The sequence below is a fragment of the Canis lupus genome, chromosome X (genome assembly GCF_003254725.2).
Source record: "Canis lupus dingo isolate Sandy chromosome X, ASM325472v2, whole genome shotgun sequence".
NCBI classification, from domain to species: domain Eukaryota; kingdom Metazoa; phylum Chordata; class Mammalia; order Carnivora; family Canidae; genus Canis; species Canis lupus.
The window spans coordinates 62,384,757-62,456,845 of record NC_064281.1 but is presented as its reverse complement, the minus strand read 5'-3'; the positions used below and the strand labels follow the sequence as shown (position 1 = coordinate 62,456,845).

The window sequence follows — 72,089 nt, the reverse complement described above, 5'->3', positions numbered from 1 at the left end:
GTATGTTAAGCATCTGCCTTCAGCTCAGGTCATGATCTCAGAGTTCTGGGGTCAAGCCGTGCATTGGACTCCCTACTTAGGAATGAGTCTGCTTTTACCTCTTCCTCTGCCCCCTCCCCCCAACTCATACTCTCTCTCTTCCTCTCACATAAATGAATGAATGAATAAATAAGTAAAATTTTTTAAAAAGTATTTAACATAGGCAGAAATTAAAATTATTTTGAAATTAGTTGAGTTCTATATACTTCTACTTTTTGGGATTCTTTTAGCTAAATGAACCTGGCATCTTGTTAAATAGGAACAGATGATATGTATATAAGTGAAATTTATTCATTATTCTTCAATGTGGGATAGATTCCAATCCATCATTGTCCTGGCACATGTCAATTACTATATAAAAAATCAAATGGAATGTCCTATCCAAAGCTTCAGAAGAAAAAGTTCAGTTTACAAGAAATAGTGATAACATGTAAAACTTTACAGTCCATAGGCCTCAAATTAGTACTGCTGAAGCAATGCATTAAGGATTTACAGTAAAATCTGGAAGTTTCTTCTAATATACATATAGATGGAATCATGGAAGATTTTTTATTACCTAACTGCTTCATGGCCTTAAAAATTTAATGAACCAAAGGAAAACTGAACCTGTTCACATCCCATCCTTTATATCTAGATAATGTAAAACTTATTTCCAATTTCAAGGTAGAGTTTTACATGGCAATATTCTTAAGGACCATTTAAAGAAATTGTCTCTTAACTAAACTTGGATGTCACTTCCATCTTGTACAGGAAATTCCAGTAGATGTAATAGACATTCACTGTCTAGTCAAACCCTTCACACGTTCTTCAAACCAATCAAATATGGGTTCCTCAACATTTTCTGTGTCAATAAAATATAGAATTAGCAGATTCAGTGAAGACCTGTATTTTTTCCTTGTCATACTGGATGGCTAGGCTCTTGGATTGGGTTTAGAAGATGGAAAGTATAGATATGTCTTGGCCTGAGTCTCTAAACAGTAGAGATGCAAAAGGAAAATGAGATCACGAAGATACTGGCTGTTGAATGCAGAGCACCACCAGTTGCTGTGGTGGTGGTAGATTAGTATTAACTAGATTTGGGGCAATCGAGATATTCTGGGAGTAGTTGCTTGAATTTGTTACAACAGTTCTTGCTTTGAATAAGTCTGCATGGGTAGGAGCAGTACCAGAAGTAGCAGCCCCAGTCTGAGCCTGGCCACCATTCATCTGCCCAAGTTTGCTCCCTTTGTGTTTGTGTTCAGCAGGTCTTACTGGATGCAGGGTGTTTGGAGAACTGCTGGCTGGTTGGCAGGAACAGGCAAAGTGGGCAAAAAAAACTTTTTTTTTCTATTAAATCTTTGCACTCTTGTCAGAAATCAGTTAATCACATATGGTAATGGTTAGTTTCTAGACTCTCAATTTGATTCCATTGATCTATATGTTTACCTTTATACCACTGTCTTAATGCTGCTTTGTCATAAGTTTTGAAATTGGGAACTCTGAGTCCTCCAACTTTATTCTTCTTTTCTAAGATAACTTTGGCTATTCTAAGTCCTTTCAGTTTTTACATGAACTTAAGGATTGTGTTAAATATGCAGAGCAATTGCAGGGTGGGGAGTTATGGGGTAAATGGGACGTGACTGCTAATGTGTATGGTGTTACTTTGGGGGTGATTTAAATATCCTAAAATTGTGGTGATTGTTTCACAACTCTGTGAATTTCCAAAATATATTGAATTGTACACTTTGAGTGGATGAATTTTATGGTATATGAATTATATTTCAATAAACTGTTTAATGAAAGAAAAATAAGTCTAGTTATAAAATTTGGAATTTGGTCATACATAACAAATGTGAAATAGTACGGAAGTCAAATATTAAATCCAAAACTCACTGCAACATTCTAGTTCAATATGAAATCCAATAATAGTGTTCCAACTCAATGTGAAGGTCCTAAACTGGCTGTAATCAGTGCTTGTAACCAAAAAGCATAATAGCACAATTGAGAAATGGCATTAGAGCACATGACATGATTTCTAAGAGGTTAAGTTTAATATTCAGACAGCTGTTATGTCTATATTGGACAAATTTTATGCTTAAATGCTGTGCCTTGCTTTTAGTGTCACATTTGTTGGACAGATATAAATATATTCATAGAGTCATTATCAATAGATTCATTCATCTTTGGTACTCATTGAAAACAAACAGGTACTTTCATGCTTATTATAATAAAACAATTCTAGTGGAAATCCAATTTACTAAAATCAACTCCTTTTATAATTAAAATTTTAATTGAAATATTAAAATGAATTGACAACAAAACCAATAAGCAGAGTTACTAAGTTAAAAAGATAATGCTTTGAAAATCTGTATCATTGAGGGACGTTTGGGTGGCTCAGTGTTTAAGCATCTGCCTTCGGCTCAGGGCATGATCCCGGAGTCCCTGAATCAAGTCCTACATTGGGCTCTTTGCATGGAGCCTGCTTCTGTGCCTGTGTCTCTACCTCTCACTCTCTCTGTCATGAATAAATAAATAAAATCTTTAAAAAATAAATTAAAATTTATATAAGTGAAATTATGTGGTGTATATATAAGGATATACATGCCACATGTTTGCCAGTCTCATCTAGTCCAAATTTTATGCAAGAAGGCTGAATTATTCCACAGATTAGCCCATTGATCCACACCTGTCCCTACTTGCCTAAAATGGTAGGTGGTCAATATCATAGTTTCTAGTTTGGCTGGACACTTACATAGTCCTTCTCAATTCCAGCACGTTCCTTTGCTTGGGTTTACCTGGCTGTACTCAAGTGGGGCAGAGTACCACTTCTCTCTAGTCAAGCAAGAAAAAGAATGATATCCATTTAGTACTACTTGAGAAATAACATGGCTCAAATTGGCATTAGATTTTCCAGTTATATTAAAAACCCAGACAGCTGCCCTGAGCCCTGGGAGCAATGTCAGTGCCTTTAACAGAGGAATCATTTTCAGAGTGTGAACATACTACTATAGGTATTCCACAAGATAAACCAAGAGGTTACATTGCCAAGTCTTCTAATAGTTATGTATTTCTTTTATGTATACTATGAAAAATAATTAGCACAAGCCTGTATTTTAATAAGTATTATATTTTTAGGATGAGTAATAAAATAGAATTATTAGTAATTCTTTTATTTGGAATGCTCATCTCTCCTCTCTTCTTTTTACCTCCTTAGTAAAGGCTTTCCTGACCTCCCCACTTTTAGAAAGTGTTAGTTGCATCTTATTCTAATTCCTGTACTATTTTGTATCTATCACATCTCAGATTACATTATAATTTTTGTAGGGACACCTATCTCTCTAGTAGATTGTGATTTCCTCAGAAAACAAAGCCAAATATTTGTATCCTCAGTGCCTAATGCAGTGTCTGGGCCCTGACAAGTGTTCAATGAATATTTGTGAAATAAATGAGTGGGAATTATAGCTGTGGTCAGAATAATTACATTCTACTAGCACTGATTTGGTAGCTTTTTCACAGTTGGATGTAAGATGATACTGTGTCCTAAGAAGAATTGAAAATTTAATCCTGCAAAACAGGAAAGCAAAAATAAGTCATTCTCCAATTATATTAGCAAAAATTTTTACGTTGAATTTTTTTGGCAAGGGATTTCCAAACTAAGATTCAAAAGCAGAAACACTTGATAAAGTAAAAATTAAAAGAACTGAAATATAATGAAAGGAGCATTAGCTCTGAAATCAAACTCATATGAGTTTGAATTCTGGCTAAACAGTTACTAGGTATACCATTTGTAAAACGATCACCAAAAATAACTCACATAAAGCCTAAATAATTCCTGACACATAGTAAGCTTCCAATAAATAGTAGCTGTTATTACTAATTTAATATAGAGAAAAACAGGGACTGTTACTAATAATCACCAAATAGTGATTCTATGAAGGTCTGACCCAAGAGAAAAATATAAAGTCCAGTTCCCCTTATTTTCTCTCTCTGATTCTCACTCCACTCTCTCTCATGATAGCCTTGGGGTTATTACCTGTCCAGCTTATGCCAAGAGCCAATCTAAAGCACAGCTGTTCTCTCTCCCTGAAGTTTTTGGTATTGATCTTCCCTATACAATAAAATAAATCATTTTATTATTCACAGTTTTCTGGTGGCAAGGAGATAATTGTTAATAATTAAAAAGCTTTTTCATTCTATTTCTACTGGGTTAGACTAAATCACAATACCGTCAAGCCAAGAAAGTAATTAAGTAGAGGAGGTGACAATGAATCAGTGTAACTTGTTGGAGAATTACAGGTCAAAAGTTAAAATAGGAGACTTGATTTCTTTTTTCAACTTTGCTAATAACTTACATAGAAATGTTAGTTGAGTTGTTTTATTGCTCTAGGACTCAACTTCCTAACTTGTAGATGATAAGTTCTATGCTGAGACAGCTGGCTCATATTTTGGAAAGAAAATAAAGCTGTATCCCTACTCATTCTTTACAAATATAAAGTCCAGAGGACTGCAAAAATACTTAACTATAAAAAGTGAAACTATATAATTTCTAGAGAGGTGTGTTAGTGGTTGTGTTTATAATTTTGGAATGGGTAAGTTCTTCTAAAAGAAAACACAGCCAAGAAGTCATAAATAAAAAGTGATACAACTACATAAAAATTTAAATCCTCTTTTGGAAAAACAAGCTTCTATTAAAGACTTTTTAAAAGATGAAAGAAAAATCGTACAGAAAAATAAAAGTTATGGACAAATAAATCACAGAAAAAATACAAACCATTATCAAACATATAAAGATTCAACTTCTTCATAATTAGACACACAAATCAAAAGGAAATATTTTAACCTATATATCTTGTAAAAACTAATGCATTTTAAAATACTAAATGCTGGCCAAGGTAAAGGAAGTAGGCATGGTGCTTTGTTGGTGAGTGTAAAGTGGTGCTGCTCTCTAGTGCTAATTCTTGCTGTTTCTGAAGCACTTTTGTTCCAATCCTTCTCAGAGATACCTCTCTTACAGTATTCCTACTATCTGATTTGGCATCCTACAGACACATTTTAGTCTGGGACTCCATGTACAAATAGATACACTAGTCTTGCTAACCCATCCCCTCCTCTGCCTTGAGAAAAATTCAAAGTCTCTGTCAGTATGGCTCTTTTCCTCTCTTCTGCTCTTTGGGATCCCTTTCTCTCTGATCAACAAGTTCCACAAATTTCAAGAACCTAGATGGTAAAACTCTCAAAGCATAGCCATAGCAACTGACTGAGAAGAAGAAATGCAAAGGTTTGGTTAAGTTCTTAAAATGGAAACAACACGAATGAATATATAAATAAACTATCTTACTACAGTTTTTATTTATTTATTTTTAAGTTTATTTATTTAACTAATCTTTACACTCTACATGGTGCTTAAACTCATAACAGTGAAATCAAGAATCACATGCTCTTCTGAGTGAACCAGCCAGGTGCACCTTGCCACAGTTATTTTAAAGATAAATTCAAAATGGCTAAATATAATAGGCTACTGTTTTTTATGGACAAAAGTTATCTTAAAATAATGTTTCTGGTTTCAAGAGTTACACAAATAATATTTTTCACAGAAAAAATCACACCTCATGAACTACAATAGCATGTATTTCATTACTTTAAAAAAATCTCCAGTGTGGACCTTTTCCAGGAGAAATTAAGTGCTGAATGGCAATTCATCTCACAATAAATTTAGAAGTGAATTAGAACATGAAAACAAAAGGAGACAGAAGCAATAATTCTATTTTCTCTTTGAGTCAGCAATGAACCCATATGTGAAATAGTCTAAGCAACTTAGAGTCCAACAAACTATTTGGTGGGCATATTTTTGAAAAGTGTCTTATGTGCATTTGGAAACACAACATTGAAACCAAGGGAAGAAGTTCCAAAGATATATTTAGCTTATTGGAAATATTTCACTGATGCCAAGTGATGTTGAGCATTTTTTCATGTGTCTGTTGGCCATTTGTATGTCTTCTTTGGAGAAATGTCTATTCATGCCTTCTCCTTATTTCTTGACTGGATTATTTGGGTTTCTTGGGGTGTTCAGTTTGATAACTTTTTTATAGATCTTGGATACTAATGAAAATATATAAGTGTAGATTTATACTATTGTCATTAAAATGTGTAAGAACTGAACATGTTCATTTGCTTGAATGGATTACTCATTCAACAGAAAATATAATTTTCCAGGTTTAGATAAATGGGAAATGAATGAAGCATGTAGCTGCTGCTTAACAAATTGATCATAGACTGACTTCATAAAAAGAGGATAGGAAAGAACAAACAAAAAGAATGATTCCTTGAAAAAGAAGTAGGGTAAGTAAGAAGTAAGGTAAGTGTTTTCCATCATGTTCTTAGAATTTAAGTACACAGAGATGTGTATAAATTATTCCTAAAAAATGACTCTTAAGATATAATTTCTTAATGAATCTTTTCCAGGGGGTCTTTTCTCTTTTCCTTTCTGAACTCTGTCTTTGCTGTATACTCGGGAATGTTTTCAGACTTAATATCTTTGCTGTACCACTGTTTGTTTATATATCCCCTTGATGGAATATGCAGTTAGCTATAACAATAGCATAGATTGCAAAAACAAAATATGAGTTTTGCTACTTCATCAGAATATTTGTATGTACAATTTGGAGATTGACAAAAACTAGGTTTAATTTTGTTATATAAATATGTTATATACACTTTATATAAGTTTAAATATGTTTAGATACACTTTATATAAGTTTAAATATGTTTAGATATATATTTCAAGTAAGTTATAATAAAATAAAAGAATTTGAAGGGTTATATGTTGCTTTTAAAATAATCTGATATGTAAGGCTCTAGGTAAGTGGATGAAAGCCAAAAACAAAAAGTGGGGGAGAAATCCCTAGCATGATACAGAATTAAGACAATCTAGCATTTAACTTTAGCCTCTGGCTAAGATGGTATCAGTTTACTAAATCAAATATTTTTATTAGTTGCCACTATTTTCTCAGTGAAGGGTGATTGTTTCTTTTTTTTTCTTTTTTTTTTTTAAGGGTGATTGTTTCTAATTAACCCTCCTCGACGAACAGTTGGACTACACCAGAAAACTGATTTATCTTTTCGTGAAAATAGGCTGTAAACTTCTATGTGCAGTATGTGGCATTTATCAATTTTTTAATTTCTTTTTTAATGAATTCTTTTTATAAAGGTAACCAACAATAGTGAGCTTTCTAAGGAGATAGAAAAAGCCTGAAGCATTGAAGTAAATTAAAATATTAAAAGCAAAAATATAATTGTTTTAAAGATGCCATTGTCTTAGTGTACCATAATATTCACACAACTTATATAAGTGTTCCAATCTACATTTTAGTAGTTTATTAGACATGGAGTAATATATATCCTTCTATAAGATAAGGCTGGTGGTAAAATATTAGAAAAAATATTTTAAAACTTTTATATTTTATGCAAAAAACACAAGTTAAGTTTAATAAATATTTGGTAAATTTAAAGGAACTAGAAGTCTTTATAATGTAAGTGAGAAACTTTGAAACTCTTTTCAAGTATATGAGGATACCTAGTAGAAGTTGAAGATTTTCAAATAACTTTTAGCCAACAGAAAATTTTTCCAGTAAAATTACAGGTGAGCTAAAAGTTATTCCAGAGTGTCAGCTAAGCGCTGTAATCAATCCAAGCAATATCTCAGATCAATCCTCAACAAAACTCAAAAATAAGTGCATTGATATATTTAGCTCACTGTAGATTTATCATTTATTTCTCCAATTGAAAATATCAGCCAACAATATATTTAAAACACAAAATTTTAATTATATGCTAGAATTCTTACATCATTATTTGCTGCAATACTAGGTAGTTTTCTGATTTTTCTCATTTTTTGTAAATATAATAGAAACAATAAAAAAAATAAAAAAAGAAACAATAATGGTAAAGGATGGGGTCAAAATTAAAGATAATTTAATAGGACAAAGGAAATATGTTATACTAATCAGTATCTTTGAGAACCCGTTGCATGTAAAGCAGTGTATATAGAAATATTTTTAATTAGGTATTATTACATCATTTTAAATTATAAAAATACAGAACATTTGAAAATCTCTTTTTTCTTAATTGCCTAGAATCCCTTTTCTCAAAAACACATGGTTTTAATATTTTCTTTTGGATTCTCTGTGTCAAACAGTTTATTTATTTATTTTAATAAATGTATTTTTTATTGGTGTTCAATTTGTCAACATATAGAATAACACCCAGTGCTCATCCCATCAAGTGCCCCCATCAGTGCCCGCCACCCAGTCGCCCCCACCCCTCGCCCACTTCCCCTTCCATCACCCCTAGTTCGTTTCCCAGAGTTAGGAGTCTTTCATGTTCTGTCCCCCTTTCTGATATTTCCCACTTATTTTTTCTCCTTTCCCTTTTATTCCCATTCACTATTTTTTATATTCCCCAAATGAATGAGACCATATAATGTTTGTCCTTCTCCGATTGACTTATTTCACTCAGCATAATACCCTCCAGTTCCATCCACGTCGAAGCAACTGGTGGGTATTTGTTGTTTCTAATGGCTGAGTAATAATCCATTGTATACATAAACCACATCTTCTTTATCCATTCATCTTTCGATGGACACCGAGGCTCCTTCCACAGTTTTTTTTTTAATTTTTTTATTTATTTATGATAGTCACACAGAGAGAGAGAGGCAGAGACACAGGCAGAGGGAGAAGCAGGCTCCATGCACCGGGAGCCCGACGTGGGATTCGATCCCAGGTATCCAGGATCGCGCCCTGGGCCAAAGGCAGGCGCCAAACCGCTGCGCCACCCAGGGATCCCTCCTTCCACAGTTTGGCTGTTGTGGACATTGCTGCTATAAACATCGGGGTGCAGGTGTCCTGGCGTTTCATTGCATCTGTATCTTTGGGGTAAATCCCCAGCAGTGCAATTGCTGGGTCATAAGGCAAATCTATATTTAACTCTTTGAGGAACCTCCACACAGTTTTCCAGAGTGGCTGCACCAGTTCACATTCCCACCAACAGTGTAAGAGGGTTCCCTTTTCTCCACATCCTCTCCAACATTTGTGGTTTCCTGCCTTGTTAATTTGCCCCATTCTCACTGGTGTGAGGTGGTATCTCATTGTGATTTTGATTTGTATTTCCCTGATGGCAAGTGATGCAGAGCATTTTCTCATGTGCTTGTTGGCCATGTCTATGTCTTCCTCTGTGAGATTTCTCTTCATGTCTTTTGCCCATTTCATGACTGGATTGTTTGTGTCTTTGCTGTTGAGTTTAATAAGTTCTTTATAGATCTTGGAAACTAGCCCTTTATCGGATACATCATTTGCAAATATCTTCTCCCATTCTGTAGGTTGTCTTTTAGTTTTGTTGACTGTATCTTTTGCTGTGCAAAAGCTTCTTATCTTGATGAAGTCCCAATAGTTCATTTTTGCTTTTGTAGGTTATGGTGAGAAAATATTTAGGCAAGGGGAAATAACTATATAAAATTTTAAATCAATATGAAATTGTAGGACTGAATGGTTAGGGAGAAACTAAAATAATCAGGTTTGCCTGTGTCATGTGAGGGTACAATTGAAATTCTATAGCATAATGAGAAAGTAGGATCTTTTAGGGCTGAAATGATTGGAGAAGGCTTTTGTCAAAGGCTTTTAGAACTGCTGGAATAGGTTCTAAATAATTTGGTAGATATTTGATAGGTGAAGATATAAGAGAATGGGGCTGTATTTAGAGGTAATAATATAGCAAATGCAGAGTCTAGGGCAAGTTTGCACCACTCATATGGTACAAGCAAACTTGATTTATAATATGTATGCAACTGTTTGCTCTATTCTACAAAATTATAAAAATCCTTAAGGGCAGAAACCATGTAATACAACTTTGCTTGCCATAGGGTCTTGAGTTTTTATAGATTATTCTACAAAACCAAAATCTGATTCACTAAATAATGCTAAATACAAATTTATTGAGTAAATGTGTTCCAGTGTTGACACATTTTTAATTCTCTTCATGCTTTTTTTTCCCTTATTGTTATGAGGCAATCCTCATTTTGAACCCAGGTTTTTATGCTTGTATTTGAACTCTTGGAAAATAAAATGATTGAAACATATCTAGGCTCACCCAATAATGCATTCAGTTTATGTTATAAAGGCAAAAACAAGCATCTAGAGAATCTAGAGATGATCCCAACAGCTGTGGGCAAAGGAATCTATTTAAATGTCTTTTTAATTTACCAACTTGAATCAGAATATAATGAGGTTGGAGAAGGGAAATTGAACCATAGTCAGTCTTACACTATCTAATCTGTTTAATTGCGCAATGTAGGTGTCTGAGAAAGAATGGGCAAAAATAAAAATGATGAGTTCTTCTGTTAGGTTGTATTTTAGTTTGAAGGGATGCTTTGGTATTATGTATTAGCTATTAATATTTATTTTTAAACTTGCAATTCCAATTTTTAATCCACATGAACACAAATGAAATTCTTCCTTTGAGTAACTGTTCGAAATATTAATTTCCTTTTTGTTTTTCATTTTTAAGTTATTTATTTATTTAATTATTTATTTGAGAGAGAGAGAGAGAGAGAGAGAGAGCACACTCAAGAGGAGGGAAGGGCAGAGGGGGAGGGACAGGAAGAAGGAAAGAATACCAAGCAGACTCCTTGCTGAATGGGAAGCCTAACACTGGGCTCTGTCTCACCACCCTGATATCATGACCTGAGCAGAAACCCAGAGTTGGAAATTCAACTGACTGATCCATCCAGGAACTCCTTAATGTCTTTTAAAAATTATTCTTCCAGAATAGAGATTTGGACTGTTATTGGAGCACTATGAAACCCAATTAGCTGTTACAACCACCAAAGCAAGGTATTCTAAGAAAGGGCTTCTGGACTAGAATCTTTCATAATTATCCTCAAGCATATTATTTGCCAATTTCCACCCCCACTCCTACGACCTTTCAGTCTTGAGAACTAACTTTGGAAGGCAGATAGAAGCCTCTTTTAGAGTAGAAGTCCACCTAAGGATGGGTTAAACTATGGTGAAGCTAAGGAGGCACTCTCCTTAGGCATAGAATATAAGGAGAACCCAAAAGTCTGTAATGAAGACAAATATTTAATGCACTATTTTAAATATCTAAATTAATGTAAAAAAAAAAGTCCATGATGGGGCAGCCCGTGTGGTTCAGTGGTTTAGCGCCGCGATCAGCCCAGGGCCTGATCCTGGAGACCCAGGATCAAGTCCCACATCAGGCTCCCTGCATGGAGCCTGCTTCTCCTTCTGCCTGTGTCTCTGTCTCTGTCTCTCTCTCTCTCTCTCTCTCTTTGTCTCTCATGAATAAATATAAAAAATCTTTTAAAAAAAAGTCCATGATGAACAAAATATCAAAAATTAAAAACAAGGAAGAGAAAGAACAACAGGATCCTACCCTGAACTTGCATGACTCACCTCAATCGCCTAATCCTAATCTGAGTATTTGGTACATCCTTAAAATGAGTGCCTTAATTGTCTGATCTTAGTCCAGGCTCTGGGTCCAAACCACTTTTTAAAAAAGATTTTATTTATTTAATCATCAGAGATACAGAGAAAGAGGCAGAGACATAGGTAGAGGGAGAAGCAGGTTCCCCACCTGGAGCCCAGTTCAGGATTGATCTCAGGACCCCAGGATCATGCCCTGAGCCAAAGGCAGACATTCAACCACTGAGCCACCCAGGCATCCTGTAAAGACTTTTTATTTATTTTATTTTTTTTGTATGGCACCTTCCTGAGATCCTTCACTAAATGCCACCTTTGCATTCAAAACCCATTGTATCAGCACTTTTCCTCTGGATAGACCTTTGTTATCACAAACTTCACTCAAGGTCCCAATCTTGGTGCATACCAAGTGGGATAGCTGTGTTTATCCGATGTCAGCGCCTTCAGGCTCTTCTGTTCCCAGTTTTCTTTCGCTCTCCACATGCAGGAGATGCGCCGTTTTGGTACCCTCCTCCTGCCAGGACCACAAAACTGTTTTGGTGGGAAGTTCCCAGGACCAGAGAAACAGCCCCAGTCTCTTTACTTTCTGAGTGAATGTTCCCTTCAGTTCACTTCCATCTTCTTTCCCAGAAAGAATGTAAAGACTAGACTAGACTGGGGAGACTCAACCTGGTTTCAAAAACACTTTCTTCCTAGAAATGAGTAAAAGTGGAGGTTTGGGAGATTGTGAAGAAAGCAACTGCAGTGACTTTCACTTGTCATTACAACGTAAAAGGAAAAAAAAAAAAAATCATGACAGCTCTGGCCTTCCCACCGGTATTAGCTTGAACATTTTACATCAGGTCCCAGTGCTCCTCCACCACACAAGCAGTCTGAAAAGTCAGTATTAAGTGGGCTCTTGGCAAGTCCGTGGGCCACGCCCCCTGTGCAGATTAGCTTCCCTTATTGGTCTGACAGCCTGTCACTCAAATCTGGCTCCCACTCCTGCTAACCATTCACGTAGTTTGGTTGCCTCTTGGTGTGTTTAATGTTGCCAATAACAAGGGTTTTTTTTAATTAATTAATTTTATTTATTTATTTATTTATTTAGTTAGTTAGTTAGTTAGTTAGTTATAGCCGGGTACAGGTCGTGCTGCAGTTAGTTCATTGAAAACTCAGTTGCTCTCTGAGCACTTGGACAGGGACTGCTTTTGGCTTTTTTTCTGTTTTTTCTGTTAAGATCTCCTACAGAGAGCTGCAACAATGCCCAAAAGAAAGGTAAGTGAAATGGGAAGATAGAAGGGGGATCAGCGACTGAAATACGTATTTCCTAATTAACAGAGAGGTTTTTTTTAAAAAAAGTATTTTGGCTTCTAGTTAGATTTTGTGATGTACTGAATGGAAGGAGAAGGAAGGGCAAGAAAGATCAGTGTTAAGATTTAGGATGGTCTTGCATGCAACCAGTAGTTAACTTTCGGCTTGTTTTGTTTCAGGGAAATAATCGTTTAAGAGGTGTCTCCATGCTGAATTATAAACAGCCATAGCGCTGTACTGTCGCTTCCTACCCCATCCCCCTTCCTCCGTTTGCCCTTTTGGAGAACACTTCTCTCAACCACACTTCTCCGCACCAGTTTCTTCCTCAGCCTCGGATTTTTCCCTGGGAACCGTCCCATTTAGGGTAACTTAAGCCATGGCTTTCTCCTGTATTTGCCTTTGTTCTTCCCGTTTTCTTTTTTCTTTTTTCCCCCCTTCCTTCCTCCACTTCTTGTCCTGCCAGATAGCTATGCAATGGTAATCCTGTGCCATTAGGCGGCGCAGACTTCAAACTGTCCTGGAGAAGGGTTCACCTCTTGCAGAATCTTGCAGAAGATTCATTCCTGCAATTAGCAACTTTAGGGCTAAGACATCTGGGATTCTCCAAACTCTGCAAAGGTGGAGAGACTGCAAGAGAACTGAGTAAGATAAACTATTGCTAATGTGGGGGTAGCATGGATTTGTTCACTTTTAGACATGCAGAATTGATCTGAGCTATTCCAGGGCTATGTGTAGTCTGTGAGCCCTCAACTTCAAAATTTGTGACTCCTGTCTTAGGAGATAAATTCATGCCTGGTGTTTGTTTGAATGTTTGTTGTGGATTTTTTTGAGGGGGAGGATCCCTTAGAAGTGAAATCAATTCTGTTTCTTTGCTTGACAAAATTGTAAAACACTATGCTGATGTAAAGATTTGTGACTGTTTTGATTTTATTCCTATTTATCCATCTACCATACCTATTTCTAGAACATAGTAATAAGACAGAAATTCCCCTGTGCTCTGGGGCCATGTAATAGCTTGATAATTTCCAGGCTGAAGGGCTGCTCAGATACAGAAAGCAATGATTTTTAATAACTATCCCCTTTCCTTAGATTCCCACCGCTGAGCTTTTTTGCTTGTGCAATAGGGCATGCTATTTTACCGAGCTGACAGTAAACGTCTAGCAGGTAGTAGCAGGAAGTTTTAAAATCCGTGGCCGGCTCCTCAGAATAACACATTGATGTTGCAGAGGTTCCTTCCAAAAAATGAGAGAGAGAGAGAGAGAGAGAGAGAGAGAGAGAGAGAGAGAGAGAGAGAGAGAAAGCATTGAAGCATTGTTGGGGTTGTAGTTCTTGTACTAAAAACTTGGAAAGAATAGTCCAGTCAGTGGAGAGCGTCCCATAAGTACAACTGCATATAAAACATAAAGCAAGGGCAGCCTGGATGGCTCAGAGGTTTAGCGCCACCTTCAGCCCAGGGCATGATCCTGGAGACTTGGGATCGAGTCTCACGTCGGGCTCCTTGCATGGAGCCTGCTTCTTCCTCTGCCTGTGTCTCTGCCTCTCTCTCTCTCTCTCGAATAAATAAATAAAATATAAAAAGAAAAACAACAACATAAGGCAAAACAGGAGAATTTCATGAAGCTCCGCCTTCATTCTGCCAGCCCCCATGCTTGCTTATTGATTGATTGACTGATTGATTGATTGATTGATTGCCTTTAACACTGGCTACAGAAGGTGGATTTTAAAATTTAAAAGGTTTGTTTGTAGGAGATATAATTCACACAAAAGGATGGAATCAACTATCAGTTATGTAAACTTATGTCTTGAGAATGTATTCGCATCTTGGTGCATATTTGCACATTAGTGCACAGCAAACAGTATGTGGCATGCTACTAGGAAATAACATGTGGCTATTTGAGCTAGAATCCAGGAAAAAAATCATAAGTGGTTATGTTAAAACTATAATTCATATGCAATATTTTCTGATCTATGTGGTTATATCGATGATCTTATTCCTGTGTGGTTTTCTTGTCTGTATAGGCTGCCAGTCAAGGTGATATGAGGCAGGAGGTGAGTATTTTTTAATTTTAGAATCTAACTGAAAAAATTCACTTCCTTTATGAATTTGAGACACATAAGCAGCTAAAAAATAGACGCCGGTTTGTATGGTATGCCAGTGAGTTCTCTCAGAAGTATAGCAGGTATTGAGAATTCCAAACTTTGAGTTTAGGACCTTATGCCTCAGATTTGGAGAGAGCTTCTTCTTTTTAAGCAAAAACAAACAAAAAATTGCTTTGTCACTTTGCAAGAAGGGGCTATATCTTTACTTCCTTGTTATTATCCATTGGGTTCATTTAGCTTAGCAACTGAAGTTTAATTTGGAATTTTTTTCCTTACCTATATAAAGCGTGCAGGGAAGGGAAAGTATAAATTTATATTTCTACTATATTTTTTACTCAAGTTCACAACTTCTTCTTTAAAAGCAATGTTCAGGTAGTGTTACACCAAATATTTTCACAATATAAATAATTCTAGGTTTGCGTGTCCATAATTCTATTAACTAATTATTATTATTTTCTTTTACTTATAGCCAAGGAGAAGATCAGCCAGACTCTCAGCTGTAAGTGGTCTTTAAAAAAAAGCTTCCAATGTATTGTAAAATATAAATTTAAAATTCAGGGAATCCTGAACAATACTAGTAACTTAATACAAGATTTATTTTGGATGTCTTAGTAAAAAACTTTCACACCAAGGAATTTTTTTCCCTAGTGCTCAGTCTTAACTATACCCATTTATTTAAATTAAGAAGTTGGATTTCTTATTAGTGATCTTTTTTCAATTATGATCCCCCCCATAACTTGTGTTTTTTGATGCAGATGCCTGTGCCTGTTACACCAGAGGTGAAGCCCAAAAGAGCAACTCCAAAGGTAAATATTCAACATGTACTGTTGAGAGAAATTTACTTCAGAAATGTTTATTTTGGGAGAAAGGAATGCAGCTGATCATTTTGACTTTATTTTCTGTTAAGTTAGTAATATGTTACATTATACCGTATGGTACATGTAAGGTCTTTGAGTAAGGAATATTTGTTCATGTTCTGTGATTGTCCACGCATTTGGCATTTTCATTAGGAAGAAACCAAACAAAAATTTAGTTGGTTAGACATGTAAAATGTACATACCTTTGACATCATATAGTCACAACACCAATATTCCTGTGAAAACTAAAGATGTAAACTGTAGTAACCAAAGTGTTAAGAGTAGTAACTAACATTTGATAATATTTTACAGTTTGTAAAGTGTTTTCATATATATTATTTTTAAATGAAAACAATTGATTTCATATAGAATTCTATACTCTGATGTTGTGACTAACAACATTAGAAATAGAAATAGCCTCAATATTAAGTTCACTTTCCCCTCTATACTTATAAATATTTATAAATTATGTGTAAGTATGTGAATGTATAATACAGTTAATTTTCAAATTGCTTTACCGAAGTATGATTAATATTTTAAAGGTTGGTTAAATTCCTAAAATCCTAAAAGATTAAAGCTAGGAGGAACATTAAAATCATTGTATCCCATCATTTTGTGAATAGAGAAACTGTAAATTTTTTTTATTGGAGTTTGATTTGACAATGTATAGCATAACACCCAGTGCTCATCTGGTCAAGGGCCCCCCTCAGTGCCTGTCACCCAGTCACTCCAACCTCCCGCCCACCTCCCTTCCCACTACCCCTTGTTCATTTCCAGAGTTAGGAGTCTCTCATGTTCTGTCATCTTCACTGATATTTCCCACTCTTTTTCTCTCCTTTCCACTTTATTCCCTTTCACTATTTTTATATTCCCCAAATAAATGAGACCATATAATGTTTGTCCTTCTCCAATTGACTTATTTCACTCAGCATAATACCCTCCAGTTCTATCCATGTTGAAGCAAATGGTAGGTATTTGTCATTTCTAATGGCTGAGTAATATTCCATTGTATACATAGACCACATCTTCTTTATGCATTCATCTTTTGATTGACACTTTGGCTCCTTCCACAGTTTGGCTATTGTGGACATTACTGCTATAAATATTGGGGTGAAGGTGTTCTGGCGTTTCAATGCATGTGTATCTTTGGAGTAAATCCCCAGCAGTGCAATTCCTGGGTCATAGGGCAGATCTATTTTTAACTCTTTGAGGAACCTCCACACAGTTTTCCAGAGTGGCTGCACCAGTTCACATTCCCACCAACAGTGCAAGAGGGTTCCCCTTTCTCCACATCCTCCCCAACATTTGTTGTTTCCTGTCTTGTTAATTTTCACCATTCTCACTGGTGTGAGGTGATATCTCATTGTGGTTTTGATTTGTATTTCCCTGATGGCCAGTGTGCTTGTTGGCCATGTCTATGTCTTCCTCTGTGAAATTTCTGTTCAGGTCTTTTGCCCATTTCATGATTGGATTGTTTGCTTCTTTGCTGTTGAGTTTAATCAGTTCTTTATAGATCTTCAATACTAGCCCTGTAAATTATAATCATATTTATAAAATACTTTGAATTCCTTGATTAAAAAACAATGCCTAAACTAGGACAAGTGGTTTTAGCAATAGTAAGTGACAACAGAAGAGAAAGGTTTAAATTTTTTCTCTTTTTCACATTTCAAGGTCACTCTTTTATAAAATTAGGTACGCAATTTATACGATATTAAGGTAGGGCACCTGGATGGCTCAGTCAGTTAAGTGTCTGCATTTGGCTCAGATCATAATGTCAGGGTCCTGGGATCTAGCCCAACATGGGGCTTTCTGCTCAGGGGGGAATCTGCTTCTCCCTCTTCCTCTGTCCCTTCCCCTTGCTTATGCTCTCTCTCTCTTTCAAATAAATAAAATCTTTTTTTAAAAAAGAGGTAGTTAACACTTTATTTCCTTTAAAAATAGAAAACAATGCTACACTAAAAAAAAAAAAACACTATATAATAATGGGCTTTAGGGGCATCTGGGTGGCTCAGTGGTTGAGCATCTGCCTTGGGGTCAGGTCATAATACTGAGGTCCTGGAATCAAGTCCTGATCCAGGCTTCCTACAGGGAGCCTGCTTCTCCCTCTCCCTCTGCCTATATCTGTGCATCACTCTGTGTCTCTCATAAATAAATAAATAAATAAATAAATAAATAAATAAAATCTTTAAAAAATAAAAAAGTGCTTTAAAATGCATTATCCTACTTGGCTCTCAGTTTCTCATGTGTTAAAATAGTAATAATATAGCTATATTGTATTTTATAGTTTCTAAAACAATTTCATATATCTTTTATCATTTGCTTTTTATAACATCCCTATGAGGTAGGTGTTATTACACTTTTTTACATATAAAAACATGCACAAAGAGATTTATATTTTTTCTTAAGATCACATCAAGTAAGTAGTAGATCTGTTATTTAAACACAGATTTCCTGGCCCTTAATTCAGTGCTCCTTACACACATAGGCAAAGAGCTTTCTTGGTCATGATTCAAGTCATTTCAAAGTTGTAGAAGCATATATTGAGTCACCTCTGTCTCAGGTCATTTCTTTCAAATATATCTAAAGTGATGCTCTTGCTAATATAGTATTTCTCCTAGTGATTACCACTGGAGACTTTGCTATCCACAAAACCCTGTTGCTAATTATTAGACATGACAGATAAAGTGATCCCCTCCAGTCAAAAAGAGTTAATTTATCAAAGTCTAATCTGATGCAAATAGCTCTGAGTGGCCACTGGTCAGTATTGTAACTTGTTGCTTCTCATCTAAAATAAAATTTATTTGATTTATATCAGAAGAACATTATTCATTTTTTTAGATTTTATTTATTTATTCATGAGAAACACAGAGAGGGGAGAGAGAGAGGCAGAGACATAGGCAGAGGGAGAAGCAGGCTCCATGCAGGGAGCCCGATGTGGGACTCGATCCCAGGTCTCCAGGATCATGCCCTGGGCTGAAGGCAGCACTAAACTACTGAGCCACCGGGCTGCCCACATTACTTATTTTTTGAAAAAGTTTATTTATCTGAGAGAGAGAGAGCATGAGCAGAGCAGAGGAGGAGCAGAAAGGGAGGAGCAAAGGGGGAAGGAGAGGAACAAGCAGACTCTCTGCTAAGTGCAGAGCCCGCTGTGAGGCTCCATCTCAGGACCTTGAGATCATGACATGAGGCAAAACCAAGAATCCCTTGCTTAATTTGCTTAATCAACTGAGCCACCCAGGTTTCCCAGAACATTATTCATTTTTAATTCTGTGCTTTAGGTTTTTTTTTTTTATTTTTTATTTTTTGCTTTAGGTTTATAATGAAACCAAGAGAGTCAAGTGATATTTTTGTTGATATTAATTTTATATGGATATTTTAAAGCTTTTTGTAAATCATTACAGCAGCTTGGAAAATAACTTGGGACATTTAATTAACACATAAGTTAACTTGTAGTTGTATATTTGTTTTTATTATTCTATGTTGCTGGACAGAAAATGAAGACAAAAAATGATATGATGGAAAAGAACACAGATACAACTGAAAGCAAACAAGAAGTTATTGAAGGAGAATGTGATGCTGAAAATGGGGAAACCAAAATTACGGAGGTATTTTATAATATTAACAGATTTGTCCATTTGAAAGTCTAATGGTGGGTGTTACTGAAAGAAATCTTGTTTTCCCTTATACTTTAAAAGTTGAGAAACATTAAATGAGTAGTGGTTCGATAGTATCTGAGTCCATTCCTGCTGCTATAACAAATACAACAAGCTAGGTGACTTACAAACAACAGAAATTTATTTCTGACAGTTCTTGAGGCTGGGAAATCCAAAATCAAAATGCCAGCATTTTTTGGTGTCTGGTGGGGACCTGCTTTCTGGTTTATACACAGCACCCTTCTTGCTGTGTCCTGACATGATGGAAGGGATGAGAGAACTCTGGAGCTCTTTCCTAAGGGTACTAATCTCATCCATGAGAGTTCTACATTCATGACCTAATCATCTCAAATAGGTCCTATCTCCAAATATCATCACATTGGGGATTAACTTTCATATGAATTATAGGTGACACATATATTCAATTTATGGGACATAATATAATGGTATCTAAGGGGAAAATAAGAAACAAATTTAAAATATGAGAATTTACAGGGATACTACTGGGAGTAGTGGATTAGCATTGCTATTAAGAGAATAATCCCAGCGATAATGACTTATATTAAATACAGAGCAATGCTCTACTCATTTTGCTGGCACATGGGCTATTTCTAAATCCCTTTCCAAGATTACATGATTCATTTTCCCCTGCAGATTGCAAAACAAATCATTATTTTTTTATAAATTTATTTTTTATTGGTGTTCAATTTGCCAACATATAGACAAACACCCAGTGCTCATCCCATCAAGTGCCGCCCTCAGTGCCCGTCACCCAGTCACCCCCACCCCCCTGCCCACCTCCTTTTATACCACCCCTAGTTCGTTTCCCAGAGTTAGGAGTCTCTCATGTTCTGTCTCCCTTTCTGATATTTCCCACTCATTTTTTCTCATTTCCACTTTATTCCCTTTCACTACCCTTTGTATTCCCCAAATGAATGAGACAATATAATATTTGTCCTTCTCCGATTGACTTACTTCACTCAGCATAATACCCTCCAGTTCCATTCACGTCGAAGCAAATGGTGGGTATTTGTCATTTCTAATGGCTGAGTAATATTCCATTGTATACATAGACCACATCTTCTTTATCCATTCATCTTTCTATGTACACCGAGGCTCCTTCCACAGTTTGGCTGTTCTGGACATTGCTGCTATAAACATCAGGGTGCAGGTGTCCCAGCGTTTCACTGCCTCTGTATCTTTGGGGTAAATCCCCAGCAGTGCAATTGCTGGGTCATAAGGCAAATCTATTTTTAACTCTTTGAGGAACCTTCACACACTTTTCCAGAGTGGCTGTACCAGTTCACATTCCCACCAAAAGTGCAAGAGGGATCCCCTCTCTCCACATCCTCTCCAATATTTGTTGTTTCCTGCCTTGTTAATTGTCCCCATTCTCACTGGTGTGAGGTGGTATCTCATTGTGATTTTGATTTATATTTCCCGGATGGCCAGTGATGTGGAGCATTTTCTCTTGTGCTTGTTGGCCATGTCTATGTCTTCCTCTGTGAGATTTCTGTTCGTGTCTTTTGCCCATTTCATGATTGGATTGTTTGTTTCTTTGCTGTTGAGTTTAATCAGTTTTTTATAGATCTTGGATACTAGCTCTTTATCTGATACATCATTTGCAAATGTCTTCTCCTATTCTGTAGGTTGCCTTTTAGTTTTGTTGACTGTTTCTTTTGCTGTGCAAAGGCTTCTTATCTTGTTAGAACTCATACAGCAATTTGGCAGTGTGGCAGGATATAAAATCAATGCCCAGAAGTCAGTGGCATTTCTATACACTAACAATGAGACTGAAGAAAGAAATTAAGGAGTCAATCCCATTTATAATTGCACCCAAAAGCATAAGATACCTAGGAATAAACCTAACCAAAGATGTAAAGGATCTATACCCTAAAAACTACAGAGCACTTCTGAAAGAAATTGAGGAAGACACAAAGAGATGGAAAAATATTCCATGCTCATGGATTGGCAGAATTAATATTGTGAAAATGTCAATGTTATCCAGGGCAATTTACACATTTAATGCAATCTTTATCAAAATACCATGGACTTTCTTCAGAGAGTTGGAACAAATTATTTTAAGATTTGTGTGGAATCAGAAAAGACCCCGAATAGCCAAGGGAATTTTAAAAAAGAAAACCATAGCTGGGGGCATCACAATGCCAGATTTCAGGTTGTACTACAAAGCTGTGGTCATCAAGACAGTGTGGTACTGGCACAAAAACAGACACATAGATCAATGGAACAGAATAGAGAACCCAGAAGTGGACCCTGAACTTTATGGTCAACTAATATTCGATAAAGGAGGAAAGACCATCCACTGGAAAAAAGGCAGTCTCTTCAATAAATGGTGCTGGGAAAATTGGACATCCACCTACAGAAGAATGAAACTAGACCACTCTCTTGCACCATACACAAAGATAAACTCAAAATGGATGAAAGATCTAAATGTGAGACAAGATTCCATCAAAATCCTAGAGGAGAACACAGGCAACACCCTTTTTGAATTCGGCCACAGTAACTTCTTGCAAGTTACATCCAGGAAGGCAAGAGAAACAAAAGCAAAAATGAACTATTGGAACAAATCATTATAGAAATGTTTCTTATAGGTCTTTATTTGTATTTTTAAAAAGATTTTATTTATTTATTCATGAGACACACACACACAGAGAAAGAGGCAGAGACACAGGCAGAGGGAGAAGCAGGCTCCATATAGGGAGCCCGATGTGGGACTCAATCACAGGACTCGTCCGGAACTCCAGGATCACACCCTGGGCTGAAGGCAGGTGCTAAACCACTGAGCCACCCAGAGATCTCCTCTATTTGCATTTTTAAAAGATTTTATTTATTTATTCATGAGAGACACACGGTGGGGAGGGGTGGCAGAGACACAGGCAGAGGGAGAAACAGATCCCATGCAGGGCGCCTGACGTGGGACTCGATCTCGGATATCCAGGATCACGCCCCAGGCTGAAGGCAGCGCCAAACTGCTGAGCCACCATGGCTGCCCTCAATTTGCATTTTTAATGCATTTCTTATTCTTAGGTATTGCAGTAAAACAATTAAAATGGGATATAATCACTAATTTACAAATCAAAGCTGTGCATTTAGGGAAAATTTTTTTGGAAGTGACCCTGTGTTATAAGGTAAAATACTTTTAATTTTTTTATATTTAAATTCCAATTAACACACATACAGTATCATAGTATTTCAGGTGTGGAATATAGTGGTTTATCACTTGCATACAACAGTGAGTGTCCATCACATTTGCCCTCCCTAATATCCATCACACATTTAACTGACCCCTCACTTACCTCCCCTCAGGCAACCATCAGTTTCTTCTGTATATTTGAGTTTGTTTTCTGGTTTGCTTCTCATTCTTTTCCTCCTATATGTTTATCTCTTCTGTTTCTTAAATTCCACATATGAGTAAAATCATGTGATACTGGTCTTTTTCTCACTGACTTATTTCATTTGACATAGACTCTCTAGCTCCATCCACATCATTGAAAATGGCAAGATATCATTCCTCTTGATGGCTGAGTAGTAGATTCTATAGAATCTATACTGATTCTACATATATATATTTATATATATTTTTATATATATTTATATATTTATTTATATATATAAAATCAGGCTTTGCTTTCTATATATATATAGAAATTATATTATTATATAATTAATTATAATATAATTTTATATATATATAATCTTAATATATATATAATCTTTATCCATTCATCAGTCCATGAACATTGGGCTCTCTCCATAGTTTGGATATTACTGATAATACTGCTATAAACATCAGGGTGTATGTATCCCTTTGGATCTGTATTTTTGTATTTTGTATCCTCTTGGTAAATACCTAGTAGTGCAATTGCTGGGTCAATAGAGTAGCTCTATCTTTAACTTTTTGAGGAAACTCCATAAAGTTTTTCACAGTGGCTAGACCTGTTTGCCTTCCCACCACCAGTGTAAGAGGGTTTCCCTTTCCCCACATCCATGCCAACAGCTGTTGATTTCTGTTTGTTAATTTTAGCCATTCTGACAGGGATGAGGTGATATCTCATTTTGGTTATGATTTGTATTTCCATGATGACTGAGTGATGTCAAGCAAATTTTCATGTGTCTTTAGCCATTGGCATGTATTCTTTAAAAAAGTGCTTTTCATGTCTTCTGCCCATTTCTTAACTGGATTTTTTTTCCTCAGGAATTGAGTTTCATAATTTTTTCATATATATTGGATACTAACCCTTTATCACATATGTCATTTACAAATATCTTCTCCCATTCTGAAGATTACCTTTTAGTTTTGTTGATTGTTTCCTATGCTGTACAGAAGCTTTTTTATCTTGATGAAGTCCCAATAGTTCATTTTGCTTTTATTTCCTTGCTTTGAGAGACATATCTAGTAAGAAGTTTCTTTGGCCAATGTCAAAGAAATTATAGCCTGTGTTCTCCTTTAGGATTCTGATGGTTTCCTGTCTCATATTTAGGTTTTTAATTCATTTTTAGTTTATTTTTGCATATGATGTAAGAAAGTTGTCCAGTTTCATTTTTCTGCATGTGGCTGTTGAATTTTCCCAGTACCATTTGTTGAAGAGACTTTTCCATTGGATATTCTCTCCTGTCTTGTTGAGGATTAGTTGGTATATAGTTGTGGGTCCAATTTTGGATTCTCTATTCTGTTCCACTGATCTATGTGTCTGTTTTTGTGCCAATACTATACTGTGTTTTTTTCAATACTATACTGTCTTGATCACTACAGCTTTTTTTAAATATAATTTGAAGTCTATAATTGTGATGCTTCCAGCTTCACTTTTCTTTTTCAAGGTTGCTTTGGCTTTTCCACTTCTTTTGTTGTTCCATACAAAATTTAGGATTGTTTGTTCTAACTCTTTGAAAAATGCTGTTGATATATTGATAGAGATTGAATTAAATGTGTAGTTTGCTTTGTATGGTATAGACATTTTAACAATATTTGTTCTTTCAATCCTTGAGCATAGAATATTTTGTTTTCATTTCTTTGTACCATCTTCACTTTCTTTCATTAGTGTTTCATAGTTTTCAGAGCACAGATCTTTTACCATTTTGGTTAGATTGATTCCTAGATATTTTATGGTTTCTGGTGCAATTGTAAATAGGATTGATTCCTTGATTTCCTTTTCTGCTCCTTCATTATTGGTGTACAGAAACACAATAGATTTCTGTACATTGATTTTATATCCTGCAACTTTACTGAATTCCTTTATTAGTCTAGAAGTTTATCGGTGGAGTATTTTGGGTTTTCTCTATATTGTATCATTTCTTCTGCAAATAGTGAAAGTTTGACTACTTCTTTGCTGATTGGGATGCATGTTACCTCATTGCTGGGGCTCAGACTTCCAGTACTATGGTAAAATAGCAGTGGTGAGAGTGGACATCCCCATCTTGTTCCTGACTATCGAGGAAAAACTCTGTTTTTCCCCATTGAAAATATTAACTGTAGATTTTTCATATATCATGTGTGTGACATTGAGGTACTTTTCTTGAGGTTTTTTAACAAAATGAGTGCTATATTTATTATTTTTTTGCATCTACTGGGAGGATCATATGGATCTTATTTTTCTTTTATTAATGTGGTATATCACATTGATTTATTTGCAAATATTGAATCATCCTTCCAACCTAGGAATAAATCCCATTGATCATGGAGAATGATTTTGTCAATGTACTGTTAGATTGGGCTTGCTAGCATTTTTTTGAGAATTTTTGCCTCCATGTTCATCAGGGATATTGGACTGCAGTTCTTTTTTTTAGTGGAATCTTTATGTGGCTTTGATATCAGTGCAATGCAGGCCTCATAGATGAATTTGAAAGTTTTCCTTCCATTTCTATTTTTTTAAATAGTTCGAGAAAAATAGGTATTTAACGCTTCTTCAAATGTTTGGTAAAATTCGTCTTGGAAGCCATCTTGCCCTTGGAATTCTGTTTGTTGGGATATTTTAATTACTGATCCAGTTTCTTTGAAGGCTATGGGTCTGTTCTAATTTTTTATTTCTTCTTGTTTCAGTTTTGGTAGTTTGTATGTTTCTAGTAATTTATCTTTTTTTTCCCAATTGATTTTGTGGCATATAATTTTTCTTAATATTCTCTTAAAATTCTATTTATGTAGTATACATTGTTATTTCTCCTCTCTTGTTTGTGGTTTTTAAATTTGTGTCCTTTCCCTTTCCTTTTTGATAAGTCTGGCTAGGAGTTTATCAATATTATTAATTTTTCAAAGAATCAACTCCTGGTTTCATTGATCTGTTCTACTGTTTTGTTGTTGTTATTGTTCACTTTTCTATATCATTTATTTCTGGCATAATTTTTATTAATTATCTTATTTTCTGGGATTCAGGCTTTGCTTTCTATCATTTTTCTAATTCTTTTGGGTGTTACGTTAGGTTACATATTTGAGATTTTTCTTGCTTAGCGAGGTAGGCCTATATTGCTATATACTTCCCTCTTCGGACTGCTTGTGCTCTATCACAAAGGTTTTGGACCATAATATTTTAATTTTAACTTGTTTCCATATATTTTTAAATTTTCTCTTGATAGCCTGGTTGACTCGTTCATTATTTAGCAGACTTTTCTTTAACTCCCATGTATTTGTGGTCTTCCCATTTTTTTTCTTGTAGTTGACTTCAAGTTTCAGAGTGCTGTGATCAGAAAATATACATGGAAAAAAAAAAGAAAGAAAATATACATGGTATGATCTATATTATTTTATACTTTTTGAAGCCTGGGTTGTAACCTGGTATGTGATCTGTTGATGAGAATGTCCCTTGTGCATGTGAAAAGAATGTGTATTCTGTTGCTTTAGGATGAAATGTTCTGAATATATCTGTTAAGTCCATTGGGTTCAGTGTCTCATTCAGAGTCATTGTTTCCTTGTTGATTTACTGCTTATATGATCTTTCCATTGATGTAAATGGGATGTTAAAGTCCCATACTATTATTGCATAATTATCAATGAGTTCTTTTATGTTTATTAACTTTTATATATTTGGATGCCCTCATGTTGGGTTCATAAACATTTATGATTGTTAGGTCTTCCTTTTGGATGTACTCCTTATTATGATATAGTGCCCTTCTTCATCTCTTATTATAGTCTGTGGTTTAAAATCTAGTTTATTGGGGCAGCCTGGGTGGCTCAGCAGTTTAGCGCCACCTTTGGCCCAGGGTGTGATCCTGGAGACCCAGGATCGAGTCCCACCTCAGGCTCCCTGCATGGACCCTGCTTCTCCCTCTGCCTATGTCTCTGCATCTCTCTCTGTCTCTGTCTCTCATGAATATAGAAATAAAATAAATAAAATAAAATCTAGTTTGTCTATTATAAGTATGGCTATTCCAGCTTTCTCCTTTTTTTAAGATTTTATTTATTTTTTCATGGGAGACACACACACACTCACAGAGAGAGAGAGAGAGAGAGAGAGGCAGAGGGAGAAGCAGGCCCTATGCAGGGAGCACAATGTGGGACTCTCGATCCCAGGACTCCAGGATCATGCCTTGGGTGGAAGGCAGGCGCTAAACTGCTGAGCCACCCAGGGATCCCCTCCAGATTTCTCTAGATGGCCATTTGCATGACAAATGGATCTCCATCCTCTCAATTTCAGAGTCTCTCATGCTGTACCCACTGAGCTAGCCAGGCACCTTATCCTCTCACTTTCAATCTGCAGGTGTCTTTAGTTCTCATAACTCTCTTGTAGGCAACATATAGTTGGGTCTTCAGGGTTTTTTTTTATCTATTCTGACACCCTATGTCTTTTGATATTTAGAGTAATTATTTATAGTTATGAATTTAGTGCCATTTTATTACTGGTTTTCTTGTTGTTTCTGGAGAGATTTTCCCTCCTCCTTTCTAGTCTTTGTCCCTTTTGTTCTTTCCTTACCACTAAAAGTGTCCCCTAATATTCTTGAAGGGCTGGTCACCAGCTCCTTTAGTTTTGTTTTTTCTTCAGAGAAACTCTTTTTTATCTCCTTATATTTTGAATGTTAGCCTTGTTGTATAAAATATTCTTGGATGTAAATTTGTCCTATTCAGCATGTTGAATGTATCATACTACGCCCTTCTGGCTTAGCAAGATTTCATGGAGAGATCTGCTGCTAGGTTTATTGGTCTTCCCTTGTAAGTTAGGGACTTCTTTTGTATTGCTGCTTTTATTTCATTATTTTTTATATAAATTCAAGTTAGTTAACATATAGTGTATTATTAGTTTCAGAGGTAGAATTTAGTGATTCATCAGTTGCATATAATGCCCAGTGCTCATTCCATCATGTGCCCTCCTTAATATACATCACCCAGTTACCCCATCCCCCTATCCACCACCCCTACAGCAACCCTCAGTTTGTTCCCAATAGTCAAGAATCTATCATCTTTTGCCTCCCTCTCTCTGTTTTTATCTTATTTTATTGCTCCCTCTCTTCCCCTGTGTTCATCAGTTTTGTTTCTTAAACTCCACATATGAGTGAAATCTTATGGTATTTGGCTTTCTCTGACTGATCTATTTCACTTAGCATAGTTCCTTCTAGTTCCATCCACACAGTTGCAAATGGCAAGATTTCATTCTTTTTGATGGCTGAGGAATATTCATATATATATATATATATAATATTCCATTATATACATTCCATTATATATATTGGAATATTCCATTATTTCTCCTTTTTAGTTATAAAAAGCTAGTATACAACCTAACCTTACAACTTTATATATAAATATATATATATTAAATATAATATATTTAATTTAATAATATATTATATATTTTATATATATGAAATCACTTCTTTATATATATAAAATATATAGAAAATCACTTCTTTATTCATTTATCAGTCAGTAGACATCTGGGCTCCTTCCATATTTTAGCTATGGTGGACATTCCTACTATAAACATTGGGGTGAATGTGTGCCTTCACATCACTATTTTTGTATACTTTGGAGAAATGCCTAGTAGTGCAATTGCAAGTTTTCCCAACACTATTTGTTGAGGAGACACTTTAGTTTTTCCATGGGATATTCTTTCCTCCTTTGTTGAAGTTTAGTTAACCATAGAGTTGTGGGTCCATTTCTGTGTTTTCTATTCTGTTCCTTGATCTTTGTGTCTGTTTTTGTGCCAATATCATAATTTCTTGATGACTATAGCTTTGTAATATAACTTGAAGTCCAGAGTTGTGATACATACACCTTTGGTTTTCATTTTCAACATTCCTTTGGCTATTCACGTTCTTTACTTCTTCCATACAAATTTAAGAATTACTTGTTCCAGCTCTGAGAAAAATGCTAGTGTTATTTTGACAGGAATTGCATTAAATGTATAGTATGCTTTTTGTAGTATAGACATTTTAATATTTGGTCTTCCAATCCATGAGCATGGAATAGTTTCCATTTCTTTGTGTCTTCCCTAATTTCTTTCATAAGTATTCTATAGTTTTCAGAGTACAGGTTTTTTACCTCCTTGGTTAGGTTTATTACTAGGTATCTTATGGTTTTGGGTGCAATTGTAAATGGGATTGACTTTTTGATTTCTCTTTTTGCTTTATTTTTGTTGTATAGAAACACAAGTGACTTGTAGGCATTGACTGTACATCTGTGACTCTGCTCAATTTTTGTATCATTTCTAGGATTTTTGGTGGAGTTTTTCAAGTATTCAACATAGAGTATCATGTGGTCTGAAAGAGTGAACATTTGACATCTTTGCTGATTTGGATGCCTTTTATTTCTTTTTGTTGTCTGATTGCTGAGGTTAGGATTTCTTGCAATATGTTTATCAGTAATGGTGAGGATGGACATCAATTTTGTGATTCTTACCTTAGGGGAAAAGCTCTCAGTTTTTCACCAATGAGGATGATTTTAGCTATGGGTCTTTTGTATATATCTTTATAATGTTGATGTATATTCCCTCTATTTTTACTTTGTTGAGGGTTATATTTTTTTTAATCAAGAAATTATGTTGTATTTTGTCAAATGCTTTTCCAGCATCTTTAGAATCATATGATTTTTATACTTTCTTTTATTAATGTGGTGTATTATGTTGATTAATTTGCAGATATTGAACCATCCCTGCAGGCCAGGAATATATCCCAATTGGTTGTGGTGAATAATTATTTTTTGTACTGTTGAATCGAATTACCTAGTATCTTGTTGAGAATTTTTCATCTATGTTCATCAGGGATATCGGTCTGTAATTCTTCTTTTTGGTGGAGCCTTCATCTGGTTTTGGGATCAATGTAATGCTGGCCTTATGGAATAAGTTAGGAAATATTACTTCCATTTTAATTTTTTTGAAAAGTTTTACAAGAATAGGCATTGATTCTTCTTTAAATGTTTGACAGAATTCCACTGGGAAACCATTCATCTCTAGACTTTATTGGAAGATTTTTGGATACTGATTCAATTTCTTTGCTGGTTATGGGTCTGTTCAGATTTTTCTATTTCTTCTTCATTCACTTTGGTAGTTTCTGTGTTTCTAGGAAGTTATTCATTTCTTTCATATTGTCTGACTTGTTGGCATATAATTGCTTATAATATTCTCTTATAATTGTATTTTTGTGGTATTGATTGTGATCTCTTTTATTTCAATCATGATTTTATTTGGCTCCATTTTCTTCTTTTTGATACATCTAGTTGGGGTTTATCAATTGTTAATTCTTTCTAAGAACCAGCTCCTAGTTTTGTTGATCCATTCTACTCTTGTTGTTTTTTTAATTTCTGTATCACTGATTTCTGTTCTGATCTTTATTATTTTCCTTCTCCTGCTGGATCTAGGCTTCATTTGCTGTTCTTTTTCCAAATACTTTAGGTGTAAGGTTAGGTTGTATACTTGTGACTTTTCTTACTACTTGAGGAAGCAGTGAATTTCTATATACTTCCTTTTTAGGACTGCCTTGGCTGCATCATGAAAGTTTTGAACTGTTGTGTTTTTCTTTTTATTTAATTCTATGTATTTTTAAATTCTTTTTAATTCCTTGGTTGACATATTTATTTTTATTTGGATGTTCTTTAACCTCCATGTATCTGTGGTCCTTCCAAGTTTCTTTTATTAGTTTCAGGGTAGAATTTAGTGATTAATCGGTTGCATATAATACCCAGTGCTCATTACATCAAGTTCCCTCCTTAATGCCCATCATCCAGTTGTCCCTTCCTTGGAATCCACCAAATTTTTTCTTGTGGTTGACCCTGAGTTTCATACATTGTGATATGAAAATATGCATGGTATGATCTCAAACTTTTCGTACTGTTTGAGTCTTGATTTGTGACACAGTATGTGGTCTATTCTGGAGAATGTCCCATGTGCTCTCAAAAAGGAATTGAATTCTGCTGCTCTAGGATGAAACACTCTGAATATATTGGTTAAGTCCATCTGATCCAGTATGTCATTTAAAACCCTTGTTTCCCTGTTGGTCTTCTGCTTAGATGATCAGTCCATTGGTTTGAGTGGGGTGTTAAAGTCTCCTACTATTATTGTGTTATTAGCCATGAGTTTCTTTAAGTTTGTTATTATTTTTTTAATATATTCGGCTGCTCCCATGTTAAGGCATAAATATTTACAATTGTCCAATCTTCTTGTTGGGTAGGCTCCTTTTTAGGATATAGTGTCCTGATCTCTTCTTACAGTCTTTGGTTTAAAATCTCATTTGTTTAATATAAGTATGGCTACCCTAGTTTTCTTTTAATAACCATTATGATCAGTGGTTCTCCACCTGCTCACTTTCAATTTGGAGGAGTCTTATAGTTTATAATAAGTTTCTTGTAAGCAGTGTCAATGGGTCTTGTTTTTTAATCCACCTGATACCCTATGCCTTTTGATTGGAGAATTTAGTCCATTTATATTCAGAGTAATTATTGAAAGATATGAATTTAATGCCATTTTATTACTTGTAAAGTAGATGCTTCTATAGATTGTCTCTGTTCCTTTCTAGTATTTGTTCCTTTTGGTCTCTTTCTGCTGAAAAGGTGCCATGTAATATTTCTTGCAGGGCTACTTTAGTGTTCATGAATTCCTTTAGTTTTTATTTGTTTTGGAAAATCATTACCTCTCCTTCTATTCTGAATGATAGCTTTGCTTGATAGAGTATTCTTGGTTGCATATTTTTCCCATTTAGCATGTTGAATATATCATGCCAGTATTTGTGGCCTGTCAGGTCTCTGTGGACAGGTCTGCTGCTAGCCCTATGTCTACCCTTGTAGTTAAAGACTTCTCATCTTGAGCTTCATTCAGAATTTTCTCTTTATCTTTGTATTTTTCAAGCTACACTATGATATATCATGGAGTTGACCTGTTTTTGTTAATTTTGAGGGAAGCTCTCTGCCTCTTGAACATGAATGCCTGTTTCCTTCTGCAGATGAGGGTTGTTCTTAGCTATAATTTGTTCAAATAAACTTTCTGCTCCTTTTTCCCCATTCTTCTTCTTCTGGGATTCCCGTAATATGGATATTTTTCCTTTGTGGTATCACTGATTTTCCTGTCTACCTTAGTGATCTAACAGTTTTCTTTCCCTCTTATTTTTAGCTTCCTTATTTTCCATGATTTTATCTTCTATATCACTGAATCACTCTTCTGCCTCATTCATCCCTCTTTTTATGGCCTCCGCTTGGAGGCGTAAAATTTAATGCATGCTGGTTATAGCATTTTTAATTTCAACCTGACTAGATTTCAGTCCTTTTATCTCTATGATAAGGGAATCTCTCGTGTCTTCTATGCTTTTTTCAAGCCCAGCTATTATAATTGTTTTAAATTCTACTTCAGACATCTTACTTATATCTATCTGTATTGAAATCTTATTTATATCTGTAATTACTAGCTATGAGTATTTTCTCTTATTCTTTTTGGTGGGGGGTCAGTGAATTTCTCCATCTCATCATTTTGACCAGAAAGGGAAAGAGAGAAAAATAAAAAAACGACTACAATAACAACAACAAGCACACACACACACACACACACACTCACACACACACACAAAAACGAGATCCTGGGTGTATTTTGGTCTGCTTGTTAATTCAACCAGATCCCAAGATGAAAGAAAGAAAGAAAGAAAGAAAGAAAGAAAGAAAGAAAGAAAGAAAGAAATATACATATATGTATAAAATAAAATAAGTTTCAATGAAAAGAAACACAAAATAAAAAATGAATATAACATATATTTAAAAATAATTTTTTAAAAAGAATTGAAAAAATAAGAAAATAAATGAAAAAATAAAAATAAATGTACAAAGAAGGCTAGATATTATTTTCTCCTAGAGCTGATGCTTTGCATTACTCTATGATCAGTAAACTTGGTGTGAGCAAATTGTTTGTGCTGGTCTTCTGGGTGAGGGATCTGTTGAACTGATTCTCCTATGGACTTGCCCTAGTGGATATGTGCCTCCAGTGGTCACTTTTCTACTTTTATACTTGAGTATTTACTCTCAGACCTCTGATTTCTCAGGAGTTCAGAATGACTTGATATCCTTATTCAAGAGATGAGACAAAATTAGGGTCCCCCTATTTTTCTGGCATCTTAACTCCTCCCTGTCTTGCTGCTTTTAGATTTTGTTTTTCTTTATCATCTTCTTTTGAAAACTTTACAAAATGTCTTGGTGTTGGCTTCCTTTTTTTAAATCTTGATAGGCATTCTCTGTGCATGATGGATTTGTATGTCTGTTTCTGTCCCCAGATTAGACAAGTTTTTAGCTATAATTTCTTCAAATAAAACTCCTGCCCCCTTTTCTCTCTCTTGTTCTTCTGGGATTTGTATGAATGAATGTTATTTTGTTTAATGGAGTCACTGTGTTACCTAAGTCTACTCTCATGTTCCACAATTTTTCTTTCTCTCTTTTGTTCAGCTTCATTATTTTCTACAATTCTATTTTCTGTATCATTTATCTGTTCATCTACTTCATCTATCCTTGTGGTCAATAATCCAGTTAGTTTCAAATCTCAGTTATTGCATTTTTCATCTCAGCCTGAATATTTTTTAGCTCCTTTATCTCTGTGGTAATGGTCTCCCTGACATCTTCCATGTTTTTTTCAAGCCCAGCTAGCATCCTTATGACTTTTGCTTTAAATCCTGAATCAGGGATATTACTTATATTTGATTCTGTTAGATCCCTGGTTGTGACCTTTTCTTGTTTCTTCTTTTGGAATGAATTGCTCTGTTTTGGTATTTTGTCTAGGTCTCTATCTTCTTCTCTGTGTTAGGAAAGCCTGTTAGGTTTCCTTCTTCTGACAGTAACGTCTTTATGAAGAAGTTGTATAGTATCCAGGGCCTGGCACTTCCAGAATTTCTCTTGTGTGTGCTACGTGCACTCTACTGCTATTGTTTTGGCAGCTCTATCCCCAGGTCAGTAGTCTCTTCTTGTTTGCAGTGGGCAGTGTTTGGACCTTGGCCACAGTGTGGTGAGTTTTACCTGGATATGCTCTGGTTTGTTTGTTAAGATAATTGATACTAATTCCATTAGACATGAAGCTTTGTAGAAGTCTCTGATCAGTAGACATGGTTCATAAAGGGGTTTGTGCTGGTCTTCTGGGGAAGGGGCCTGCTGTGATGATCCTTAGGCATATTCCCCTGAGGAAAATAGTACTAGCAGATTGCAGGGTGCCGCACCTGGTGTAAGTAGGTTAGGCATCGAGGGTTGGGGTTGTGCTATTTACTAAGATTCGTTTATGCTGAGGGACAGAAGACGGAAATGGTTCCATTTTGCTCCTCTGTCCTTGGGTACATCTAAAACTCCAGTCTTTTATCCCCACTAGTTGCAAAAAATCACAAAAATCAGCCCTCCTCATTTTCCCAGCCAATGGCTTTGGGGAAGTCTTCTCCTTCTGTGTCTCCCTGTGCACACCACTCTCTCTTACCTTTCTCTATATCCATGGCTCCCATCCCTCCATAGCACCTCCCATCCCTATATTTCTTCCCCAAACAATGTGTCCACACATCCTGACTTTCTTTTTTTTATTTTATTTTATTTTATTTATTTATTTTATTTATTATTTTTTTATTGGTGTTCAATTTACCAACATACAGAATAACCCCCAGTGCCCATCACCCAATCACTCCCACCCCCCGCCCTCCTCCCCTTCTACCACCACTAGTTTGTTTCCCAGAGTTAGCAGTCTTTACGTTCTGTCTCCCTTTCTGATATTTCCCACACATTTCTTCTCCCTTCCCTTATATTCCCTTTCACTATTATTTATATTCCCCACATGAATGAGAACATATAATGTTTGTCCTTCTCCGACTGACTTACTTCACTCAGCATAATACCCTCCAGTTCCATCCATGTTGAAGAAATTGATGGGTATTTGTCATTTCTAATAGCTGAGTAATATTCCATTGTATACATAAACCACATCTACTTTATCCACTCATCTTTCGATGGGCACCGAGACTCCTTCCACACTTGGGCTATTGTGGCCATTGCTGCTATAAACATCGGGGTGCAGAACTCCCGGAGTTTCATTGCATCTTTATCTTTGGGGTAAATCCCCAACAGTGCAATTGCTGGGTCGTAGGGCAGGTCTATTTTTAACTCTTTGAGGAACCTCCACACAGTTTTCCAGAGTGGCTGCACCAGGTCACATTCCCACCAACAGTGTAACAGGGTTCCCTTATCTCCGCATCCTCTCCAACATTTGTTGTTTCCTGCCTTGTTAATTTGCCCCATTCTCACTGGTGTGAGGTGGTATCTCATTGTGGTTTGGATTTGTATTTCCCTGACGGCAAATGATGCAGAGCATTTTCTCATGTGCATGTTGGCCATGTCTATGTCTTCCTCTGTGAGATTTCTGTTCATGTCTTTTGCCCATTTCATGATTGGATTGTTTGTTTCTTTGGTGTTGAGTTTAAGAAGTTCTTTATAGATCTTGGAAACTAGCCCTTTATCTGATATGTCATTTGCAAATATCTTCTCCCATTCTGTAAGTTGTCTTTCAGTTTTGTTGACTGTATCCTTTGCTGTGCAAAAGTTCTTATCTTGATGAAGTCCCAATAGTTCATTTTTGCTTTTGTTTCTTTTGCCTTTGTGGATGTATCTTGCAAGAAGTTACTATGGCCGAGTTCAAAAAGGGTGTTGCCTGTGTTCTTCTCTAGGATTTTGATGGAATCTTGTCTCACATTTAGATCTTTCATGCATTTTGAGTTTATCTTTGTGTATGGTGAAAGAGAGTGGTCTAGTTTCATTTTCCTGCATGTGGATGTCCAATTTTCCCAGCACCATTTATTGAAGAGACTGTCTTTCTTCCAATGGATAGTCTTTCCTCTTTTATCGAATATTAGTTGATCATAAAGTTCAGGGTCCACTTCTGGGTTCTCTATTCTGTTCCATTCATCTATGTGTCTGTTTTTGTGCCAGAACCACACTGTCTTGATGACCACAGCTTTGTAGTACAACCTGAAATCTGGCATTGTGATGCCCCCAGATATGGTTTTCTTTTTTAAAATTCCCCTGGCTATTCGGGGTCTTTTCTGATTCCACACAAATCTTAAAATAATTTGTTCTAACTCTCTGAAGAAAGTCCATTGTATTTTGATAGGGATTGCATTAAACGTGTATATTGCCCTGGGTAACATTGACATTTTCACAATATTAATTCTGCCAATCCATGAGCATGGAATATTTTTCCATCTCTTTGTGTCTTCCTCTATTTCTTTCAGAAGTGTTTAATACTTTTCAGGGTATAGATCCTTTACATCTTTGGTTAGGTTTATTCCTAGGTATCTTATGCTTTTGGGTGCAATTGTAAGGGATTGACTCCTTAATTTCTCTTTCTTCAGTCTCATTGTTAGTGTATAGAAATGCCACTGATTTCTGGGCATTGATTTTGTATCGTGCCATGCTGCCGAATTGCTGTATGAGTTCTAGCAATCTTAGAGTGGTGGCTTTTGGGTTTTCTAAGTAGAGTATCATGTCATCGGCGAAGAGGGGAGAGTTTGACTTCTTCTTTGCCAATTTGAATGCCTTTAATGTCTTTTTGTTGTCTGATTGCTGAGGCTAGGACTTCCAGTACTATGTTGAATAGCAGTGGTGAGAGTGGACATCCCTGTCTTGTTCCTGATCTTAGGAGAAAGGCTCCCAGTGCTTCCCCATTGAGAATGATATTTGCTGTGTGCATTTCGTAGATGGCTTTTAAGATGTTGAGGAATGTTCCCTCTATCCCTACACTCTGAAGAGTTTTGATCAGGAATGGATGCTGTATTTTGTCAAATGCTTTCTCTGCATCTAATGAGAGGATCATATTGTTCGTGGTTTTTCTCTTGCTGATATGATGAATCACATTGATTGTTTTACGGGTGTTGAACCAGCCTTGTGTCCCGGGGATAAATCTTACTTGGTCATGGTGAATAATTTTCTTGATGTACTATTGGATCCTATTGGCCAGTATCTTGTTGAGAATTTTTGCATCCATGTTCATCAAGGATATTGGTCTGTAATTCTCCTTTTTGGTGGGGTCTTTGTCTGGTTTTGGAATTAAGGTGATGCTGGCCTCATAGAACGAATTTGGAAGTACTCCATCTCTTTCTATCTTTCCAAACAGCTTTAGGAGAATAGGTATGGTTTCTTCTTTAAACGTTTGATAAAATTCCCCTGGGAAGCAATCTGACCCTGGACTCTTGTGTCTTGGGAGGTTTTTGATGACTGCTTCAATTTCCTCCCTGGTTATTGGCCTGTTCAGGTTTTCTCTTTCTTCCTGTTCCAGTTTTGGCAGTTTGTGGTTTTCCAGGAATGCGTCCATTTCTTCTAGATTGCCTAATTTATTGGCATATAGCTGTTCATAATATGTTTTTAAAATCGTTTGTATTTCCTTGGTGTTGGTAGTGATCTGTCCTTTCTCATTCATGATTTTATTAATTTGAGTCTTCTCTCTCTTCTTTTTAATAAGGCTGGCTAATGGTTTATCTATCTTATTAATTCTTTCAAAGAACCAACTCCTGGTTCTGTTGATCTGTTCCACAGTTCTTCTGGTCTCGATTTCGTTGAGTTCTGCTCGAATCTTTATTAACTCTCTGCTACTCCTGGGTGTAGGATCTATTTGCTGTTTTTTCTCTAGCTCCTTTATGTGTAAGGTTAGCTTTTGTATTTGAGTTCTTTCCAGTTTTTGGATGGATGCCTGTATTGCGATGTATTTCCCCCTTAGGACTACTTTTGCTGCATCCCAAAGATTTTGACTGGTTGTATCTTCATTCTCATTAGTTTCCATGAATCTTTTTAATTCTTCCTTAATTTCCTGGTTGACCCTTTTATCTTTTAGCAGGATGGTCCTTAACCTCCACGTGTTTGAGATCCTTCCAAACTTCTTGTTGTGACTTAGTTCTCATTTCAAGGCATTATGGTCTGAGAATATGCAGGGGATGATCCCAATCTTTTGGTACCAGTTCAGGCCCGATTTTTGACCCAGTATGTGGTCTATTCTGGAGAAAGTTCCATGTGCACTTGAGAAGAATGTGTATTCAGTTGAGTTTGGATGTAAAGTTCTGTAGATATCTGTGAAATCCATCTGGTCCAGTGTATCATTTAAAGCTCTCATTTCTTTGGAGATGTTGTGCTTAGAAGACCTATCGAGTATAGAAAGAGCTAGATTGAAGTCACCAAGTATAATTGTATTATTATCTAAGTATTACTTCACTTTGGTTAATAATTGATTGATATATTTGGCAGCTCCCACATTCGGGGCATATATATTGAGGATTGTTTTTTGTTTTGTTTTGTTTTTTTTTTTGTTTTTTTTTTTACACTTTTTAATTTTTATTTATTTATGATAGTCATACAGAGAGAGAGAGAGAGAGGCAGAGACACAGGCAGAGGGAGAAGCAGGCTCCATGCACCGGGAGCCCGATGTGGGATTCGATCCCGGGTCTCCAGGATCGCGCCCTGGGCCAAAGGCAGGCGCTAAACCGCTGCGCCACCCAGGGATCCCTATATTGAGGATTGTTAAGTCCTCTTGTTGGATATATCCTTTAAGTATGATATAGTGTCCCTCTTCATCTCTCACTACAGTCTTCGGGGTAAATTTTAGTTTTTCTGATATAAGGATGGCTACCCCTGCTTTCTTTTGAGGACCATTCGAATGGTAAATGGTTCTCCAACCTTTTATTTTCAGACTGTAGGTGTCCTTCTGTCTAAAATGAGTCTCTTGTAGACAGCAAATAGATGGGTCCTGCTTTTTTATCCATTCTGAAACCCTGCACCTTTTGATGGGGTCATTAAGCCCGTTCACATTCAGAGTTACTATTGAGAGATATGAGTTTAGTGTCATCATGATATCTATTCAGTCCTTGTTTTTGTGGATTGTTCCACTGAACTTCTTCTTAAAGGGGAATTTTTAGAGTCCCCCTTAAAATTTCTTGCAGAACTGGTTTGGAGGTCACATATTCTTTCAGTTCCTGCCTGTCTTGGAAGCTCTTTATCTCTCCTTCCATTTTGAATGAGAGCCTTGCTGGATAAAGTATTCTTGGTTGCATGTTGTTCTCATTTAGGACCCTGAATAAATCCTGCCAACCCTTTCTGGCCTGCCAGGTCTCTGTGGAGAGGTCTGCTGTCACCCTAATACTCCTCCCCATAAAAGTCAGGGATTTCTTGTCTCTTGCTGCTTTAAGGATCTTCTCTTTATCTTTGGAATTTGCAAGCTTCACTATTAAATGTCGAGGTGTTGAATGGTTTTTATTGATTTTAGGGGGGGATCTCTCTCTTTCCTGGATCTGAATGCCTGTTTCCCTTCCCAGATTAGGAAAGTTTTCAGCTAGAATTTGTTCAAATACATATTCTGGCCCTCTGTCCCTTTCAGTGCCCTCGGGAACACCAATTAAACGTAAGTTTTTCTTCCTTAGGCTGTCGTTTATTTCCCTTAATCTATCTTCATGGTCTTTTAATTGTTTGTCTCTTTTCTCCTCAGTCTCTGTCTTTGCTATCAACTTGTCTTCTATGTCACTCACTCGTTCTTCCACCTCGTTAACCCTTGTCGTTAGGACTTCTAGTTTGGATTGCATCTCATTCAATTGATTTTTAATTTCTGCCTGATTAGCTCTAAATTCTGCAGTCATGAAGTCTCTCGAGTCCTTTATGCTTTTTTCTAGAGCCACCAGGAGCTATATCATACTGCTTCTGAATTGGCTTTCTGACATTGAATTGTAATCCAGATTTTGTAACTCTGTGGGAGAGAGGACTTTTTCTGATTCTTTCTTTTGAGGTGAGGTTTTCCTTCTAGTCATTTTGCTCAGTGCAGAGTGGCCAAAAGCAAGTTGTATTGGGAAAAGGAGAAAAAGAGAGGAGAGAAAGAAGGAAAGAAAAGAGAAAGAGGAAAAAAAAGGAAGAAAAAAACAAAAAAGAAGAAGAAAAAGCGAAAGAAAAAAAAAGAAAGGAAAAAAAGGGGGTGAGGGAAGGAAACAAATCAAAAAGCAAAACAAAACAAAACAAAACAACAACAAAAAAAAAAGAAAGAAAAAAAGAACCACGGGCGAGTATCTTCTGATTCTTTGTACTTTAAGTTCCTTGGCTTCCTCTGGAAATTGTCCGTCTAGCTGGTCTTCTGGGGGAGGGGCCTGTTGTGCTGATTTTCAGGTGTTAGCACTTGGGGGAGCTGCTCTGTCCCCTGCTTGGTGCAGGGCTCAGTGGGGGTTTTTTACCCTGTGAGGCCCCAGGAGCAACAGTCCCAGTGGCGGGGCCAGCTCTGGAAACCTGGATTCAGCTCCGGCAGGAACTCCAGAGCTCTCCGTCTGCAGGGCCTGGAGGCTCCGGGGTGGGGCTGCTGATCTGCTCAGCTCGGGGTAGGAGCGTCCTTGCTGTCCTGGGCCCTCCAGGCCTCTGCCTGTCCCAGGGGGAGGCCGGATCCTGGGCTGTGTCCCGGCGCCCTGTGCTCCGGGGCCTGCGCTGTTGGATTCACGCTCCCGGCTCCGCGGAGCCGCCCCCCAAGCCCCTCAGAGCTGCTCCTGGAACCGCGCTGCCCCCTCTGCACAGACCCTCTTCCTCTGCCGGAGCCCCTCCGAGCTGCTCCCGCCCCGCAGCCCCCTCCGCGGAGCCGCCCCCGAGCCCCTCTGAGCTGCTCCGGGTCCCGCTGTGCGCGCTGCAGCCCTTAGGGAGCTCGGCGCACTCTCCTGGGCGTGCAGTTGCTCTGTTACTGTCCCAGGGAACCCGAGGGCATCCCCGCCCTCCTGGGGTCCTGCTCCAACTCCCTGCGAGCCCCTTTCCACCCGGGAAGGTTAGTGCAGCTCCTGCTTCTCTGTGACGGGGCTCTCCTGTCCTGGGGACACTCCCCCGGCCTCAGCCCAGCTCCTCGTGGGGCCTCTCCCCCTTGGATGCCTTTTGTTTCTTTATTTCTTTTTTCCCGTCTTCTTACCTTGATAGAAGCGCGAACTCTTCTCACTGTAGCATTCTAGGTGTTCTCTCTTTAATTCTCAGGCCGAATTCATAGATTTTCAGGATAATTTGAAGCTTTTCTAGGTAATTTGGTGGAGACAGGTGATTTGGAGACCCTACTCTTCCGCCATCTTGCCCCTACTCCTCACATCTGACTTTCTTTTTTATTTTTTAATTTTTATTTATTTATGATAGTCACACAGAGAGAGAGAGAGACAGAGAGGCAGAGACACAGGTAGAGGGAGAAGCAGGCTCCATGCACCGGGAGCCCGACGTGGGATTCGATCCCGGGTCTCCAGGATCGCGCCCTGGGCCAAAGGCAGGCGCCAAACCGCTGTGCCACCCAGGGTTCCCCACATCTCACTTTCTTGATTTGGACTCTTCTCTGCTTCTATTTGTGCAATTTATTTTATAACTCCTCATGCAGATTTCTTGGGTGTTCAGAATTATTTGTTAGTTTTCTAGGTTGAGGGACAAGGAAAATCTAAGATCTTCCTTGTACACTGCCATCTTACCTCTCCCCCTACAGTCTACTTGATAAAATGCTTTTCAAGTAATTGTTTTCAAAGAAAACCTAAATCTCACTATTATAGAAATGAAATATTATTTCCTCAAGGACTGCATTTTGTTTCTCATTGAGAATCGCTGATAAAGAATATGTCACTTTTCTGTTTATTGTTTCCCATATCTGTAATAAAAATTCTGTATATATTTTCCTGAATTTATAATTCCAAATATTTATTTGTACATGTTTCTGTGGAAATATTTTAGTTACTTCTATTTCCTAGAATGTTTTCCCTATGTTATGATATTTAGGAGGTGTTTTTCACAGGAAAATTAATTTCTTGTAAATGAAGTATCATTCTTTTTATAAAATAGGCATAATTGTGTCTAAATACTTAAGAAAACTAGTTCCAAAATTTCAAATATAATCTTTTTTAATTTTCTCTATACATATAGCCACAAACTCCTGAAAAATTACTTGAGGAAATGAAAGAAGAAAAAAATGAAGATGTTGAAGAAGAGGGAATAGAAATGAAGGAAGCAGTGGCAACAGCTTTTTCATCTTCTGAGGGAAAAGATCAGGAAGGATATGTAGAAGACCAAAAAAAGAGAACAGAGAATAGAGAAGATGAGAAAGAGTACAAAGATAAAAAAGGAAAAGGAGATAGAAAAAAGGATGAAGATGGAAAAGGAAAAGGAGATGGAAAAGAAGAAGAGAAAAAAGAGAAAGGAGATGAAAAAATGGTGAAGAGGGAAAGGGGAAAGGAGCAAATAGCAAAGAGGAAGAAGAAAAAGAAAAAAAGAAAGGAGATGAAAAAGAGGGTGAAGATGGAAAAGGGAAAGGAGAAGATGTCAAAGAATTTGAAAATGAAAAAGACACAGGAGAAAAAAAACAGGGAGATGATAGAAAAGAGAATGAAGATGGAAGAGTGGATAAAGATGGAAAAGAGGAGAAACGTGGAAATAAAGAAGAGGTTGGAAATAAGAAAGGTGGAAAAGAGAAAGAGGAAGATGGAGCAGAAGAAAATGGAAATGGAGATGGGAAAGATGGAAGAAATGGAAAGGAAAACAAGAAAGCTGAAGTGGGAAAAGAAGTAGCTGAAAAAGAAGAGGTCAAAAAAGATGAAAAAAGAAGAATCCCAGAGTACTGTTTAAAGCTGCCCTATATAGTTTCATAATTTGGTAATATATGCCTCCATGTTGTAATGTTAATAGAGATGAATATTTTTATCAAATATTTTATAAACACAGCTTTTCTTTAACATCAGTTTAATTTCAGAACACCTTCATACTGATTATTAGTCACAAAGTAGCTAACATGAAACCTTTATACATTTTGTGATCATAATAGTGAAATATACAAAAAATATGTTTTCACTCTGTCAATTTCTTTTTGTGTAATTTATGTTAAATCTTTGAATTTTAACTCCCATATGTGATAATTTCACAAAATAGGGAGATCCCAAAAAGTTTCTTCCAAAATTCTTATAGTTTTCTATGTTGCTTTTATTAAAAAGTTTAACTATTTTCTGTAATTCAAAGAGAATTCTTTTTGAAATAGAACTTTATTACCAGCATGTGAACAAATAAAATAGCAAATTCATTTTTAAAAGATTTATAATTTTTTTTCAGAAGGGCAGTTCTGATTATATGTGTATCCACAAATATTACTGGGTTGATTTTAATAAAAATTCTATTAAAAATAATTGTATTTTATTATATCTCTAAAAATGTAGTTAGTGAAATATTAGAGTGCCTGATTTTTTTTCTGTTGTAATGTTTGCAAAAGCATTTTTAAACTTTTTTACACTGAGATAAAATTAACATAAAATTTACCATTTTAACCATTTTCAATTTAGTAGTTATTTTATGTGTGTGTGCATTTATAATATTGTGCAACTATCACCAGGACACACTTCCAGAACATTTTCACCCAAATGAAACTCAAAGTACCTATTAGCAATCTCTCCATTCCCAACCCCCTCTTCACCTGTTCCTCTTAAACCAATTTGGTTTGTCTCTATAGATTTGCCTATTCTAGACATTTCATATAAATGGAGCCATGCACTATGTGGCCTTTGGCCTCTTTCACTTAGCATAATGTTTTCCCATTCACCCATCTTGTAGCAAGTATCATTACTTCATTTCTTTTTGTGGCTGAATAACATTATATTCTATTGATATACTACATTCCTTCTTGAACATTGAGCTGTTTCCATTTTTTTGTTAATTATAAATAATATTTCTATGAATATCCATGTACAAGTTTGATAGTGTGTACATGTATGTTTTCATTTCTCCTAGGTATCTATCTAGGAGTAGAACCACTGGATTATATAGGAATGTTATGGTTACTTTTTGAGGGACTTTTAAACTGTTTTCCAATGTGGTTTCATCAACACATACCCTCACTAGCAATATATGTGGGTTCTAATTTTTCCACATCCTAGTCAAAACGTCTTACTGTCAATATTTAATTATAACCATATTAGTGGGGTTATTTGTGGGAGATAAAAATCATGGTTATTAGTTGGGGCAATATGGCAGAAGAGTATGATCTCCAAGTCACCTGTCCCCACCAACTTACCTAGATAACTTTCAAATCATCTTGAAAACTTACGAATTCAGTCTGGGATTTAAAGAGAGAACATCTGGAATGCTACAGTGAGAGGAGTTTGCTCTTCTATCAAGGTAGGAAGACGGAAAAAATAAATTAATAAATAAGCATCCAAGGGGGAGGAGCCCAGGGAGGAGCCGGGCTAAGGCCAGGCAGCGACAGCCTCCAGGACAGGAAAGTCAACCCACGGAGAAACAGGAACTTTACCTGGATGGAAAGGTGCTGACAGGGAATTTGGGCAGGATTCCAGGTGGGGCAGTGGAGCCCCCCAGTTTCCCGGGGTCACTAACAGAGGAAGTGCACCCCAGGGGAGAGTGTGCCACACACCGCAGGACGAGCTCCCTAAAGGGCTGGAGCGTGGACTCAGCAGGGCCTCAGGAGAAGCTCAGGGAGCGACTCCAGAGGTGACTCCGGATGGAGGGAACTGCACGACCCCCAGAGCAGCTCAGGTGGCGGCTCAGGCATCAGCTCTGCTCGGAGGGGGCTGCACAGCCCTGAGAGCACTTCAGGCGGTGGCTCTGCACAAAGTGAGCTGAGTGGTCCAGAGGTGCAAGTCCAGCAGCGCAGGCCCTGGAGCACAAGGCGCCAGGGGGACATAGCCCAGGATCCAGCGCTCCCCTTGTGGCAGGTAGAGGCTGTGAGAACACAGGACAGCAAGGAAGCTCCTGCCACCAGGCGGCCCCTAGCTATTCAGATTAGTGAGCCCCTCCCCTGGAGCATCCAGGCCCCTGTGGACTGAGAGAGTGTGGTAGTTACTGCTGGAGCTGACTCCAGGGCTGGAGAGCAGGCGGCTGCCACTATTATTATTCCTCCTGATGTCACCTTGTGCCTGGGACTGACTGAGGCCACCAAGGAGCAGGGGCCTCACAGGATAAACACTTCCAACTGACCCGTGAACCTGGCAGGGGGCAGGACAGCGCTCCCAGGTGCACACACCTGAGAATCAGCACAGCAGGCTCCTCCCACAGAAGACCAGCTGGAAGGAAAGGGGAAGAGCAAGTTCTAACCAAGCAGCACTGGAAAGACCCAGGGGAAGTCGAGGGAAGTACAGTATATAGAATCAGGGAATACCCCTCTTTGTTTTATGTTTTTTGTTTATTTCTTCACCTCCCCCCTTTTTTTTCACCCCTTTTTCCATCCTTTTTCCAGTACAACTTCTTTTTAGCCACTCTGCACTGAGCAAAATGATTAGAAGGAAAAACTCACCACAAAATAAAGAATCAGAAACAGGACTCTCTCCCACAGAATTAGATTTGGATTACAATTCAACGTCAGAAAGCCAATTCAGAAGAACAATTATAAAGCTACTGGTGGCTCTGGAAAAAAGCATAAGGGATTCAAGAGACTTCAGGCCTGCAGAATTTAGAGCTAATCAGGCCGAAATTAAAAATTAATTCAATTAGATGCAATCCAAACTGGACGTCCTAACCATGAGGGTTAATGAGGTAGAAGAATGAGTTAGTGACATAGAAGACAAGTTGATGGCAAGGAAGGAAGCTGGTGAAAAGAGAGAAAAACAAAAGATTGTGAGGAAAGGTTAAGGGAAATAAATGACAACCTCAGAAGGAAAAATCTAAGTTTAATTGGGGTTGCAGAGGGCGCCGAAAGGGACAGAGAACCAGAAAGTGTATTTGAACAAAGCACAGCTGAGAATTTCCCTAACTTGGGGATGGAAACAGGCATTCAGATCCAGGAAATAGAGAGATCCCCCCTAGAATTAATAAAAATCATTCAACACCCCAAAATTTCGTAGTGAAACTTGCAAATTCCAAAGATAAAGGGAAGATGTTTAAAGCACCAAGAGACAAGAAATCCCTAATATTTATGGGGAGAAGTATTAGGGTAACAGCAGACCTCTCCACAGAGACCTGGCAGGCCAGAAAGAGCTGGCAGGATATATTTAGGGTCCTAAATGAGAAGAACATGCAGCCAAGAATACTCTATCCAGCAAGGCTCTCATTCAGAATAGGCAAGATAAAGAGCTTCCAAGATAGGCAGAAACTGAAAGAATATGTGACCACCAAACCAGCTCTGCAAGAAATTTTAAGGGGGACTCTGTAAAAGAAAGAGGAAGTCTAGGAAACTCCACAGAACAGGGACTGAATAGGTATTATGACACTAAACTCATATCTCTCAGTAGTAACTCTGAATGTGAATGGGCTTAATGATGCCATCAAAAGGCGCAGGATTTCAGACTGGGTAAAAAAGCAAGACCCGTCTATTTGCTGTCTACAAGAGACTCATTTTACACATAACGATACCTCCAGCCTGAAAATAAAAGGTTGGAGAACCATTGACCATTCAAATGGTCCTGAAAAGGAAGCAGGGGAAGCAATCCTCATGTCAGATACATTAAAGTTTATCCCAAAGACTGTAGTAAGAGATAAAGAGAGACACTCTATCATACTAAAAGGATCTATCCAAAAAGAGGACCTAACAATCATGAATATTTAAGCTCCTAATGTGGGAGCTGCCAAGTAGATCAATCAACTAATAACCAAAGTTAAGACATACTTAGATAATAATACACCTATACTGGGAGACAGTGAAGAGAGGGCTTTCTGTGTTTGACAGATCTTTTAAGCACAACATGTCCAAAGAAGCAAGAGTATTCAGTGATACACTGGACCAGATGGATTTCACAGATATTTACAGAACTTTACATGCAAATGCAATTGAATACACATTCTTCTCAAGTGCACATTGAACTTTCTCCAGAATAGACCACATACTGGGTCACAAATCAGGTCGTAATTGATACCAAAAGACTGGGATTGTCCCCTGCATATTTTCAGACCATAATGCTTTGAAGCTAGAACTAAATCACAAGAAGTTAGGAAGGAATTCAAACATGTGGAGGTTAAAAACCATCCTGCTAAAAGATGAAAGGGTCAACCAGGACATTAGAGAAGAATAAAAAAAATTCATGGAAACTAATGAGAATGAAGATACAACCATTCAAAATCTTTGGGATACATCAAAAGCAGTCCTGAGGGGGAAATACATTGCAATACAAGCATCCATCCAAAAACTGGAAAGAACTCAAATACAAAAGTTAACTTTGCACCTAAAGGAGCTGGAGAAAGAACAGCAAATAGATCCTGCATCTAGCAGAAGAAGAGAGTTAATAAAGATTCGAGCAGAACTCTATGAAATAGAGACCAGAAGAACTGCGGAACAAATCAACAAAACCAGGAGTTGGTTCCTTGAAACAATTAATAAGATAGATAAACCATTAGCCACCCTTATTGAAAACAAATGAGAAAAGACTCAAATTAATAAAATCACAAATGAAAAAAGGAAAGATCACCACTAATACCAAGGAAATACAAACGATTTTTAAAACTTATTATGAGCAGTTTTAGGCGACTAAATTAGGCAATCTAGAAGAAATGGATGCATTTCTGTAAATCCACAAACTACTGAAACTAAACAGGAAGAAATAGAAAACCTGAACAGGCCAATAACCAGGGAGGAAATTGAAGCAGTCATAAGAAACCTCCCAAGACACAAAAGTCCAGGGCCAGATGGCTTCCCTGTGGAATTTTGTCAAACGCTTAAAGAAGAAACAATACCTATTTTACTAAAACTCTTCTGAAAGATAGAAAGATATGGAATACTTCCAAACTCATTCTATGAGGCCAGCATCACCTTAATTCCAAAACCAGACAGACTCCACCAAAAAGGAGAATTATAGACCAATATCACTTATGAACATGGATAAAAAATTCTCAACAAGATACTAGCCAATAGGATCCAACAGTACATTAAGAAGATTATTCACCATGACCATGTGGGATTTATCCCTAGGATGCAAGGCTGGTTCAACACTCGTAAAGCAATCAATGTGATAGATAATACCAACAAGAGAAAAAGCAAGAACCATATGATCCTCTCAGTAGATGCAGAGAAAGTATTTGACAAAATACAGAATCCATTCCTGATCAATACTCTTCAGAGTGTAGGGATAGAGGGAACATTCCTCAGCATCTTAAAAGCCATCCACGAAAAGCCCACAGCAAATATCATTCTCAATGGGGAAACACTGGAAACCTTTCCCCTAAGATCAGGAACAAGACAGGGATGTCCATTCTCACCACTGCTATTCAACATAGTACTGGAAGTCCTAAGCTCAAGAATCAGATGAGAAAAAGAAATAAAAGGCATTCAAATTGGCATAGAAGAAGTAAAATTCTCCCTCTTCGCAGGTGACATGATACTATCCATAGAAAACCCAAAAGACTCCACCTGAAGATTGCTAGAAATCATACAGCAATTCGGCAGTGTGGTAGGATACAAAATCAATGTCCACAAATTAGTGGCATTTCTATACACTAAGAATGAGACTGAAGAAAGACAAAATAAGGAGTCTATTCTATTTACAATTGCACCCAAAAGCCTAAGATACCTAGGAATAAACCTAACGAAAGAGGTAAAGGATCTATACCCTAAAAACACCCGCAGAACACTTCTGAAAGAAATAGAGGAAGACACAAAGAGATGGAAAAATATTCCATGCTCATGGATTGGCAGAATTAATATTGTGAAAATGTCAATAGTATCCAGGACAATATACACATTTAATGCAATCCCTATCAAAACACCATGGACTTTCTTCAGAGTTGGAGCAAATCATCTTAAGATTTGTGTGGAATCAGTAAAGACCCCAAATAGCCAGGGGGATATTAAAAAAGGAAACCATAGCTGGGGCATCACAATGCCAGATTTCAGGTTGTACCACAAAGCTGTGGTCATCAAGACAGAGTAGTAATGACACAAAAACAGACACATAGATCAATGCAACAGAATAGAGAATCCAGAAGTAGACCCTCAACTCTATGGTCAACTAATATTCGATAAATCAGGAAAGACTATCCACTGGAAAAAAGACTGTTCAATAAATGGTGCTGGGAAAATTGGACAGCCACAGGCAGAAGAATGAAACTAGACAGTTTTCTTACAACATACACAAAGATAAACTCAAAATGGATGAAAGATCTAAATTGAGACAAGAATCCATCAAAATCCTAGAGGAGAACACAGGCAACAGCGTTTTTGAACTTGGCCACAGCAACTTCTTGCAAGATGCATCCATGAAGGCAAGGGAAACAAAAGAAAAAAGGAATTATTGGGACTTCATCAGGATAAAAAGCTTCTTCACAGCAAAATAAACCATCATCAGAACTGAAAGCCAACCTACAAAATGGGAGAAGATATTTGCAAATGACTTATCAGATAAAGGGCTAGTGTCCAAGACCTATAAGGAACTTGTTAAATTCAACAACAAAGAAACAAATAATCCATCATGAAATGGGCAAAAGACATGAACAGAAATATCACCAAGAAGACAGAGATATGGCCAAGAAGCTCATGAGAAAATGCTCTGCATCACTGGCCATCATGGACATACAAATCAAAACCACAATGAAATACCAACTGACACCAGTGAGACTGGTGAAAAATAACAAGAAGGGAAACAACAAATGTTGGAGAGGATGTGGAGAAAGGGGAACCCTCTGGTACTGTTGGTGGGAATGTGAACTGGTGCAGCCACTCTGGAAAACTCTGTGGAGGTTTCTCAAAGAGTGAAAAATAGAACTGCCCTACGACTGAGCAATTGCACTGCTGTGGACTTACCCCAAAGAAACAGATGCAGTGAAACACTGGAACACCGCACCCTAATGTTTATAGCAGCAATGTCCACAATAGCCAAACTGTGGAAGGAGCCTCAGTGTCCATCGAAGGATGAATCGGTAAAGAAGATGTGGTATATGTATACAATGGAATATTACTCAGCCATTAGAAATGACAAATACCCGCCATTTTCTTTGGCATGGATGGAACTGGAGGGTATTATACTGAATGAAATAAGTCAATCGGAGAAGGACAAACATTATATGGTCTTATTCATTTGGGAAATATAAAAATTAGTGAAAAGGAATAAAGGGGAAAGGAAAGAAAATGAGTGAAAATATCAGTGAGGGTGACAAAACATGAGAGACACCTAACTCTGGCAAAAGAAAAAGGGGTAGTGGAAGGGGAGGTAGGCAGGGGGTTGGGGTGACTTGGTGATGGGCACTGAGGGAGGCACTTGATGGGATGAGCATTGGGTGTTATGCTATATGTTGGCAAATTGAACTCCAATAAAAATAAAACAAATAAACCACTAAAGAAATAGATATGTATAAACATGCTTATATAAAAATTCTCATCATGCTACTGTTAATAGATAAAATCACCAACATCAGTGTACATCTGTTCTAAATTCTTTACCTTAATTTTTTAACTTACTCCTCAAAGGAAATCTATGAGATAGATACTTCTATTGACTCAGTTTTTTAGGTGATAAATAAAGGGCACAAAATTTTAAACATCATGTCCTACATATGTATGTATTTTTCTTAATTCAGCTATATTAAATTTCTGTAATGAATGACATGTAATACAAATAAAATAATTTTCTAAAGAACTCTGTTTGTCCCAGAATATATGTATTCCCATGCATCCTTGAATGCTTAATAGTTTTAAAACATTTTCTTTGCTTTAAGTACATTTTAGTGTCCACTTCAAAGATATTCTAATGACTTCCTGAATTACCTCGATATCTGCTATGAGATTTTATTGCCCAGTGTAGTACTTATGTTTATGATCATATTAGTGTCCAATGATCACATAAAGTGAGGGCGTTTAGAATTCCTTAAGTGTGTATGGCCATATGTGTTTGGTATATCTTTCAAAATTCTTAGTCCTTCAACTTCAACTCACACTGAATCCTTTTACCTTCATTGTATTTCTCAGTATCTGCAATTTTTATTTACTTGGCTGTTTGTATATTTTCTGTCTCCAAACACTAGAATATATGTTTCAGGAGTGCAGGAATCTTGTCTGTCTTGTTTGTTGCTACATTCCAGAGCCTAAAATAGTGCCTGGAATATAACAAGTGTCCAACATATTTTAAATTCAATGAATAAATAAGAAATAGTTCCTTCCTGATTTCCAACTGGACTTCAGTGAAGACTGAATGGTAAGTATATCTCTTCAACTGGCCACATGACCTAAGTGTCCATCATGAATTATGTGCAATCAAATTAACGTATCCACAAGGAATTCCATCATCAAGTGGGGGTATTAGATGGAATACTCATTCTAAATCCACCTTGAAGGTGGATAAGTAACAAAATAGTTAAGTTAACAAGTGAAGGCAGATAAGTTAACAAATAAGTAACATTGGAAAAAAAAAGTAACATTGGCATTTTGCTTACACCCTGTGTAATGTCTCCTTGTTTCACAGTGTTGTAACTTCTTGGATTTGCACCATGTACCTATGAAGTGTTGATCTAAATTGAGATTGATTTCAGATATGTGAGTCCTAACAATAACACCTGCCAAAGTAGACAGATTTGCCATCATAGCCCCACTCAGGAGAAATAGAAAGATTAACAAAAGACGAGAAAGATCCAAAGAGGGCAGTTTCAAGCAGGATATATTACTGTCTATTTTGCCTAGAAGAAAAAATAGCCTAAGATTAGAGTATATACTAATTCATAAGCAGTAACAGATGATCTTGTCAGAAAGTTAGGAATTTGGAAGGAACACAATTTATTAGAATAAAGAAGGGACAGGAGGTGAATTTTTCCAAATGGACCCAATACCATAATATATTCAAGTTCCATATGTATGCTCATCTGAAAAGTTACAACTATAATAAAAATAAACAAAACCCAAAACAAACCACCCAAAAATCAGGTGTACTGCATGGTCTTTTCAGTAGCCCAGTGCTAGATCAAGTGAAGTACCAATTTCTCATACATGATATATCTATATATCTATATATCTATATATCTATATCTATATATCTATATATCTATATATCTATATCTATATATCTATATATCTATATCTATATCTATATCTATATCTATAGTGAGAAAGGTATCAGAACTTGGGAAAGTTGCAATTCTCTGAGTATTCTGAAGTCAAGTAAATTTTGCCATTATTTTTGTCAGGGTACCAGTCTTTTTCAAGTGGTTCTCTTACTTCCATACAAGAAATCAGCCAGGGCTAAGAATTCCATTTTATTTTTTCCCAAGTTTTAAATTAAATTATAGCTAGATAACATACAATATTAATTTCAGGTATAGAATTTAGTGATTCATTACTTACATACAACACCCAGTACTCACCACAAGTGCTCTCCTTAATATCCATCACCTATTAACTCATCCACTCACCCACATCCCCTCTAGTAATCATCAGTTTGTTCTCTATCATTAAAGTCTTCAACAAGCATTTTAATTTACCTAATACAAGCCATTTTGGCATTTGATTATCAGCTCTCTCATTCCTACAATTTCAGCCAGCCAGAAAAGCACTGAATTTTATTCTGTGCATTACGTTAAGAATTTCAGGATGTACATTTTTAGTTCTCTTGCTTTAAATTATCTATGCCATCAGAAATAACCACAAAATATTGAGATCTCCGTGTTTATTTTTTCCTTTATGTTGTTCCATGGCAAAAGTCTCCCAGATGTTTACCATCAATGGGCCCTTGGTATTAAGCTACCACATGCAATAAATTAAGTAGCTGATTTATCACTGCATACTGTGAGCTGAGTGCATGCTGTGAAAATGAATGCATGTTTTATAAGTTTGTTTCTCATCTTAGCTAGATAGCCAATTCCAAATAACCTATATTTCCCTGACATTGTGTTGACTACAAGCTACTCTTTTGGATCATTTTATACATCAACTTGTCTTCCTTTGTTACAAATAACAGAAATTAACTCTGGCTAACTTGAGACAAAGAAGAACTTTTTGGAAATATGATGGGCCTCTCACAGATTCAAACAAAAATCTGAACAACCAAACCTTAGAAAAGTACAGGTACAAGGGAAATTGCCCATATCTAAACAATATAATTTCTATGGCACTTTGCCATGGAACAATGTAATGATGTAGACTCAAATCTAACTGATTAATCCTGTGTCTCCCTACTTAAGAGTTCAGTTCTCAGAGATGCACTTGGGTGGCACAGTTGGTTAAGCATCAGAATGTAGGTTGCACCTCAGGTTGTGATGTCAGGGTTGTGAGATCAAGCCCTGCATCAGGCTCCACTGATTGTGGAGTCTGCTTGAGATTATCTTTCATTGTCTCTCTTCCCCTTCCACTTGTTCATTCTCTCTCTCTCTCTTTCTCTCTCCCTCTCAAATGAATAAATCTAAAGGATGTCAAATTCTCATAAAAGCAAGACTCATTGGCCTCTCTTGTGTCATATGCCCATCCCATTATCAGCAGCCCTGGGAAAATATGATTGACAGTTCCATTCAGACCATATAGACAAATGGAGGAGCATTCTTCAAACTAAAATAACTGTGCTATTACCAAAAAAAAGTGGGGCAAGGAGAACAATAAAATTCAACAAAACAACAGTGACTCAAAATCAATTGAGAAAATCAGAAAAGTGGAGATGACAGGTAAAAGACAACCACAAATACATAGTTCTTTCATTAAGTTTACTATAAGAAATCTACTTTCAGCCAAATAATATCATCCATCATAATAAATTGTTTTCTAATTTGAATTCCAATGATTTTTATTTTTATTTTATTTATAAATTTGAATTGATTTTATAGAGCTATAAAATTAAGAAAACTTATGGAGTTCTAATTCAAGATGGTGATGTAGGAAAATTCTAAACTCAACTCCTCCCAAAGACACTAAATCTACAACTACATATAGAAAAATTTTCCCTTTATGGAATGTAAAGTCTGGCTGAGTGAAGAATAGATATTGGTAAAATGAGAAGAAAACATCAATGAAGTCAGAAGAGTCTGTGACATAATTTCACCATAATTCCCCCCTTCAGGGTGGTGATCCACAATTCAGAGCAGACTCAAAACCCAGAGCTTCTCTCTGAGGAGTGAAGGGCTCAAATCCACACCAGACACCTCAACTTTTAAGACATGAACTTTGGAGATGAGCCCCCTCCAAAAAATCTAATTTTGGAAAACAGTAGAATTTACATTCCAACACCCATTTAATACTGAGATGGTAACAATCTGAGAAATGCCTCTTAAAGGACTTACATGCATAGGCCTACTTGCCTGAGGACCCAGCTCAGAGGTAATTGTCCATGCCCAAACTTAAAGGAGGCACACTTGCTTATATTAAAACCTTGGCCAAAGGAGTAGGCATCTAATTTCACACACATCTAACAGTCTGCTGAAACACTCTCTGGGACGGACACTGGCAGATGTCATTTTTACAACCTCCCTTTGCCAAGCTTCAAAACACCAGAATCTTCTGGAAGGGAGCCTTTACATGTGTCTTGCAGCCTGATTTTTTGTGGTTGACACCCAATTGATGCTTCTTGATCATCTGGCTCTGGAAGTCAGAGGAGCTTATATTCCTCATCACATGGGAATATAATAATTGGTGTCACTCATAAAGGAGATTGTAACTCTGTCTAGTGCCCTGATTTTTGTGCTGCAGACAATATCTCTACATTTCCTCTATATTACCTGAATCTGGTAGCCTTGGGGCATATGCTTATGGATCCCACTAGACTGCAACCAATGGAGAAAGAGTTGTTTTTTACCAAGAAGCTTCCATGCCCAGGGTGGATATCAAAGTGGGACTAAACTTATGACCCTGAGATCAAGACCTGAGCTGAGATAGTCAGAGGCTTAGCCTACTGAGCTACTCAGGTGCCCCAATGGAGAAAGAGTTCTTAAATAGCTACCACTCACAGGCACAGCAAAAGGAAAGACCCAGAAGCTGTCTTTATGTGAAGAAGGCCTATTAGCTAATTATCATGACTGTGTCCTGAGAAGCGGGCCACACAAATCTAGGGACTTACTATTATCCTTTCCAGAGACCTCAGAGGTCAGGTATTATCTTCATGCTGATCCCCTACCATGCTCCACAGTGCCAGTGTCTCCTGGAAAAAAGCTTTACACACATAAGATTTCTGCCTTTTATGGGTAATGCCCAGGGGGTTATGCCTACATTTTCTGGCTCTGATTACCAAAAGCTTGCATTTTTAGGTGTAAGAAGACTGTAACAATCAGAAGAATGGTTCTTGGCAAGCTATCAGTCCCAGGGCACTGCATACACAATAGAATGAGACACACGTTCAGGATTTCTGTGAAGACCATGTGGCTTGTCTTAGATCTTTTAACTGAGGTGCAGGCTTCAGGTTTCGCACACATATAGTAAATTATGAAGCTGAAGCTGCACTCAGAAAACCTAGGCTATGAATGTCATCTTAGCGTTCTCCCTCTGCTTGGTTCAGTTCACAGTTATCTCTGAGAAAGGAGCTTATATACTCATTTAGGTCTCTGATCATTTATGATTGCTCCTAGGGGACATCTCAAGATGGTATGACTCTTGTGGTCAATGAGGCTTATGCGAAGTCAGTCTGAATCTCGGTGCTGAGATCCTCCCATTTGTGACACTTACAGGTCTTGGTATATCTTGAACGACTATAATTAAAAACACAATAGTCTAGAACAGAGATTTTGACATGACCAAGAGCTGGGGCAAGGCTGAACAAAAAGTTTGATCTCCTACACAAGGCCATGTCTTCAAGACTGAGAGGTGTTTTTTTTATATAAAATGAAGATTTTTTAAATAATAAATTTATTTTTTATTGGTGTTCAAATTGCCAACATACAGAATAACATCCAGTGCTCATCCTGTCAAGTGCCCCCCTCAGTGCCCGTCACCCATTCATCCCCACCCCTGCCCTCCTCCCCTTCCACCACCCCTAGTTCGTTCCCCAGAATTAGGAGTCTTCATGTTATGTCTGCCTTTCTGATATTTCCTACCCATTTCTTCTCCCTTCCCTTCTATTTCCTTTCACTATTTTTATATTCCCCAAATGAATGAGACCATATAATGTTTGTCCTTCTCCGATTGATTTATTTCACTCAGCATAATACCCTCCAGTTCCATCCACGTTGAAGCAAATGGTGGGTATTTGTCATTTCTAATGGCTGAGTAATACTCCATTGTATACATAGACCACATCTTCTTTATCCATTCATCTTTTGATGGACACCAAGGCTCCTTCCACAGTTTGGCTATCGTGGCCATTGCTGCTATAAACATCGGGGTGCAGGTGTCCTGGCTTTTCATTGCATCTGCATCTTTGGGGTAAATCTCCAGCAGTGCAATTGCTGGGTCGAAGGGCAGGTCTATTTTTAACTCTTTGAGGAACCGCCACACAGTTTTCCAGAGTGGCTGCACCAGTTCACATTCCCACCAACAGTGTAAGAGGGTTCCCTTTTCTCCACATCTTCTCGAACATTTGTTGTTTCCTGCCTTGTTAATTTTCCCCATTCTCACTGGTGTGAGGTGGTATCTCACTGTGGTTTTGATTTATATTTCCCCAATGGCAAGTGATGTGGAGCATTTTTTCATATGCGTGTTGGCCATGTCTATGTCTTCCTCTGTGAGGTATTTGTTCATGTCTTTTGCCCATTTCATGATTGGATTGTTTTTCTGGTGTTGAGTTTAATAAGTTCTTTATAGATCTTGGAAACTAGCCCTTTATCTGATACGTCATTGGCCAATATCTTCTCCCATTCTGTAGGTTGTCTTTGAGTTTTGTTGACTGTATCCTTTGCTGTGCAAAAGCTTCTTATCTTGATGAAGTCCCAATAGTTCATTTTTGCTTTTGTTTCTTTTGCTTTCGTGGATGTATCTTGCAAGAAGTGACTGTGGCCGAATTGAAAAAGGGTGTTGCCTGTGTTCTCCTCTAGGATTTTGATGGAATCTTGTCTCACATTTAGATCTTTCATCCATTTTGAGTTTATCTTTGTGTATGTTGAAAGAGCGTGGTCTAGTTTCATTCTTCTGTAGGTGGATGTCCAATTTTCCCAGCACCATTTATTGAAGAGACTGTCTTTCTTCCAGTGGATAGTCTTTCCTCCTTTATCGAATATTAGTTGACCATAAAGTTGAGGGTCCACTTCTGGATTCTCTATTCTGTTCCATTTTTTTAAAATTCCCCTGGCTATTTGGGGTCTTTTCTGATTCCACATAAATCTTAAAATAATTTGTTCTAGCTCTCTGAAGAAAATCCATGGTATTTGGATAGGGATTGCATTAAGCGTGTAAATTGCCCTGGGTAACATTGAAATTTTCACAATATTAATTCTGACAATCCATGAGCATGGAATATTTTTCCATCTCTTTGTGTCTTCCTCAATTTCTTTTGAACCCGACACCTGGCACACCAACTTTAAGATCTGTACCAGAGAGACATTCTCCTAAAACATCTATTTTTAAAATCCAGTGAGACTTGTATTCATAAGAACTACAAGGCTATATAGCAAACTGATATGAGTTCTTTAATTTTTATTTTTATTTTAATTCCAGATAGTTAACATTCAGTGTAACATTAGTTTCAAGTGTACAATATAGTGATTCAACACTTCTATACAATGTACACATTGTGTGCTCATCACATCATATGCACTCCTTAATCCCCATCACCTATTTAACCCATCCCCCAGCCACCTCCTGTCTGGTAATCAGTTTGTTCTCTATAGTTGAGGCTATTTCTTGGTTTGCCTCACTCTCTTTTTTTCCATTTACTCATTTAATTTGTTTCTCAAAATCAACATATGAGTGAAATCCTAGAGTATTTTTCTTTTTCTGACTGACTTATTTTGCTTAGCAAAAGACTTTCTTCCTTCATACACATCAATGCAAATGATGAGATTTTATTACTTTTCCTGGCTGAGTTATATTCATTGAATATTTATACCACTTTATTGGTTAATGGATGCTTGGGCAGTTTTCATAATTTGCCTATTGTAGATAATGCTGTTATAAACATCAGGGTGCATTTATGCCTTTAAATCAGTATCTTTATATATTTTGGGTACATACCTAGTGGTATAGTTGCTGGATCTTAGGGTAATTCTATTCTTAACTTTTTGAGGAAGCTCCATACTGTTTACCAGAATGATTGCACCAGTTTACATACCTACCAATAGTGCAAGAGGGTTCCCCTTTCTCCATATCCTTTCTTTCTTGTGTTGTTGATTTTAGCCATTCTGACAGATATGGGAGGATATCTCATTGTAGTTTTGATTTGTATTTCCCTGAGGATATGTGATGTTGAGCACCTTTTCTTGTGTCTGTTGGCCATTTACAGGTATTCCTTGGAAAAATGTCCATTCATGCCTTCTGCCCATTTTTTATTTTTTTTTATTTTTTATTTATTTATTTTTTTATTGGTGTTCAATTTACTAACATACAGAATAACACCCAGTGCCCGTCACCCATTCTCTCCCACCCCCCGCCCTCCTCCCCTTCTACCACCACTAGTTCGTTTCCCAGAGTTAGCAGTCTTTAGGTTCTGTCTCCCTTTCTGATATTTCCCACACATTTCTTCTCCCTTCCCTTATTTTCCCTTTCACTATTATTTATATTCCCCAAATGAATGAGAACATATAATGTTTGTCCTTCTCCGACTGACTTACTTCACTCAGCATAATACCCTCCAGTTCCATCCACGTTGAAGCAAATGGTGGGTATTTGTCATTTCTAATAGCTGAGTAATATAGCATTGTATACATAAACCACATCTTCTTTATCCATTCATCTTTCGTTGGACACCGAGGCTCCTTCCACAGTTTGGCTATCGTGGCCATTGCTGCTAGAAACATCGGGGTGCAGGTGTCCCGGCGTTTCATTGCATTTGTATCTTTGGGGTAAATCCCCAACAGTGCAATTGCTGGGTCGTAGGGCAGGTCTATTTTTAACTGTTTGAGGAACCTCCACACAGTTTTCCAGAGTGGCTGCACCAGTTCACATTCCCACCAACAGTGTAAGAGGGTTCCCTTTTCTCCGCATCCTCTCCAACATTTGTTGTTTCCTGCCTTGTTAATTTTCCCCATTCTCACTGGTGTGAGGTGGTATCTCATTGTGGTTTTGATTTGTATTTCCCTGATGGCAAGTGATGCAGAGCATTTTCTCATATGCATGTTGGCCATGTCTATGTCTTCCTCTGTGAGATTTCTGTTCATGTCTTTTGCCCATTTCATGATTGGATTGTTTGTTTCTTTGGTGTTGAGTTTAATAAGTTCTTTATAGATCTTGGAAACTAGCCCTTTGTCTGATATGTCATTTGCAAATATCTTCTCCCATTCTGTAGGTTGTCTTTGAGTTTTGTTGACTGTATCCTTTGCTGTGCAAAAGCTTCTTATCTTGATGAAGTCCCAATAGTTCATTTTTGCTTTTGTTTCTTTTGCCTTCGTGGATGTATCTTGCAAGAAGTTACTATGGCCGAGTTCAAAAAGGGTGTTGCCTGTGTTCTTCTCTAGGATTTTGATGGAATCTTGTCTCACATTTAGATCTTTCATGCATTTTGAGTTTATCTTTGTGTATGGTGAAAGAGAGTGGTCTAGTTTCATTCTTCTGCATGTGGATGTCCAATTTTCCCAGCACCATTTATTGAAGAGACTGTCTTTCTTCCAATGGATAGTCTTTCCTCCTTTATCGAATATTAGTTGCCCATAGAGTTCAGGGTCCACTTCTGGATTCTCTATTCTGTTCCACTGATCTATGTGTCTGTTTTTGTGCCAGTACCACACTGTCTTGATGACCACAGCTTTGTAGTACAACCTGAAATCTGGCATTGTGATGCCCCCAGATATGGTTTTCTTTTTTAAAATTCCCCTGGCTATTCGGGGTCTTTTCTGATTCCACACAAATCTTAAAATAATTTGTTCTAACTCTCTGAAGAAAGTCCATGGTATTTTGATAGGGATTGCATTAAACGTGTATATTGCCCTGGGTAACATTGACATTTTCACAATTTTAATTCTGCCAATCCATGAGCATGGAATATTTTTCCATCTCTTTGTGTCTTCCTCAATTTCTTTCAGAAGTGTTCTATAGTTTTGAGGGTATAGATCCTTTACATCTTTGGTGAGGTTTATTCCTAGGTATCTTATGCTTTTGGGTGCAATTGTAAATGGGATTGACTCCTTAATTTCTCTTTCTTCAGTCTCATTGTTAGTGTATAGAAATGCCACTGACTTCTGGGCATTGATTTTGTATCCTGCCACGCTACCGAATTGCTGTATGAGTTCTAGCAATCTTGGGGTGGAGACTTTTGGGTTTTCTATGTAGAGTATCATGTCATCGGCGAAGAGGGAGAGTTTGACTTCTTCTTTGCCAATTTGAATGCCTTTAATGTCTTTTTGTTGTCTGATTGCTGAGGCTAGGACTTCCAGTACTATGTTGAATAGCAGTGGTGATAGTGGACATCCCTGTCTTGTTCCTGATCTTAGGGGAAAGGCTCCCAGTGCTTCCCCATTGAGAATGATATTTGCTGTGGGCTTTTCATAGATGGCTTTTAAGATGTCGAGGAATGTTCCCTCTATCCCTACACTCTGAAGAGTTTTGATCAGGAATGGATGCTGTATTTTGTCAAATGCTTTCTCTGCATCCAATGAGAGGATCATATGGTTCTTCGTTTTTCTCTTGCTGATATGATGAATCACATTGATTGTTTTACAGGTGTTGAACCAGCCTTGTGTCCCAGGGATAAATCCTACTTGGTCGTGGTGAATAATTTTCTTAATGTACTGTTGGATCCTATTGGCCAGTATCTTGTTGAGAATTTTTGCATCCATGTTCATCAGGGATATTGGTCTGTAATTCTCCTTTTTGGCGGGGTCTTTGTCTGGCTTTGGAATTAAGGTGATGCTGGCTTCACAGAACGAATTTGGAAGTACTCCATCTCTTTCTATCTTTCCAAACAGCTTTAGGAGAATAGGTATGATTTCTTCTTTAAACGTTTGATAAAATTCTCCTGGGAAGCCATCTGGCCCTGGACTCTTGTGTCTTGGGAGGTTTTTGATGACTGCTTCAATTTCCTCCCTGGTTATTGGCCTGTTCAGGTTTTCTATTTCTTCCTGTTCCAGTTTTGGTAGTTTGTGGCTTTCCAGGAATGCGTCCATTTCTTCTAGATTGCCTAATTTATTGGCGTATAGCTGTTCATAATATGTTTTTAAAATCGTTTGTATTTCCTTGGTGTTGGTAGTGATCTGTCCTTTCTCATTCATGATTTTATTAATTTGAGTCTTCTTTCTCTTCTTTTTAATAAGGCTGGCTAATGGTTTATCTATCTTATTAATTCTTTCAAAGAACCAACTCCTGGTTCTGTTGATCTGTTCCACAGTTCTTCTGGTCTCGATTTCGTTGAGTTCTGCTCGAATCTTTATTAACTCCCTTCTTCTCTTGGGTGTAGGATCTATTTGCTGTTTTTTCTCTAGCTCCTTTATGTGTAAGGTTAGCTTTTGTATTTGAGTTCTTTCCAGTTTTTGAATGGATGCTTGTATTGCGATGTATTTCCCCCTTAGGACTGCTTTTGCTGCATCCCAAAGATTTTGAACTGTTGTATCTTCATTCTCATTAGTTTCCATGAATCTTTTTAATTCTTCCTTAATTTCCTGGTTGACCCTTTTATCTTTTAGCAGGATGGTCCTTAACCTCCATGTGTTTGAGGTCCTTCCAAACTTCTTGTTGTGATTTAGTTCTAATTTCAAGGCATTATGGTCCGAGAATATGCAGGGGACAATCCCAATCTTTTGGTATCGGTTCAGACCCGATTTGTGACCCAATATGTGGTCTATTCTGGAGAAAGTTCCATGTGCGCTTGAGAAGAATGTGTATTCAGTTGAGTTTGGATGTAAAGTTCTGTAAATATCTGTGAAATCCATCTGGTCCAGTGTATCATTTAAAGCTCTCGTTTCTTTGGAGATGTTGTGCTTAGAAGACCTATCGAGTATAGAAAGAGCTAGATTGAAGTCACCAAGTATAAGTGTATTATTATCTAAGTATTTCTTCACTTTGGTTAATAATTGATTTATATATTTGGCAGCTCCCACATTCGGAGCATATATATTGAGGATTGTTAAGTCCTCTTGTTGAATAGATCCTTTAAGTATGATATAGTGTCCCTCTTCATCTCTCACTACAGTCTTTGGGGTAAATTTTAGTTTATCTGATATAAGGATGGCTACCCCTGCTTTCTTTTGAGGACCATTCGAATGGTAAATGGTTCTCCAACCTTTTATTTTCAGGCTGTAGGTGTCCTTCTGTCTAAAATGAGTCTCTTGTAGACAGCAAATAGATGGGTCCTGCTTTTTTATCCAGTCTGAAATCCTGCGCCTTTTGATGGGGTCATTAAGCCCGTTCACATTCAGAGTTACTATTGAGAGATATGAGTTTAGTGTCATCATGATATCTATTCAGTCTTTGTTTTTGTGGACTGTTCCACTGAACTTCTTCTTAAAGGGGAATTTTAAGAGGCCCCCTTAAAATTTCTTGAAGAGCTGGTTTGGAGGTCACATATTCTTTTAGTTGCTGCCTGTCTTGGAAGCTCTTTATCTCTCCTTCCATTTTGAATGAGAGCCTTGCTGGATAAAGTATTCTTGGTTGCATGTTCTTCTCATTTAGGACCCTGAATATATCCTGCCAGCCCTTTCTGGCCTGTCAGGTCTCTGTGGAGAGGTCTGCTGTTACCCTAATACTCCTCCCCATAAAAGTCAGGGATTTCTTGTCTCTTGCTGCTTTAAGGATCTTCTCTTTATCTTTGGAATTTGCAAGCTTCACAATTAAATGTCGAGGTGTTGAACGGTTTTTATTGATTTTAGGGGGGGATCTTTCTATTTCCTGGATCTGAATGCCTGTTTCCCTTCCCAGATTAGGAAAGTTTTCAGCTAGAATTTGTTCAAATACATATTCTGGCCCTCTGTCCCTTTCAGCGCCCTCGGGAACCCCAATTAAACGTAGGTTTTTCTTCCTCAGGCTGTCGTTTATTTCCCTTAATCTATCTTCATGGTCTTTTAATTGTTTGTCTCTTTTCTCCTCAGTTTCCCTCTTTGCCATCAACTTGTCTTCTATGCACTCACTTGTTCTTCCACCTCGTTAACCCTCGTCGTTAGGACTTCTAGTTTGGATTGCATCTCATTCAATTGATTTTTAATTTCTGCCTGATTAGCTCTAAATTCTTCAGTCATGAAGTCTCTTGAGTCCTTTATGCTTTTTTCTAGAGCCACCAGTAGCTGTATAATAGTGCTTCTGAATTGGCTTTCTGACATTGAATTGTAATCCAGATTTTGTAACTCTGTGGGAGAGAGGACTGTTTCTGATTCTTTCTTTTGAGGTGAGGTTTTCCTTCTAGTCATTTTGCTCAGTGCAGAGTGGCCAAAAGCAAGTTGTATTGGGAAAAAGAGAAAAAGAGAGGAGAGAAAGAAGGAAAGAAAAGAGATAGAGAAAAAAAAAGGGAAGAAAAAGAAAAAAAAACGAAAAAAAAAAAAGAAAAAAAAGAGAAAGAAAAAGAAAGGAGAAAAAAAGGGGGTGGGGGAAGGAAACAAATCAAAAAGCAAAACAAAACAAAAACAAAAACAAAAACAAAAACAAACAAACAAAAAAAGAACCACCGGGGAGTATCTTCTGATTCTGTGTTCTTTAAGTCCCTTGGCTTCTCCTGGAAGTTGTCAGTCTAGCTGGTGTTCTGGGGGAGGGGCCTGTTGTGCTGATTCTCAGGTGTTAGCAGTTGGGGGAGCTGCTGTGCCCCTGCCTGGTGCAGGGCTCAGTGGGGGTTGTTTACCCCCTGAGGCCGCAGGAGGAACAGCCCCAGTGGCGGGGCAGCTCTGGAAACCTGGATTCAGCTCCGGCAGGAACTCCGTCTGCAGGGCCTGGAGGCTCCGGGGCGGGGCCGCTGATCTGCTCAGCTGGGGCAGGAGCGTCCTTGCTGTCCTGGGCCCTCCCGGCCTCTGCCTGTCCCGGGGGAGGCCGGATCCTGGGCTGTGTCCCGGCGCCCTGTGCTCCGGAGCCTGCGCTGGTGGATTCGCGCTCCCGGGCCGCGCAGCCCCCTCCGCGGAGCAGCCGCCCGAGCCCTTCCGAGCTGCTCCTGGAACCGCGCAGGCCCCTCTGCACGGAGCCTCTTCCTCTGCCCGAGCCCCTCCGATCTGCTCCCGGCCGCGCAGCCCCCTCCGCGGAGCCGCCGCCCGAGCCCCTCCGAGCTGCTCCGGGTCCCGCCGGGTCCCGCCGTGCACGCTGCAGCCCTTAGGGAGCTCGGCGCACTCTCCTGGGCGCGCAGTTGCTGTTACTGTCCCCGGAAGCCCGAGGGCATCCCCGCCCTCCCGGGTCCTGCTCCACCTCCCTGGAGCCTCTTTCCGCCCGGGAAGGTCGGTGCAGCTCCTGCTCCTCCGGGACGGGGCTCTCCTGTCCTGGGGACACTCGCCCCGGCCTCAGCCCGGCTCCTCGCGGGGCCCCTCCCCCTTGGAGGCCTTTGTTTCTTTATTTCTTTTTCCCCGTCTTCCTACCTTGATAGATGCGCGAACTCTTCTCACTGTAGCATTCCAGCTGGTCTCTCTTTAAATCTCAGGCCGAATTCATAGATTTTCAGGATAATTTGAAGGTTTTCTAGGTAGTTTGGTGGAGACAGGTGATTTGGAGACCCTACTCTTCCGCCATCTTGCTCCTCCCTCCGCCCTTCTGCCCATTTTTTAAATGGATCACTTGTTTTCTGGGTGTTGAGTATAATAAATTCTTTGTATATTTTGGATAGTAACCCTTTATCAGCTATATCATTTGCAAATATCTTCTCCCATTGCTTAGGTTGCCTTTTGGCGCTTTTGATTATTTCCCTCACTACACAGAAGATTTTTATTAAGTCTCAATAGCTTATTTTTGTTTTTGTTTCCCTTGACTCTTGAGATACATATAGAAAGAAGTGGCTATGGCAAACGTCAGAGAAGTAACTGTCTGTGTTCTCCTATTGATTTTTGTGGTCGCCTGTCTCACATTTAGGTGTTTCATACATTTATTTTTGTGTATGGTGTAAGACAGTGGCCCAGTTTCATTATTCTACATGTTACTGTCCAGCTTTCCCAGCACCATTTGTTAAAGAGACTCTATTTCACACTGGATGTTCTTTCCTGATTTAAAATTAATTGACTATCTAGAGGTGGAAGAGTTAAGATGGAGTACTAGAGGGACCCTGAGCTTGCCCCATCCCTGGAACACAGCTAGATCATCATCAAACTATTTTGAACAATTAGGAATATGGTCTGAGGATTAAGAAAACAATATGCACACTTGGAGGGAGAGAATGTGGCAGATGTGAAGTTTGGATCCATGAATTGGGAGAGGAATGTTGTAGGCCCATGAAAAGGAGGGAGCCCTTTATTCAGCACACAGTCAGAGAGAGAGAGAGCAGGAGAGACTGCAGAGGGTGGGTATTGCTCAATAAGCTGAAGTGAAGAGATCCCTTATATCATACATGGAGAAATTGATTCCTTTCCTGAAGTACTTTTGAAAGAGCATATTTAGCTTACCCAGGGGCAAAAAGCCAGGTGGGAACCTTGAGCAGTATTCAACAGCCCTTGTAGCAGCTTTTTACTGTGAGCCACAAGAGGCTTAATCCATCATGTGCATGTTGAGTTGCTGCTTTTCTGGGACAGAACTGAGCAGAGGGCAGAGACATGGGCAGACTATATAATCAGACTGCTGCATCTTGCCATCTACCACAATAGATCCAAGACTCTGTGCAACTGCTTTTCTGGGACAGAACGGAGTAGGGGACTGAGTTGCACAGAGATGGCAGAACCTGGTTGCAGCTTTTATCTATGCATCAAAATAAACTCTAGCTTCCAGGCTTGAACTGCAAGGCTGTTTTTCTGGGACAATATAGTGCAAGGTCATTGTGAGGCTCTCCTCCAGGGCAAAATAATGGCTCCATATCTTACAAGGTCCTTTAAAGTGTAGAGTTTTGAATCCAAGCCACCACCAGGGATAAAATACAGGAGATATGGAGGCATTGGACACACAGATGGATTGGCAAAACACAGGTTAATTGACAGGGAACTGATGAGAAACTGAGACACAGGAGATTGTATGGTATTCTGGGAGGGCCTCCTGAAAAAGCAATGGCCAGGAGATCCCTCCTTGGGGATGACAGAGTGGAGTGATGCATAGTCTTCCTCCACCATGCCTCCCTCCCTTCCCACCAACATGGTTGGACATCATAGAGAATCACAGCAACTCCAGTGGAGGCTGGAGTCCTCTACACTAAACCCCACAACCTTATACCTGGTAGGGGCATGTTTACAAGGGGATGTCAGCTTGAGACAGGCCAGCAGATCTTTCTCTCAGAAGACCAATACAGATCTCCTGCATATATCAAGTCTACTAATTAAAACGTGCACCAAAACATCAGCTTCTAGTGGAAATAGGACCAGGCTTGCTGCTTCTGCTTCTGCTTCTTCTTCTTCTTCTTCTTCTTCTTCTTCTTCTTCTTCTTCTTCTTTTTCTTCTTCTTCTTAATTTTTTAAATTTTTAAATTTTTCTTTTTCTTTTTTTTAAATAAACTTACTTTTAATGGTGATCGATTTGTCAACATACAAAAAACACCCAGTGCTCATCCCATCAAGGGCCCACCTCAGTGCCCGCCACCCAGACACCCCCACCCCCCAACCACCTCCCCTTCCACCACCCCTAGTTCGTTTCCCAGAGTTAGGAGTCTTTCATGTTCTGTCTCCCTTTCTGATATTTCCCACATATGTTTTCTCCTTTCCCCTTTATTCCCATTCACTATTTTTTATATTCCCCAAATGAATGAGACCATATAATGTTTGTCCTTCTCCAATTGACTTATTTCACTCAGCATAATACCCTCCAGTTCCATCCACGTTGAAACAAATTGTGGGTACTTGTTGTTTCTAATGGCTGAGTAATATTCCATTGTATACATAAACCACACCTTCCTTATCCATTCTTCTTTCAATGGACACTGAGGCTCCTTCCACAGTTTGGCTATTGTGGACATTGCTGCTATAAACATCGGGGTGCAGGTGTCCCGGCGTTTCATTGCATCTGAATCTTTGGGGTAAATCCCCAACAGTGCAATTGCTGAGTCAAAGGGCAGATCTATTTTTAGCTCTTTGAGGAACCTCCACACAGTTTTCCAGAGTGGCTGCACCAGTTCACATTCCCACCAACAGTGCAGGAGGATTCCCTTTTCTCTACATCCTCTCCAACATTTGTTCTTTCCTGCCTTTTTAATTTTCCCCATTCTCACTGGTGTGAGGTGGTATCTCATTGTGGTTTTGATTTGTATTTCCCTGATGGCAAGTGATGCAAAGCATTTTCTCATGTGCGTGTTGGCCATGTATATGTCTTCCTCTGTGAGATTTCTGTTCATGTCTGTTGCCCATTTCATGATTGGATTGTTTGTTTCTTTGCTGTTGAGTTTAATAAGTTCTTTATAAATCTTGGAAACTAGCCCTTTATCTGATACGTCATTTGCAAATACCTTCTCGCATTCTGTAGGTTGCCTTTTACTTTTGTTGACTGTATCTTTTGCTGTGCAAAAGCTTCTTATCTTGACGAGGTCCCAAAATTCATTTTTGCTTTTGCTTTGCTTGCCTTCATGGATGTCTCTTGCAAGAAGTTGCTGTGGCCAAGTTCAAAAAGGGTGTTGCCTGTGTTCTCCTCTAGGATTTTGATGAAATCTTGTCTCACATTCAGATCCTTCGTCCATTTTGAGTTTCTCTTTGTGTATGGTGAAAGAGAATAGTCTGGTTTCATTCTTCTGCATGTGGATGTCCAATTTTACAACAACCATTTATTGAAGATACTGTCTTTTCTCTGGGAGATAGTCTTTCCTGCTTTGTCGAATATTAGTTGACCATAGAGTTGAGGGCCCCATTCTGGATTCTGTATTATGTTTCATTGATCTATGTGTCTGTTTTTGTGACAGTACCACACTGTCTTGATGACCACAGCTTTGTAGTACAAACTGAAATCTGGCATTGTGATGCCCCCAGCTCTCGTTTTCTTTTTCAATATTCCCCTGGCTATTCGGGGTCTTTTCTGATTCCAAACAAATCTTAAGATGATTTGTTCTCTCTGAAGAAAGTCCATGGTATTTTGATAGGGATTGCATTAAATGTGTAAATTGCCCTGGGTAACATTGACATTTTCACAATATTAATTCTTCCAATCCATGAGCATAGAATATTTTTCCATCTCTTTGTGTCTTCCTCAATTTGTTTCAGAAGTGTTCTGTTGTTTTTAGGGTATAGATCCTTTCCCTCTTTGATTAGGTTTATTCCTAGTTATCTTATGCTTTTGGGTGCAATTGTGAATGGCATTGACTCCTTAATTTCTCTTTCTTCAGTCTCACTGTTAGTGTATAGAAATGCGACTGATTTCTGGGCATTGATTTTGTATCCTGCCACACTGCCGAATGGCTCTATGAGTTCTAGCAATCTAGCACCCTGGGCTCCAGGGCCTGCGCCACTGGAATCACGGTCCCAGGCCGCACAGCTCACTCTGCAGTGGAGCCCTTGCCCGAGCTGCTCCTGGGCTGGTGGGATGTACACTGCAGCCCTTTAGAGAGCTCGGCCGTTGTGTGGTGCACTCTCCCCCAGGGCGCAGTTCCTCTGTTGGTGCCCCTGGGAGCCTGAGTGCATCCCCGCCCCTCCTGGGATCCTGATCCAACTCCCTGGGAGTGCCTTTCCATCCGGGAAGATTGGTGAAGCTCCTGATTTTCCAGGACAGGGCTTTCCTGTCCTGGGGGCACTCGTGGCAAGGCCTTAGCCAGGCTCCTCGCGGGGCCCCTCCCCCTTGGATGCTTTTTATTTATTTATTTTTTCCGTCTTCCTACCTTGATAGAAGCGGGAACTCTTCTCACTGTAGCATTCCAGGCTGCTCTCTCTTTAAATCTCAGACCGACTTTGTAGATTTTTAGGATTATTTGAAAGTTATCTAGGTAGTTTGGTGGGGACAGATGACTTGGGGACCCTAATCTTTCGCCATCTTGCCCCCTCCTGTCTTCTCTTTCTTTTTGGATCGATCTTTTTTCTTTTCTTTTTTTCTTTTCTTTTCTTTTCTTTTCTTTCTTTTCTTTTCTTTCTTTTCTTTTCTTTTCTTCTTTTCTTTTCTTTCTTTTCTTTTCTTTTCTTTCTTTTCTTTTCTTTACTTTTTCTTTCTTTTCTTTTCTTACTATTTTTTCCTTTTTTATTTCTTATTCTTTCAGATCAGGTTTCTAGTTTTTTTTTGGTTTTCTGTTTGTTTTTTTGTCACTTTTCCTTTTCTGTTGTCTTAGATCATGCTTTTGGTTTTCCTTTTCCAGGTTTATCTTAAAATAAAACAAATAAAAGCACACCTAGTTAAAACTCCAAACACTCTCCGATACATGCAAGGAAGAACTCTGTAGAGGACAGACCAGTGGGAAAATAGCAACAAAAACACAACAGCAGAGTGGACACAGCATATACCAGAAACACTTCCTCATATTTGTTGTGGTGGTGGTGATGGTTCTTATTATTGGTGTTTTTGTTGTTGTTATTTGACTTTCTTCTTCTATTTTCTGTACAAAATGATGAGATGGATAAACTCACACTAAGAGAAAGAACAGGAGGTAATACACCCAGGGATTTAATCAATATGGATATAAATAAGATGTATGAACTAGAATTTAAAATGATTATAAAGATGCTACCTGGACTTGAAAAAAAGCATAGAAGAAACTAGTGAATCCCTTACTATAGAGATAAAGGAATATTTTTGCATCTCTTTGTGTCTTCCTCAATTTCTTTCAGAAGTATTCTATAGTTTTTAGGGTATAGATCCTTTACCTCTAGGTTTATTCCTAGGTATCTTATGCTTTTGAGTGAAATTGGAAATGGGATTGACTCCTTAATTTCTCTTTCTTCAGTCTCATTGTTAGTGTATAGAAATGCCACTGACTTCTGGGCATTGATTTTGTATCCTGCCACGCTACAAAATTGCTGCATGAGTTCTAACAATCTTGGGGTGGAAACTTTTGGGTTTTCTATGTAGAGTATCATGTCATTGGCGAAGAGGGGAGAGTTTGACTTCTTCTTTGCCAATTTGAATGCATTTAATGTCTTTTTGTTGTCTGATTGCTGAGGCTAGGACTTCCAGTACTATGTTGAATAGCAGTGGTGAGAGTGGACATCCCTGTCTTGTTCCTGATCTTAGGGGAAAGGTTCCCAATGCTTCCCCATTGAGAATGATATTTGCTGTGGGCTTTTCGTAGATGGCTTTTAAGATGTTGAGGAATGTCCCCTCTATCCCTACACTCTGAAGAGTTTTGATCTGGAATGGATGCTGTATTTTGTCAAATGCTTTCTCTGCATCTAATGAAAGGATCATATGGTTCTTGGTTTTTCTCTTGCTGATATGATGAATCACACTGATTGTTTTATGGGTGTTGAACCAGCCTTGTGTCCCGGGGATAAATCCTACTTGGTCATGGTGAATAATTTTCTTAATGTACTATTGGATCCTATTGGCTAGTAAAATCTAGTCAGGCTGAAATAAAAATACTATAACTGATGCAGTCCCATGTGGAGACCATAAGGATGAGGATAAACAAACCAGAAGAGGCAGTCAGTGATATAGAGTATAAAATAATGGGAAAAAAGGAGGCTGAAAAGAGGAGGGAAAGAAACTTATTAGTTCATGAAGGTAGCTTTCAGGAGCACAATGACTCCATAAAGGGAAATAATATTCTTATTATAGGAATTCCAAAAGAATAAGAGTGAGAAGATGGGCCTGAAGGTGTATTTGAAGAAATTCTAGCTGAGGACTTCCCTAATCTGGGGAAGGAAACAGGCATTCAAGCCAATAGTCACAGAGAACTCCCCTCAAATTCGGCAAAAATAGGTCAACACCTCTATACATTATATTGACATTTTCAAATTATAAAGAGAAAATCATGAGAGTAGTTCCAGAGAAGAGGTCCTAAACCTACATGGGTAGAAACAAAAGGCTGGCAGCAGACCTGTTCACAGAGACCTGGCAAACTAGAAGGGACTGGCATGATATATTCAACATGATAAATGGGGAAAATATACAGCCAAGAATACTTTATCCAGCAAAACTGTCATTCAGAATAGAAGGAGATATAGAGTTTCCCAGATTTACAAAAACTAAACCAGTCCTTCAGGGAATTTAAAGGGAAATCTTTGGGCCAAGAGAGAAAGAGATGAAAATTGACACAGGCCAGAATTAAATAGAAACAACCTACAGCAACAGCAACTTTTCTAATAATACAATGGCACTAAATTCAAAACTTTCAATAATTACTCTGAATGTAAATGGACTACATACTCCAATCAAAAGACATAGAGTATCAGAATGGAGGTAAAAAGAAGGCCTATTGGTATGCTGCTTACAAGAGTCTCATCATAGGCCCAAGGACACCTTCAGTTTGAAAGTGAGGGGCTGTTGAACAATATATTAAACCAATGGACATCAAAACAAAGCAGGAGTCACCATACTTCTATCAAACAAATGAAATTTTAAGCCAAAGTCTGTAAAAAGTGATGAATAAGGACACTATATTATAAAAAAGGGGTATATCAAAGAAGAAGATCTGATAGTTGTAAATATTTATGCAGTCAAATATAAAAAACAATTAACAAACTTAAAAAAACTCATTGATAATAATAAAGTAATAGTCGGGGAATTTAACACCTCACTCACAGCAATGGAGAGATAATTTCAGCAGAAGATCAACAAGGAAACAAGGGCTTTGAATTATACATGGGACCAGATGGACATAACAGTCATATTAGAGCATTTCATCCTAAAGCAGCAGAATACACATTCATATCAAGTGCACATGGGACCTTCTCCAGAATAGATCACATACCAAGTCACGAATCAGGTCTGAACATGTACAATAAGATTGAGATGATACCTTGCATATTTTCAGACCATAATTCTATGAAACTTTAAGTCAATCACTTAAAAGAAATTTGGAAGGATGGAAGAAATTTGGAAGGACCACAAATATTGGAGGGTAAAGAATATCTTACTAAGGAACAAATAGGTAAACCAGAAAATTAAGGAAGAATTTAAAAAATACTTGGAAGCAAATCAAAATGAAAACATGACTGTTAACATGATTGGGATGCAGCAAGGCTGTCCTAAGAGGGAAGTATAGCAATAAAGGCCTTCCTTAAGAAGCAGGAAAATCTCAAATATACAACCTAAGTCTACACCTAAAGGAACTAGAAAAGGCATTTGAGAAAATACTATCCTTTCTTGATTAAAACTTTCCAGCATGTAGAGATAGAGGGAGCATACTTCAACAACATAAAAAGTCTATACAAATGACACACAGTG

General features: G+C 37.8%; 1 protein-coding gene across 3 annotated transcripts; it reads left to right on the top strand.

The window, feature by feature from the left end:
• The first annotated feature begins 12,461 nt into the window (after nt 1-12,461).
• HMGN5 (high mobility group nucleosome binding domain 5) lies at nt 12,462-43,124 on the top strand. 3 transcript variants are annotated; one of them, XM_035711738.2, is made up of 7 exons: nt 12,462-12,764; nt 12,980-13,164; nt 14,820-14,849; nt 15,370-15,399; nt 15,656-15,706; nt 19,249-19,362; nt 41,732-43,124. In XM_035711738.2, exons 3-7 carry the CDS (start codon nt 14,838-14,840, stop codon nt 42,371-42,373), a joined length of 849 nt encoding a protein of 282 aa, XP_035567631.1. In that variant the 5' UTR covers nt 12,462-12,764; nt 12,980-13,164; nt 14,820-14,837; the 3' UTR covers nt 42,374-43,124. The 3 variants fall into 3 exon arrangements, with proteins under 3 accessions (XP_035567631.1, XP_035567628.1, XP_035567629.1); XM_035711736.2 differs by having other exon boundaries at nt 12,467-12,764; nt 12,980-13,442; XM_035711735.2 differs by lacking the exon at nt 12,980-13,164 and having other exon boundaries at nt 12,463-12,764.
• Nucleotides 43,125-72,089: the final 28,965 nt, after the last annotated feature.

Excerpts from the sequence above, each read along its gene's own strand:
- HMGN5 (XM_035711735.2), top strand. Across the intron at positions 14,850-15,369 it reads AAGGTGATATGAGGCAGGAG|CCAAGGAGAAGATCAGCCAG; the intron begins GTGAGTATTTTT and ends TTTTACTTATAG. Across the intron at positions 19,363-41,731 it reads GGGAAACCAAAATTACGGAG|CCACAAACTCCTGAAAAATT; the intron begins GTATTTTATAAT and ends CTATACATATAG.